Here is a 72,089-nt window from a genome sequence, read left to right as displayed (position 1 = left end):
GTACCAGACACGTCGTACGTATGAGTGTATGACCAATCAAACACCAGAAAATTTTCTCCTTATTTCGAAACTATCCCTGCTTTTTAGAACTGTAATACTTAAAATACCCCCCTGCTGGGCACTGATTGGTCAGCCGCACCGCCATGCAAGAAAACTCACATGATTTTTTTCTCATATTTTTAAGTTTTATTTAGTCTTTAGCTAAACTTGTTTCTTCTCTCTGTACTGCTCTTCCTCGCTTTCGTTCTTCTTTCTTGTTTTCTTCCATCTATTCTTCTTTTCCTAAACACCAGACCCAAAATCTCATGTATTGCTTCTATCGCCTCTGTGCACTCTTAAGTAAGAGGACCTGGGTTTATGTTTGAGTATGAATATTACATGCCATATCAACGAAATCGATTTCCACAATTTCAAAATGGAATCTCAAACACAATCACCACTGCCTCTTCTCTAAACTCCATTGAAATTTTCAGAAAAATCAAGAGCTCCCATTAAAATTCATCGAAAGCCACTTGAGAGTATTTGTTAAGGGTGTTGAGTGAACTGGTATACCATCAACAATCTAGCTAGCTAAAATTAAGAGCTAGATACGTTCCCGAATTGGGATAAAAATTAAGAGCTCCATACGTTCCAAATCTGTTATCAAGTCTATTATTAACCAAGGGTCCAAGGGTAATTAAACCTTGCTCTCCTCCTCCAGTTGGTTGAAAGCTAATATTGATGGTGCTTTTGATAAGATCATGTAAGACTTCATGTGGACTATCAATATTCATCAAGTATTACAATAACTAAGCTGCATACTTGCATACTTACAGAACAAGCAAATAGACATTCCTAGTGTTAATCGATTCATGTTGGATTTCCTATTGCTATCAGTACTGATTTAAGAGGTTACTTTGCTAATGAGGTATACCTAATTGCATATGGAACAAGAATAAGGTTGGCCTAAATGTAAAAGGATTAGAAAACCTTTATGGGAGGCACCTAATCCTCAATGCCTATTTATAGACCTTGGTCTCTGCTCTAACAATCATATACAAGCATTCAAGTTCTCTGCCCCATTAGAGAGATTGCCTTCATCAGATTGTTCAGAGGAGAAGATCAAACATGTCTTTTTCAGGTTAGTCTTCTTACATATGTACATACATCATGTGTTCTTGTCTTGAGTGCAATATATAACTGCATATATGTTTCTAAATATTCTTACAGATCATTCATGTTCTGGCGGCATCGGGGTGATAGTGAGGGACTCTGATGGGTTGATTGTGGGTGGTTGTTGCTGCAAAGTTAACAGGGTTTTGTCTCCGGCATTGGTGGAAGCTCTAGCTGCTAGAAGGGCTTGTCAACTTGCTGTGAGTAATTATAGGATTCGAAAAGCTTCATGAAATTGCAGTTGGGACAGCTAGAGGGATTGCTTACTTACACGAAGAATGCCAGCAGCGGATAGTTCACTACGATATAAAACCTGAAAATATTCTTTTGGATGTGAACTTCTTTCCTAAAGTAGCTGATTTTGGTTTGGCCAAGCTGTCCAACAGAGACAACACTCATATAACAATGACAGGGGGGAGGGGAACTCCTGGTTATGCTGCACCAGAAGTTTGGCTGCGGTTTCCTATAACCCACAAGTGTGATGTGTACAGCTTTGGTATGCTATTATTTGAGATCATAGGTAGAAGAAGGAACCTAGAGCTGAATCTTCCGGAGAGGTCAAGACTGGTTTCCGAGGTGGGTATGTAAGAAGTTTGAAGCCGGACAACTGGGAGAGCTAATGCTAGTTTGTGGCATAGAGGAGAAAGATAAAGAGATAGCAGAGAGTGGTAAAAGTAGCTATATGGTGTGTTCAGTATAGGCATGAGTTGAGGCCTTTGATGAGTGTGGTGGTGAAAATGCTGGAAGGAGCACTCGAATTCCTAAACCTTCAATTTGAAAGCAAGCATGAAGAAAATGAAGAGTAGAGAGAACAAACAGATTTCTGTTATTGATTTTTGGACGTAATGAATTTATTACAGCTGTGTAGGTATTTATAGTAAGAGAGATAGCTAATCTAACGTACAGAAATACGACACTTGTCACTTATCTGGAAAATAGCTAACAACCATTCTAACTAACTGTAGCTACTTTATTTTCACTAACACAATTAACCCATTTCAGCACTTGATGCCGGGCACTCCTATCATGGTAGCATATAGCACTAGTGCGTTCGACACTAATTCCTCTCAAACGATAACTGGATATAGCTTCTTGCGTGGTACTCCTATCATGAAGAAATACGAGATTGAAATAGCTAGCGTCTAGTGAAGTAGGCTGAAGTAACTGCCTTCCTCATTTTATTTCTTTCCCTCTTGCAAAATGTCATATCTTTCAGTCATGTACGTTACTTACAGGCAGTTAGGCAGATGTTTTTTGATGTACGGCTCCTCAAACTATGCTAAGCAGTAGTTATCATTGGTATGTAAAACATTCAAACTGCTATTTTATATGTTCCATGACATTTCTTAATTGGTACTAATATTGGAATTTCTAGGAAGTGCCACAATGTAAATTCTACGCATCTAATAATTACTGCAAGAAGATTAACTCGTCATTACATTTTCTAAGTTTATGATCGGAATTATCGTCGTTAAATTCTATGATAGAAGTTCAAACCCACAGCAACATTAGCCGGTCTAAGTGGGAGTTGGCCCAAGGGTATGTACGTTTAAGAGTACACTAAAATCCTATAAATGTTGTAGGAAAATATGATTCGAGAGAATTGTGTATTCTATTATTGATAATAGGAGCCACTACTACACAAAAGGCTTCACACGACGGTTTAAAACTGTCGTCTCACGTTTTGCATTTCCGTGGTCTATCGAGGCGTCTTTTGATGAAACGCTGTCAGACGACGGTTGAAAACCGTCGTATACTGATCATTGAGTCGACAGTTTGCAGCTGACTCCATCGTCTGATGGACCGGCAGATCTGCTGACATGCTGTCGACAGAAATATGTCGTGGTGTGACTTCTACTCATACCACAGTTTTTAGGATTCCAGCGTGGTGTGACTTCTACTCATACCACGGTTTTTAGGATTCCAGCCTTTGTCTCTTTGTTGTTCAGAAGTCAGTTTTTATTTTTAAGACGTTGTGTAAATTGTATACACACGACAGTTCTTCCAGCATAAAATGTGGTGTGATGACTTAAAAATTCAGTGCGCGCGCTTTCACACGACAGATATAACTCTAACCGTTGTATTGTGACATTTGAGACGATGATTTTTGCTTACTCGTTGTCTGTGTGTGTATCCAACAATGATATAAGTAAGAACCGTCGTGTGAATTGTAGAATTTTTGTTTGATTCCACCCTATAATCCTCATCATACGACATATCTTTCTATATATTGTTGTTGTAATGGCAAGATTTAGATTCTGGAATGAAAAATGACCAAAAGAACAGAAAATTAATCATAATAGATAGTTGATATAATCCCATATCAATCTAAATGGGTCTGATAATACAAAATACGAGAACATAAAAAAATCCAAGTCAAGTTCTAATTCACTGATCTCCTGCTCTTCTTAGCTTTTGTCTTCAAAACTAGGACCTGCTCTTCTTAACCAAATGCATTTTCTCGAAGAATATATATGCCTTGCAACAATAGGATCTGATATATACCGCAACAAATCCTTTCGGTCCAAACGCAAGCTTATACACTGAGCCATGCTGTAAAGTCCAACAGAAGGTTACAGAGAGAGTTAAATAACAAACCTCAGTACCACAGTTGCAAGAATATCTTCTTATAACCAAAGGACAAGAAAAATAAGGAAAAAGAGTAACTTTCATAACCATGATTAACTCAAGTAAATAAAGAAAGGTCTAATATTCTATTGTACAAATGCAAAGGCGTATGATGGCATATGAGGATGCATATATATACCCTAAACTCTTTCAGGAAACTTTGTTAGACACTATATTTAGTGGCACCCATAGAGCACATGAAAATACACTTGGTCGTGTAAGCTGATTCTTATTGACAAAAGTAAAGCGGAACTAGTGAGAATGGAATCCTCGTATCTTGTAGACCAACAATACATAGAACAAAAGCAAACCAATAGATAACACCCAGACCAATGCCAATACTAAAAAAGAAAAAGCAAGCTAGTAAAGAATCATTTTTATCAATCGCCCTTATTTCACTTGTCTATGACAAAAGACTTAATTACAGTACGTAGACGTAGAAGCAATGTTTTAAAAGGCTGAGGCGTAGCCGAGGCGTTTTCGGGAGAGCCTCAGCAAGGCGTTTTCCTTGAGGCGTAAGGCGCAAGCCTTACGTATAAATTAGCTATATTTATGTATAGAACTAGTCTTATATATTGAACATGTATTGTAACCCAAAAACATGTATATAGAACTAGTCTTATATAAACCAATATCTTTAACTACTAACTCCACTAATTCGATTCAAGGCTGGCATAATAACCAAGAACAAATAACTAATAGTTGAAGACAATCCGGATTATTGAGATATTTGCATTACTGCTAGAAAGTTAAAAGGTTACCTGATATTGCATGAATCAAACCCTGCTAGTTTGGATGCTTTTGTCAAAGCATCCCTCCACTTGAGCACCTTGTCCTTGAAACATTCTTCAAGTTGAACAAATGTAGCTGCATAACTCTCCCTCTGGAGGCGTACTTGTGAAGGATCTATTCTGTAAAAAATGGGTATAACGATCTGCCCATGTCTTTCCTTGCATTCCAAAATCTGCACAAGTTCGTCCAAGCACCATGTAGACTTGAGCACAAGATGACTGTGCGGATATGATAGTAGCTGCCATAAACAATGCTTCTTTTCCAAGTGGCAAAATCTCCATTTTTCTAAACCATGTAATGTTATAAAAGGTTTAAAAGAATAGCACTGAAGTTACTAACAATGGGACTCCAGCTACAGTTGATAAACTGTAGAGGAATTATAACAAGTCACTCCCAAAAAAAATAACACAAGCATAAGTAAAAGTAAAAGTTGATTCTAATTCTGAACTTACTTGTCTGTAGTCTTCAGATTTCTAAATGCAGATATTATATTCTCAACTTCAATGAGGGAGCTGTTACTTCTTTCTTCACTGGAAGCAGAGGTGTCTTCGACATGTTGTTTACACGGTAAGGACAAATAAGCCTAATTAAAAAACAGAAAAGATTTGATCAATATTCTGATGAGGGTTAAAGTACAAGAGATGCTACTGAGCGACTTAACATTGCAAGCCTCATTAAATCCATTTGGATATTCTATCATAGAATACACACAAGCACCTACACGTCTATCTATTTACATGTTTTGTTACTGTACCTACATGTACATTTGCAAGCATAATTAGCTATAATGAGCTACGCTCATTATACCGCCAGAAGTATCAACTCCCACCAAAGTAATGTCCTACGGATAGACCGCCAGGCGGGCTACGGCCTGAGCGCAGGGTCGTCCCCATATCACAGCCGACGCGCCGCCACGCGCTGCTCGAAGACGGCGTCAGAAGCTACTGAAACTAAGAACTGAAGCACATCAGTCCCACATCGAAAACAGAGAGAAGATCAGACCTCTCCTCACCTATAAATAGGTCCTCTCTTCTCTCTTCATTAATTACGCATTCTACTACTCATTTATTGTTATGCTGCCTATATTCATGGACTGACTTAGGCATCGGAGAAGTGAAGACCGCCCAACGCGGTCTCCCTCTGACGCCCTGTCTCTCATTTGACAGCCAGCGAAGATCACCAAGTATACAGAGTAGCGGTCCGCCCATCGGACCTGCGTTAAACGAAGGTTTGGCTACCGCCAGACTTTGAGCATTAACAGTTACCATAACAGAGTATATGCATAGCTAGGAGGCTAGAGGCACAGTAGGTGAGATGCTACTCAAATCTATTTACATGTTTTGTACGATACCCATTTAAGGCCGTTGATTGCAGTAACCATAGTGACATATACACATAAATACACAAAATCCTGCATATCTTTTGAATACCAGAGGCTTTTGAATTAGATAATAACAGAAGCTTATAACACGAAATCCAAATTTTAATTCCAATTGCACATAACAAAGAAACACGAAACCATCCAAAGAAAAAAAAAATCCCAGGCATTCGCTTTAGACGCCTTAAGGCGCGCTTTGGCTGCCTTTTCCGCCTTCATCGGCGCCTTGTCCGCCTCTGCGCCTCACCTGCAAACAGACTCATTTTCTACAGTGTCTCACGCTTTCTAAGCCTTAAGGCGCGCTTTTTAAAACATTGCGTAGAAGTCTGAATCTAACATGCAAATGTTGGACCAAAGAAAAAAAAAGTGTTGCAGAGGAAAAGAGTTTTCTGCAATGACAAAGCCACCTAAGTTAGAAACTATTGAATCTACGGATATTATGGGGGATATGAAAGTTCAACGCAGAACTACTGCACCAACCATGACAGGCTCAATACAATAACAAAATGACAAAACTTTTCAAATTGTCATTTGTGAAAGTAACTGCAACAAAGAAGAAAGAACAAATGAGTATAATCAGGATGCATTCATAGTTTGAAATAGACTAGCAACCAACATATCATTCTTGAACATCAGTTATAAGCTAATAGAATTCCAATGCTTTAGCATCATCTTTGAAAAGAAAAAGGAAAAAAGTTGAGTTACAAAGAAAAGCCAGTACCTTCCTTACAATTCCATGCGTGTCATAAGCAAGACGTGCATCTATCTCAGTGGACACTTGGCCAGGAACTAGTTTTGCCAAATCAGCACCAACATTGACTAAAGCCTACACAACCGGAACATAATACTGAACCATATGATCTAGCTAACAAGGAATTCACATTACGAATGATTATGATACAAGACAACCAACCTTGTTACAGAAACATGACAATCTCAATTCGGAATTCTCATGCTTGTTACACTCCGAATCTGCCAGCGCCATATCCACAGCATTCTACACCAAAGAAAAGACCATCAATGACTACGTATTAGAAAGCAAACACAGTTTTTGTAATCTAAAATTCATTTTCCGAAGAGAAATGCTTACTCTAAATATGGTATCAGGGAACCTGGTTATAAATAATCAGTAAACTAGAAAATTCAGATACATAGAGAAGCGATTTCATTACTCCCCTTGTTCATACTAAAATCTTAGAAACAGAAAAAGAACGGAAATAATTAAATAACTTATCCGAAAACAGATAAATAGAAGATCAAGTCACTCTTATCAACTAACTAGCTAAAACATTATGATCATATTAACAGAAAAATCAGATGCATAACAAAATCATAAAAATTTCAAATTCTACTTCTTTGTGAGTAACAAAAGAGAGGAAAACTATACTCAATGCCAATCAATAAACCCCCTCGCTACTGAAAATCCAAATTGCAATCTCAAGATTTAAAACTTCAGTCAACGTGAAAACTGCATTGCAGAAAGGAAATTAAAACTTACAGGTATAAACCTTTTGCACAACAGGAATGATTCGAACACACCCCAAAATGAATTGCAAGTTCTCTAACATCCAGTTTGTTCCTGCACCACCACAACACAATCCAATCCACTCCAATAATCAGCATCCACTATATTTAGAAATGACATCAAAATTGAAACAAACAATAAAAAAAAATCAAAAACACACTTTAGACCAAGGCTGTTCTGCAAGGAATTGAAGGATCTGGTATAAGCCTTCTTCAACATCCCACTCAAAAACCCACTTGAGAAAAGCCTCTACCTTTCTTTTCGTTTTTCAGCTTTGCCCTCAAAGATTGTTCCTTTAAGACACAAAGCAAGACAAAACATACAAACGATCAGATATTGGGATCAAAACTCGAGATCATATCAATGCAAACTAATCAATCAGTGTCGTAATACATACATGGAAATGTCTGAGCAACTCCCTCTCCTTTTCAGGATGACTAGCTTGCTCTTCCTCCTCCGGGTCACTATAGAGACATCAAGAACAACACAAGTGAGTCATGTTCAAATTAACCAGAAAAGAAAAGGATAATCAATAATAAAGTACATTGGTTTGAACAAAAAGTGAGGAGTTTATACGGTTTAACTTCAGCCGTTGGGCGAGCTTTTGGTATGAACCTCCTCTGAGTCAAAACAAAGCAAATCAGTAATATTGTATAAACTACAGGTTCACATTTAACAAAGGGCAGTGCACCATGCCTTTCTGGGAGCAGGAGCACCAGATTGTGGTCGTTGGCTCATTAGAGATTAAGATACAATCTACCAATCAACCAAAATCCAAACCACAATCACAAACGCCCTAAACCAAGCACATAACCAGGGACTTTACACGAACAAAACTTGCTCACCACAGCTGAAATCCCAGATAAAATATGGCTGATGACCACTATCTTCACCACCATAACCGATATCTGCAGAGCATTGGGTACAACAGTATGTCATTTTCACAAAAAAAAAAAAAAAAAAAAAAAACCACATAACAAATAACACACCCAGCCATTCGAAAATTGAAAGACTCAACTCACATAATTAAGAACAGCATACATAGTATGCGCAACATCCGAGGCCTTAGCAGTAATCCTATAAGCAACATCCTCAGTCTGTTCAATGCAGCCTCCCATAGTCACGCCTGCTGCAAATAGATGGTGGACGAGCCTCGCCAGGACCAAAACCCCCAAAGCCAAGCCCTCATTTCGCAATCGCAGAAGATGGTAAAGCCAAAACCACTATTGATCTCTTAATTGAAGTAGTAGCAACTCAGTTACCTTCTTGGCCCAAATTTTGACATTTTTGCCTTCAATCTCAAATCCACAGCTCCAATGTACGTTCGAATCCAATACTGAGACCACAAAATTCAAATCCCAGTTACCCATAGCTGAATTTCGAATCAAAATCCTGAAGCCTGTCCAAAATCGACGCAAATCCCTAACCCTAATTAATCCGACTCCGATTTCGAACCCTGGCAATTCGAGGTCTTCTTTCTCTGATTCAACTCCACCTGAAAGCAATAACCACCTTCGGCGAAAGATCTGAAGAACCCTAGAGGCTACCCATTAGGTTTTCTTCCCCTTCACTACTTCCCAGATCGAGTAACCAGATCGCTGCCCAGATCGCTAGAGGCAGAGATGGTTTTGGTCGAGGTTTGTTGAAGAAAGAGACAGCTTTGGTTGGGGTTTGTCGAAGAAGGGATAGGGTTGGGGTCTATCGACAAAAGGGTTTGTCGAGGAGAGAGAGAGGTCAGGGTTTGTGAAGAAGAGAAAGGTCGGGGTATGTCGAAGAAAGGGCAGGCGTTTGTAAGGGTCTCTCAGTGTCGGGGGTAGTTGTGGAGTGCATGCCGCTTTCTTCTAGGGCTTTGTTTTTTTCGTTTTTTCTTAAGTATATTTTGTCTAAATGGGTTCATTTGGCATGGACACATGTATAAGAAATTAGTCGATGCATATGTACAAGCCATCAGACAATGGTTTTACATATAAGTGTCGTCTGAATGCCACTTCAAAATTTTCAATTTTGCCTCCTCATGCTGCCTGGTGAGAGGGAAATAGATTTGGGGGGAGAGAATGGAGGGAAATGTTGGTGGGAATGTCAGTGAACATGTTTTGACTTACAAATCTATAGATTCACACCACAGTTTTAAAGTAACCGTCATATAAACACTACATGCTGAGGAAATTTAAGTGGTGCCAATTGGTGCGAAACTTGCTGCCTCTCTAATAATTTAACTTCACACCACGCTTCCATTTATAAACGTCTTCTGAAGCAATACATAATTCCAGTATGAAAAACACCCGTTGGTTGAATTCATATTAGAAGACGGAAATTTTACAACCGTCGTCTCAATAATGAGAAATAATTCACACCACGGAAAACAGTGTAGCGTCGTATGAGAGGTGTCGTCTGATTCATTTTCTGTAGTAGTGAGCCCTTTATATAGGGATTTACAGAGTACATACAATGTAATAGAATCTGAATATAACTAGGAAATCTAGAACCTTCTCATATTACGTACAACTCTAGAACTAAACCCTAGTTTGAATAGGCACACTAGAATTCAACATCCTTCAACACTCCCCCTTGTGCCGCTCAAACTTGGTGATGACGCTTTGATTGTTGCCTCACTAAAAACCTTGCCAGGTAACAAAACCCAGTGGGACAAAAATAACCCTGGTCGAAGGACAAAAAGAGCACAACACGTCCTTCACTCTTCGAGATCGAACATGTAGACATCATCCTCCTCCTGATGTCGACATCTCCCCCTGATTGCTACAATCATGGGAGTTCAGATAACTTTCTTAATCTGATACTCTTTACATGTTTCTCGAATGTGGATTTAGGTAACGACTTAGTAAATAAATCTGCTACATTATCCTCTGATCAGATTTGATTTACTTCAATCTTTAGAAGTGATTGTTGTTGCTGATTGTAAAAGAACTTAGTCGATATATACTTGGTGTTGTCGCCCTTGATGAAACCTAATTTCATTTGCTCAATACAAGTGATACGCTTAAAGTGAGTGCAAATTTAAACCCTGCATCAGATTGTAGTAAGAGTAAGTAGGGTATCGTTCGAAGCTGGGGATTGGGGTATACTTCCTGCCAACAACGTTAAACAAATTAATATTATTCACAAAGTATAAAAGAAAAATAAAACAAAATATATTTACAGAATTACAAGATAGGGGGAATTTATAAAAGTTTGTATTCTAATCTAACTGTATAATACATGTGATCGATCAAACCATGAATCAAGATAGAAGTAAATGAATGGAGAAGATGTAAGATGTAGTTATCAACCATTAACACAAAAACAGAATATCAAATTATAAATCACGAATCTACATATGATGAAGATAGAAATCAATCAAGAACAGAGATGAACACATACAAAGTCCTTATTACTTCCCTTAATTAAATTAACTAGATGAATGCACCATAGTTAACCCTATTAAACATGCAATGCTAGTCATAGAACGCTACTCACTAACAAAACATATTTAACGCATAAAGATCAATGAAAGTTTGATTGATTTAAGCAAAGACAACAAGTTAGAACACTAATCTTATCATGCAAAGTTCATTGTTGATTTACCTAAGGAACTATAGGTTTTCCACTTAAGCAATTAAGACCTAGAACGCTAGCAAATCTTAATTTGGATTCAATTACATGCAAACCATTGTTTAGAACCAACTAACATAAACACATAAAAGGTGGGATTGAAGCACAAAAGTAACAACCAATCATCATCACATATAGATATCGCAATTAACAATCTGAAAATCCTAAAACGTTTTTATGCTTCCCATGGTAAAGACATAACCCGTTTGGGAGCGACCTTTGTGAGGGTCAGAGAGATACCCTGCATCAGCAAAACCCATCAAGACATCATTGTCATTTTGATGGAGAGGAGGAGGAGTAGGACGCCGGCCACTTTGGGCAGTGGCGTCGAAAGCTACATCACATAAATTGGCGTTTTGCCTTATGGGGTCCGATCCCAAACTTCTGTCATTTCTTTTCTCTCTGTAGGGATAAAATAAGCTCATATCAATCGTACCTTTTAAGTATCGAAAGATTGTCTTTACACCAATCCAATGGCGGCGTGTTGGCGCGGAACTATGTCGTGCTAACAAGTTCACTGCGAATGAGATGTCTGGTCTTGTGCATTGAGTTAAGTACAATAATGCGCATATTGCACTTAGGTAGGGCACTTCTGCCTCTAACAACTCTTCGTCCTCATCCTTTGGACCAAACGGATCTTTTCCGGACTCAAGACTTCGACCAATCATGGGAGTACTCACAGGCTTTGCTTTGTCTTCATTAAAGCGCCTTAGTAATTTTTGAGTGTACGCTGACTAATGGATCATAATCCCATCACTACGGTGCTCGATTTCTAATCCGGGACAAAACCGTGTCTTCCCAAGATCTTTCATCTCAAACTCAGATTTCAAGTACTTAGCAGTTTCTCTTAACTCATCTAGAGTTCCAATTAGGTTCATGTCATCGACATAAACTGCTACAATTGCAAATCCGGAACTTGTCCTTTTAATAAACACGCATGGGCATATTTCATTATTTACATATCCCTTCCTAATCAAGTAATCACTTAGACGGTTATACCACATCCGTCCGATTGTTTCAATCCATATAGTGAGCGTTTCAATCTTATAGAAAACGCGCTCCGTGGTTTAGAGCCACTTGATTTGGGTTATTGAAGTCCATCTGGAACCTTCATATATATCTCTGAATCTAGATCCCCATAGAGATATGTTGTAACCACATCCATAAGCTGCATGTCAAGTTTTTCAGAAACTACCAAACTGACAAGGTAGCGGAACGTTATAACGTCCATTGCGGGAGAATATGTCTCCTCGTAATCGATTTCAGGGCGTTGTGAGAAACCTTGCGCCACAAGGCGGGCTTTGTATCTAACCACCTCATTTTTCTCATTACACTTTCTAACAAAGACTCATTTATGGCCAACAGGCTTTATACTTGGGGGTGTCAGCGTTATAGGCCCAAATACCTGTCTCTTTGTTAGTGAATCCAATTCAGCCTGGATTGCATCTTTCCATTTAGGCCAATCCGCTCTTCTTTGACATTCTTCAACAGAGCGAGATTCGATATCATCATGTTCTATGATGCCTTGAGCAATAGAATATGCGAACGCATCATCAAGGATAATAGAGTTTCTCTTCAACGTCTCATGTACACTAGTGTAATTCATGGAGATCTCTCTATTCTCTGGAATTGGTTCTGACATTGGAGCATCCCCTGATGATGTCTCTTGGACATAACCATAATCCGGAATATCTTCATGAGATGGATTATCTATATCGATGATTAATGGATCTTTTTGTGCCAAACTCGCTTTCTTTCTTGGGCGAGAATCCATCGAACCTTTGGGCCTCCCTCGTTTTCTTGCAGGGAGGCTGGCCTTAGCCACAGTGCCATCTCCACTAGGGACGGCGGCGTCATGCCTATCTCCCCTAGGTATGGCGTCATATCCTCCACTTTTGGGGATATCAATCCTTGCAGGCACGTTTGCAGCAGGTATGTGTGATCTAGTCACTTTAGCAATATCAGAAAACGTATCAGGCATCAAAATAGGGAGATTAGTGTGCATAACCAATGTTCTAGCAACCATTTGAAGTCTTTTAATGCATGACAGCTTTTGCGAGACCATTTTGGGTATGAACATGAGGAACTGGATGTTCAACTTCAATCCCAATGGACATGCAATAATCATAAAAGGTTTTTGATGTCAACTTTCCAGCATTGTCAAGACATATTGACTTAATAGGATGATCTAGGTGGTGAGCCCGTAGCTTAATAATTTGTGCTAGGAGTTTAGCAAAAGCAGTGCTCCTTGTGGACAAGAGCATGACATGTGACCAGCGTGTCGATGCATCAACCAACAACATAAAATATCTAAATGGTCCGCAAGGTGGTTGAATAGGTTCACAAATATCACCTTGGATTCTTTGCAAGAATGGAATATTTTCTTTAGTGCCCTTTGCATAGGATGGTCTCGATCCAAATTTTGCTAAAGAGTAGGCTTTGTAGAACGAAAGATGGGCTTTAGAATCAACCAATGAGGATTTTGGTTGAGCCACAAAGTCAAAATTAACTTGAGAAGTAGAAAGAGGAGTCAAATTATCATAAGTGGCGTCAAAGCCACCTTTTTGCTGTAGGAGGATCACGGCACCGGCGTTGGCCGGCCGGCGGGGCACGACGGCGGCCTCCCGAGGCGCGGCAGTGCTGCTTGTCTCTCCGTGAATTAACTTTTGATTCTTACTTCTCTTCGTTCTGAAGAAAGGATGTCTGTGTGAAGTCTTTAATATACGGATCATCATGTCACCACCTAGGTGTCCCAAACGGTCATGCCAAAGCCTATATGTGTTAGAATCCCAAAGATCATCTCTTATAACATTGTTGGATTCAATTACTCGAATAGTGGTTACATATAACCCACTATAACGACACATAAGTTTCTCTAATACTCGTTTTTGTCCGTAGTCATTAGAGGTGATGTAAAGGAACTCTTGTCCATTCTCACAATGTGTTTCCACATGAAAACCATTGGCTTTTATATCTTTAAAGCTCAAAAAGGTTCTTCCAGCCCTAGGAGCATATAGAGCTTCGGTGACATTAATAATTGTGTCATTTGGCAACAGAAATTGAGCTGGTCCTCGACCATGAATCAATTTTGATGACCCAGCTATCATAGTCACTGAAGATCGAGTAGGCATCATCTCAAGGACTAATTTCCTATGTCGAAGTATAGTGTGCGTAGTAGCACTATCCGCGAGGCATTCTGGCTCTCTGGGAAACATACTTAAAAATAAAAAAGTTCGAAATTAAAATTGTGTCCAAGACATTCAATAAAATAAATCGAGACTTTATTAATAATAGCCAATGATTACATCAAAGTTTCTTGACAAAAATCTAATCCAAAATAATAAAATCAAACTTAGACAAATAGTAATTACTCCATCCTTTCGGTAACTCCAATTTGGTTGTGATCAGGTAAGATAAGTCAAGATTTTGGTGGAGCTATGCTCTCTTGTAAAACTGTTCTCTCAGTTCAAACCTTTCCTAGACATCACAATTAATTGGATGGGTCTAGTCGAGAAAGAGTTAAAGCTTGTCATTTATTGATTAAGGAATAATTGCCATTACATAATTCTTGGAAAATTAAAACACTATCTAATCAAAATATGCGGCATCCATGTGCTTGTCTTCGCCAGATTTGAAGTCTGCTATTGTGAGATTGACGTCATTGTCATCTCCATCATCTCCTTTAGTGGCGAGATAGGCTTCTTGCTCCCTCAAGTCCCTATACGCCTTGTATTGTGCAGCTAACTTGTTGCTTGCATTGCATTGTTTGAACCACTGCTCACTTGATCCACACTTATGACAAACGTCATTGTGGTTGCCTCCCTTCAATTGAGGTGCACCCTGTGCATGTTGTTGGCGTCCCCTAAGGGGATTGGCACCACCACCACGGCCTATGGCGGCTCCACCACAACTGGCTGCGCCACGCCCTCCTCTCCCATGTTGGCCCGAGTTGCCATATGTTCCCGCTCCAATTTAGTGGTTACCTTCCTTTTTAGGACTATCATATGGACCCACACATCCATTTTGTCCCTTATCTTTAGGGTTCCGCTCCTTGCTCCCTCCTTTGGGTGCATTATAATTCACCTCGTGAACGCTCTTAGTTCCAACGAGCCTCGAATTATAATTTTTCACGAGAATGTTATCATGTTTCTTAGCTATAGACATAACATTGATTAGCTGATGAAACCTCGTGATTCGTCCAGCATTGCACTCATTTTTATATTGCTTTGAAACCAAAAGCCCTGAGACGGGGAAGGTGGAGAGAGTTTTCTAAATTAGCTCTTCATCTGTGATAGTTGTTCCACAGAATGCCAACATAGATTTGATGCACAGAGCTTCTGAATTATATTCAGAGACGGACTTGAAGTCAGCGAAGCATAGATTATTCCACTTCACCTTCAAGTCAGGGAGGAGGGAATCTTGGACATTGCCAAAGCGCTCTTCTAACGCCACCCATAGTTTTCTTGGATCCTTGATCGACATGTACTCCCATTGGAGTGAATCATCCATGTGTTGTCGCATCAAGATGAGAGTTGTAGCCTTCCTTGTTGGCTTTGACTATAGTATGACATTCGGATTCGGTGCATGAATTATGGGCAAGATTCCTTTTGCAGTGAAATGGTTCTCAACATCGGTCACCCAACTATGGTAACTTGTGCCTAAAGAGTCAAGCTTGGGAAAGTCGAGCTTTTCTTGATCATTCGACATCCTGAAAAGAAAAGGAGAATAGATTAGTTTCGGAGTTAAAAACTTCCACGACAACTAATATAAGATTTCCGAGCCTCAATACTACCAAGAAATCGATTTCTAAGAATATTTGGATTAGACCGAAATAATGATGTTTATATGGTCAATTTCAATGCTTACAGAAGCTCTCAATCCGAAATTAACGAACGCTCTTAGTTCGTATATGGCGTGAACTCCCCACAATTCCGCTCTAAAGAATTGAAAACCCATGTTACAAGAAAGGTGGGATGAAGAAGAAGGGAGGTTGCAAGTCCCCGAGAAAAAAGAAAGAAATTTAAAGTACAGAAAGCAGGAACTTTAATTGTAAAGACTTACTTGTTTGTTTTGAAGCTTGAAACACGTGCGTGTTGATGCAGGCGTGTTGAAGCGAGGCTAATCGGGAGCTTGAAGCGAGGTTAGCAGAGGAAACCAGGCGAGACTAACGTGCAGGAGGCGAGGCGAGGCTAACTGAGTGGATGTGAGGCGAGGCTAACCGACAAACCACCACCATAAATCTGTCCCGTCGAACTCGCAATGCCGGAGAGACCCCCACCATAAAAGGGGGTGGAATAAACTAAAATGACTAGACCGAGTGGGTGCCCACGTAGCAAGCCATACCAACCTCAACTTTTGTCGGTCGAATCTAGGCTTAAAGCCAGATCCCGTCGAGCCCACACCAAGTATCAGTAAGAAACTCGCCGGGCCTTGTCGCCCGGCTTCGTCGATCCGCTTGATAGTCCGACACCCTTGCACTCTCCGCCTATCGACCAAACTCAGAGATATATTCAGCCCCATACGATCCATGGCATACCACCGCCACGATCTGGCCTCTAAGCATGAGTCGATCGCCAACCATCCATCCTGCCCACTTGCGCCGCCGCCTGAGAGGAACGAAAAGTCATACACGACCAAGAAGAACGAATCGGAGACCAAAACTAGAGCTCCGAGACCCCACAATCCTGTCCGGCAACACCCGCCACTCGTCGATGAGGCCGGGACCTATGATCGATGCTGGGGCGCCGCTGGACTGGCAGCAACCGCTTCTGTGCTTTTTCCAAAACCTAGTTTCTTTCCTCTATTCTCGGAGCAGATCGTCAAAACCACCACTCTTTATTGCTCTATGAAGATGTTAAGTGTAGATCTTACCGAATTGTATTAGAATCAATTTATCATATCAAATTTAATAAAATGAGAGTTTTTTCTCAAATTCTCTAGTGGACTCCAAATTTATCTTTTTAAGGTTTTTGCTTGTAAACTCAAGTTATGGTAGAGTTTTTCTGGTATTCCTTGCTGATTAAAAGTCAGAAAACACGTTAGTGGACGAAGTCAAACTAGGATGAAAACAAATCAAGGAATTCCTGATACTTTGAAGGATAAGATTGCTGGAAATTTAATCTATGGACTAAATACTGTTTAGTCCTTGAGTTTTTGACCGTAAAACACTTCAGTCCTTGGCCTTCTAATTTCACACGTTTAGTCCCTGTACTTCAAAATTTCAGACCAATAGGTCCTTGACGTCTAAAAGTTGCGGCGAAATGTCTATTATGGCCTCAGAGAAAGGAACAAATTTTTTTTTTTAAAAGAACTGAGGGCATAATAGACATTTCGCCGCAACTTTTAGACGGCAAGGACCTATTGGTTTGAAATTTTGAAGTACAGAGACTGAACGTGTGAAATTAGAAGGTCAGGGACTGAAGTGTTTTATAGTCAAAATCTCAAGGACTAAACAGTATTTAATCATTAATCTATTTTGTCTTAATGCTCTAACTTATAATATAAGTGTTCTCCAAGTCTTTGTATGATTGTGTTATAAGTCTTCGCGGAATCATCGAAACCAAAAAGTCAAATACTAATTAACATGACTTCCAGTGGTCAAATAAACGTATAGTCCACTCTTCTTCTAGCTCTCTAAGAGCAACTCCAACAGTTTCCCCATATTTTAATTTTGGATTCAATATTGTTACTCCTCAAACTTTTCCCTGAAAAACAGTTTAGTCCCTCGCCTTTCAAATTAAACTGGATAGTCCTTATTCTTTCTAATTCTCACACAACAGGTCCAAAACAGGTCTAAAATGACTATTCTACCCCCAAGATCCTTTTTTTATTTTTTTCTCTCTTTTTTTATTTATTTTTTCTGCTTTTCTCTCTGTCTCTCTGTCTCTCTCTCTCTCTTCTCCTTCGTTCTTCGTTCTTCTCTGCTATTTTTTTCCCCTTCTTACTCTACTCCATATTCCAATTTAATTTAATCTAGAGCCAATCCTCCCCACAAAATTCCTCCACCTCTCCAAATTCACACTCCCAAATTCACCTCCAGCCCCCTCCCCCTTTCTTTTCTCTTCTCCTCGGACCGGACCCAAATTCCGGCGAAATCACCGCAGCCGGACCCCAGTTGGACTCGTCGCCGGCCATCGAAGCTTCCTCTCTTCCTCCTCCTCCATCTCTGGTAAGGATTTTAGGTGATTAGGCTTGGATTGAAGCAAATCGAAGAGGAGAGAAAAGCCGAAAATTTTCGATTTCTTGGTTGGGTTTTTGGTTTCCGGTGATTTTTCAGCTGGAAACCTTGGTGAATCTTGTTGTTGGAATAACACTGATCTTGTGGGTATGCTTATTGTAGCTTGAATCGACCGGTAGAGGAGAAATTCGAAGGTGAACAGTAGCTCGCCGGAAATTCTTTTACTTGGGCTGTTTTCCGGCCTTTTTGTTTGGAATTGGACATTCTTGCAGGTATGAAAGTTGTTGGGCTCGTGGAAGAGCAGAGAAGAACGAAGAAAGAAGCTAAATTAGTTGGGCTCGTGAAAAAAAAAATAGCAGAGAAGAACGAAGAAAGAAGGAGAAAAGAGAGAGAGAGAGAGAAAAGCAGAAAAAATAAATAAAAAGAGAGAAAAATTAGAAAAAGAGAGAAAAAAAATTAAAAAAAGGATTTTGGGGGTAGAATAGTCATTTTAGACCTGTTTTGGACATGTTGTGTGAGAATTAGAAAGAATAAGGATCATCCAGTTTAATTTGAAAGGCGAGGGACTAAACTGTTTTTCAGGGAAAAGTTTGAGGAGTAACAAGTATTTAATCCTTTAATTTTTCTCTACTTTAGGGAAAAATTAACCTCTTTTGCTCCAACACATTCCCTATAACTATCCCTATTTTAGGGAAAGTGAGGAAAGATAAAACCAAATTCCCTATATTTACAGCAATCTCTAAAATTTTAAGAAAGAATATGGAGATTTTAGAGATTGCTGTAAAATAGGGAATCTGTTGGAGTTGGAGAAGAAAAAAAGGCTAAAGTTTTGACTTTTGCTTCCCTATAATACAGAAAGGGTAAAGCTATGGTATGTTAACATTTCTCATACATCAACTATTTTTACCACTTTAAGGACTCATGTTACCACTTTGAGGACTAATATTACTATTTTGAGGACTCATATGGTAAACTAAGAAAATTTACCACTTTTAAGGACTCATGTTATCACTTTGAGAACTAATATTACTATTTTGAGTACTCATGTGGTAACTAAGAATATTTACCACTTTAAGGACTCATGTTACCACTTTGAGGATTAATATTACTATTTTGAGGACTCATTTTACCACTTTTAAGGCAATTGTATGCATGTCATACGTTAACACATTGTAGAATTTTCCATACAGAAATTATAGGGAAACGGTTGTAGTTGCTCTAATACTCCTCATGCCATCTTCTTTAAATAGACACAGTCTATGTCTTGTGTAATCTAAATCTAAATTTTGCAACTCTTTGTATATCTGCAAGTTTGTTGAATACTATTTATACTGGTTATCTATCTCCTGATTAATGTCGAGAAATTACACTGCCGTTGCCGTGGCCGTTGCCGCTGCTACCGTTGCTGCTTTCGTTGCCGTTGCGTTGGAGAGTTACCATGGAGTAGCATTAGGTGTGCTGTCTTTTTCTCTTTCTGCCTTCTAATATATAGTTACTTGTTAATTAATCGTACGTTATTTAAAAGGTATAGAAGAGCTAATGGGTTTTCATTGTTTTGTTACATTTTGCAGTAGTTGTCTGTGTGATTGCTATCATAGTTGTAGTATGGAGGAAACGACGTAATCAGAAAGGTAGCAGCTCTGATGATCCGACACTCACAATGGACAATTTTCTAAATGATATGGAAAGAGAGAAGCCCATCAGGTTTACTTCTCTACAACTTCGGATTGCAACTGATAACTTCACCAACTTGTTGGGTTGAGGAGGGTTTGGTTCAGTTTATAAAGGTGTATCTAGTAATGGAACACTTGTGGCAGTGAAGGTTCTAAGTGGTACCTCGGACAAGAGAATTGATGAGCAATTCATGGCGGAAGTTAGTACACTTGGCAGGATTCATCATGTCAACTTGGTTCGTCTCCATGGTTTCTGCTTTGAGAGACACCTCAGAGCGCTTGTTTATGAGTATATGTCAAATGGTTCGCTTGACAAGTTTCTTTTCCATGGAAACAAGATTTTAAGATTCGAAAAGCTTCATGAAATTGTAGTTGGGACAGCTAGAGGGATTGCTTACTGGAAAATTCTACAATGTGTTAACGTATGACATGCATACAATTGCCTTAAAAGTGGTAAAATGAGTCCTCAAAATAGTAATATTAGTCCTCAAAGTAGTAACATGAGTCTTTAAAGTGGTAAATTTTCGTAGTTACCACATGAGTCAAAATAGTAATATTAGTCCTCAAAGTGGTAACATGAGTCTTTAAAGTGGTAAATTTTCTTAGTTTACCATATATATGAGTCCTGAAAATAATAATATTAGTCCTCAAAGTGATAACGACATGAGTCCTTAGAGGGGTAAAAATAGTTGATGTATGAGAAATGTTAACATAGCATAGCTTTACCCTTGCTTACTTGCACGAAGAATGCCAGCAGCGAATAGTCCACTACGATATAAAACCTGGAAATATTCTTTTAGATGTGAATTTCTTCCCTAAAGTTGCTGATTTCGGTTTGGCCAAGCTGTGCAACAGGGACAATACTCATATATCAATGACAGGTGGGAGGGGAACTCCTGGTTATGCTGCACCAGAACTTTGGCTGGGGCTTCCTATAACCCACAAATGTGATGTGTACAACTTTGGAATGCTGTTATTCGAGATTATAGGTAGAAGAAGGAACCTTGACCTTAATCTTCCAGAGAGCCAAGACTGGTTTCCAAGGTGAGGATGGAAGAAGTTTGAAGCTGGTGAACTAGGACAACTAATGGTAGTATGTGGTATAGAGGAAAAAGATAGAGAGGCAGTAGAGAGAATGTTAAAGGTAGCTATCTGGTGTGTTCAGTGTAGGTCCGAGTTGAGGCCTTTAATGAGTGTTGCGGTGAAGATGTTGGAAGGAGAAATTGATATTCCTAGACCTTCAATTAATCCATTCCAGCACTTGATGCCAGACATTCCTATCATGGCAGCATATAGCACTAGTGCCTCCGACACGGATTCCTCTCAAACAATAACTGGATATAACAGTGTTTGTAAGACTCCCATCATGAAAAAGTATGAGATTGAAATAGCGTCTACTTAAGTAGGTTGAAGCAAGTCCTGACTGATTCTCTTTTATTTTCTTGAAAAATGTCACGTCTCTCAATTATGTATATTATAGGCAAATAGACATGTGGTTTTGATTGTACAACTCCTCAAACTGTGCTGATCAGCAGTCATGACTCATGACCTGTTCCCTTATTATATAGAACAATGAGCGTATGTATGCATCTCCTCTCGCATTCCATAAACTGCTCTTATATAAGTTCCATTACATTTTTGAAATGGCACTCTGCTAAAGGATATTGGAATTTCTTGAAAGTGTCACAATGTGAACTATCTGATTCAGTATAGAATGATTACTGCATTGCATTTTTTTATGAAATTGTGCAATTGTTCAAGGAAAATGTGCTGTTAATTTGTTGGCTTGTCGTATAACACAGGTACTTGATTCCTTTCGTTCTTAGTAAAAACTTGATTCTTGCTATATATATAGTCCTCTGCGATTAAATTTATGAGGCAACACCTTTGAATTTATATTGTAAGGCTGCAAAATCATGTAGTTATTACATTCACAAAATTCAGAATTAACTCCATGACATTACTTCGCATTACAGGATCAACTATTATGTCATTTGCGGTAAAACCCATAGCAATATTGTAAGCTGGTCTAAGTGGAGTTGACAACTTTCTTCCATGAATCCTTAAACATGACACATACACTTCTTTTTAAAAATATTATCCCTATTGAAGGAAAATCGATTTAGTGTGCCTTATCAAGCTAGGAGTAGTAATAGGAGAGAAGATTCTAGAAATCCTAATCCTACTCAGATTAGTATTCCTTGTAACATTAGAATATATACTTTGTAATCCCTATATATAGGGCTCATATTCTCAATAATATGATGACAATTCTCTCTACAATCTCTCTCAAATTCTCTTTTACTTAAACACGTTATCAGCACGAGCTTTAGCCACAAAGCAAAAACCAAAAACCCGAAAAACCTTTTTCACCAAAATCTGCCGCAGCACCTAGCCCTTGCTAGCCAAGCCTTGCAGCCCTCTCAACCCTGCCTCCTCCTGCATCTCCGCTGCCCCTGCAGCCCCCTCGGACCACCGCACACCACAGCTGCTCCTGCAGTCCTTCCGGTCATCCGACAGCCACCAAAACCGGACTTGCAGCTGCCATATTTTCGGCCCAGTTTTCTGCAAATTTCAGCAGCGAATACAACCCCCTGCTGCCCTCATCACCGAGCCCTCCATCAATCAACAATAGTTCAAGCTTCCATAAGTTCAAGAATTCAAGAATCAAGATTTCAAGCTTCAATTAACCAAGTAAGTATTTATAATTAAAGTTCCCGCTTTCCGTACTTTAATTTTTCCTTCTTTTCTTCGGGGACTTGCAACCTCCCTTCTTCTTCATCCTACCTTTCTTATAACGTGGGTTCGATTCTTGAGAAAGCGGAATCGTGGGGATTCAGGCAATTAACGAACTAAGAGCGTTCATAAGACTTCGGACTAAGAGCGTCCGTAAGCATCGATTTATGACCATATAAACATCATTGTTTCGGTCTAATCCAATTATTCTTGGAAATCGATTTCTTGGAAGCATAGCTCGGAAATCTTATTATTTAGTTGTCGTGGAAGCATTGACTCCGAAACTAACTTTTTCATGTTTCATCTCTCAGGATGTCAAACACGAACAAACTCGATTTTGTTCCATTGGATTATGCAGGCAAAGGATATTTATACTGGGCCATTGACATTGCGACCCATCTTACTGCCCAAGATTTATTGCATACAATCCAAGAGCTTTGTCATATTGAAACAGCTCCAGACCCTCAAACTGAGAAAGATAATTCCAAGGCACTTGCCTTCATGAAACGTCACATGGATAGTGACCTCCAGTTTGAGTTCATAAATGAGGATAGCGCTATAAAGCTTTGGCAAGCGCTTCGCTAACGATATGGCAATGTTCGTGACTCCATCCTTCCGAATACAGAAGCAGAATGGAAAGATCTTCGCTTCTCTGAATTTGACACTGTCATGCAATTTTATTCGGAAGCTCTCAGCATCAGAGCAATGATGAGTCTCTGTGGAAAAACAATCACAGAAGACCAATTGATTGAGAAAACCCTCAATACCTTCCCCGTCCATGCTATGAGGTCCTCTAATTTATTTCAGACTCATGTAAATGCTAGACGGATCACAAGTTTTCAACAGCTTATTGAAGCTATAGCCACTGCTGAAAGACATGGCAATGAACTTGTGAAAAGAGAATTTGATAGGCTTCAAGATAGCCATCAAGAGCATCGTCCTATGGCTAGAGAAAGTCGCCATCGACGTCATGATCCATATGATCGAAATGCTCAAGAAGGTAATCGCTCAAGGAGACAATCACGTGATCGTAGGAGGCGTGATTTTGAGGGACGTAGGGTTGGAAAGCATGGAGCCAACGTTGGCCATGGTCATCACTTTCCAACGCCACCAGTCCTAGGGACTATGCATATTGCTCCAATGCGCCTCAATCAAGGGAGAATCCTCTTTATGGTGTCTATTTCTGATATGGAACGTCTGATCAATGGACCTGAATTTGCAATGTACCTACGAAGGTAGTCGCATCATGGTGATCAAGACATCGAGTTCACAAAGACTTTAAATCTGGCGATGAAGACAAAATGCCGCAGATTTTTATTTTTAGATTAGTCTTTATTATTTCCAAGAATTATGTAATGGCAATATGCCATAGTCAATAAATGACATTTTGTATTAATTCTATGTTATGTGGCGCATCTAATTAAATATGATGTCTAGGAAAGTAATTGAGATTAGTGGTACTTAAGAGAGCTTCGCTCCACCAACATCTCTCTCTACTTCCCTGGTCCTATTTGATTGGAGTTACCAAACGGATAGAGTGACTACGATTTGCCTAACTTTGATTTTATGTTGGATTAGATTTTGGTCACGAAACTTTGATGTAATCATTGACTATTATTAATAAGGGTTAAATACTTGTTACTCCTCAAACTTTTGCCTGAAAAACAGTTTAGTCCCTCGCCTTTCAAATTAAACAGGATAGTCCTTATTCTCTCTAATTCTCACACAACAGGTCCAAAACATGTCTAAAATGACTATTCTACCCCCAAGATCATTTTTTTTATTTTTCTCTCTCTCTTTTTTTTAAATTTCTCTCTCTTTATTTATTTATTTTTCTGCTTTTCTCTCTCTCCCTCTCCACAGATCGATATTGTCCTCCTCAGTCCTGACTAGACCCTCGCCGGAGTGCAACGACACGCCGTTGAAGACTCCGCCATCGCCCAAAACGACATCAGCTGGGAACTCTCTGTCAAGAGTGGAAGCTCCAAATGTAAGAATCCAAGGAGCGATGTTGGTGGCGGTAAACGCGCCGGGCCCAGAGTTTCCTGCAGAGGCCGAGACCAAAACGCCGTGCTGGGCCGCATCGAAAGCTCCGATTGTGATGGAGTCGCGATCGTATGACGGAGCTCCGCCGCTGGCTCCGACGGAGAGCGAGATTATGTGGACTCCGTCGGCAATTGCTTGGTCCATGGTGGCGAGAAAATCCGAATCAGAAAACCAAAAGTCAAGCAGATTTTATAGGCGGCGATTCTGGCTTTGCTGGCCATACCTCTGGCTTCGCCGTAGGCGTATTCGTAGAAGCTGGCGTTAGAAACCCTAGACCCGACAAAGGGAAATTATAGAGAGTATTGAGGACTGAGGAGGACAATATCGATCTGTGGAGAGGGAGAGAGAGAAAAGCAAAAAAATAAATAAATAAAGAGAGAGAAATTAAAAAAAGAGAGAGAGAAAAATAAAAAAAATGATCTTGGGGGTAGAATAGTCATTTTAGACATGTTTTGGACCTGTTGTGTGAGAATTAGAGAGAATAAGGACTATCCAATTTAATTTGAAAGGCGAGGGACTAAACTGTTTTTCAGGCAAAAGTTTGAGGAGTAACAAGTATTTAACCCTATTAATAATGTATCGATTTATTTTATCTCATGTCGTAGACACATTTTTCGAACTTTATTACTTCAAAGATATAAGAGCCAATGGTTTTCATGTGGAAACGCATTGTGAGAATGGACAAGAGTTCCTTTGCATCACCTCTAATGACTACGGACATAAACGAGTATTAGAGAAACTTATGTGTTGCTCTAGTGGATTGTATGCAACCACTATTCGAGTCATTGAATCTAATCATGTTATGAGAGATTATTTATGGGATTCTGACACATATAGGCTTTGGCATGACCGTTTGGGACACCTAGGTCGTGATATGATGATCCGTATATTAAAGACTTCACACGGACATCCATTTTTCAGAACGAAAGGAAGTAAAACTCGAAATTTGGATCAAGGAGGAGCACACTACAAGAGAAAACGAAAAATGTGATGAATAGAATTCCTCACAAAAAGTCTAAATTCCTCGCTTAAAGTGATGAGCAAGGAAATCAAGTCGTCGCAAACTTTCCTCGCCTAAACCCCCTCACGGATTACTATATGCGATGACTTTTGGTTTCCTCACAAATGAACAATTGCGAGGAATGTATATTCCTCACAAATTAAGAATTGCGAAGAACGCATATTCCTCACAAATTGAGAATTGCGAGGAACACATATTCCTCTCGTATTAATATTTGTGAGGCTCTTGTATCCTCATAGTTAAGAATATGTTGTTCATTTCACAATTCTAATATATGCTGTTATTTTACTTGCTGGAAGCCTTGAAGATAAACAACAAATAAAAGGCATAATTAAAGAATTATCAATAACACTTTGGACTTATTAAATAAAGAATAATTATTACAACTGCAAGAACAAAAGATCTTGGAAGATGTTTAGTTCCTTAATTACATATACAAAAGATACTCTCTAAGTAGAGGTCCATGAAAATCAAGGCATCAATTTAAATCCTCCATACCAAGACACCTGGGAAGTCATCCATGCCTTCAACATTATCAATCCTGGTGCAAAGCATGCCATTGTTTTTGCTAGTAAAATACACCCCTGTAATTTGTTAAATATCATCCACTAAAAAGATTTTAATTTTGCTCGACTATTATTGGAAGCTTGTCGCTCAAAGTCACTTGTATGACTGAAGATGAGTATCCAATGATATGCCTCTTCAACGAGCTTTGCCCTGAAATCTTTCATCCTCTTCTTCATTTTCTCCTACAGCAAAATGAAAAGAGATGACTACATAGCCGACAAACAAATCCAGAAAATTTATATCATAAGTTCAGTAATAATCTGACATTGATCAACCCACAACAAAAGTTATACCACCACCAAAAACCTATCAAAAAGTAGTACTTTATGGATGATATTAGCTTGAACAATAAATCCTAATATCCTATTCAGCATAAATGAAAGCAGCACAATCAAAGACCATAACTAGGGAAAAGCAGGATAACAATACTAGTCCAGTTGGTACTAGTTCAAAAATACAGGTGGTGTCAGCTTTATTATAATAGGGTCTCTGTACCTGCTAGCTCAAAAATACTGCTGACATAGAAATAGACCCTGTTGGTCCCCCCGAATTGTTAACAGACCATCAACCCAACTCCTATCTGATTTTAAATAAAAAATAGAGCAATGATTGAGCTGAAAAGGCAGGGGATGATGAAAGTTGACTTTAAAGTTTCTGTAGAGAGCAGCTATTACAATGACTGAGCGCGAGTATCTCCTTTGAAACAAATCGAGCATTTTGGCTTTCGGGAGATGGTCAAGTGTTGCTATATAATCCTGCAGAGGTACATAGTAGATGGAATTTATTCACATTATGATGTTGCAAGTTCTACAACGTATCTTCAATGTGGATATTAGGAAGATGAATAAGAACCTGGATTTCCGCTGCTTCATGTGATACATCAACATCTTCACCACGAAGTTTCTGTAGTGCAACTTCAAACTCTTTGTGTTTTCCTGTCTTTGCCTGCATTCATGATGAGGTGAGGCTATAATCTATGTCACTTTATTGGACTTTACCATAAACTAAATAGAATAATAGAAATGAAAGTAGTCTCTTACCAACCATCTTGGAGACTCAGGAATGAAAAAGAGGCCGAAAATGATCACAGCACACGGAATAAGTCCTGCAATCACCACACAAATGAGCCCTCTGCTAATAGTGTTAGACAGCATACAGTATTCTAATTACAAGCACAAGTCGAAGAAATTCACCTATTAATGCTAGAGCCCTCCAACTCACTACTATCCCAATTATGTATGAAACGGACACTCCAGCACAGATCATTAACTGTAAAACAAACAAGAGTCGCCATCACTTGTTTGCTCTTGCTTGCTGAAAAATCAAAGCCAACTTACGAAAAAAAAGGTACTAGTAGCTTCAAGGATTACATTCTTATTACATGTTTACCTGATTTGCAGCAGTTAGCCTTTCTCGAAGATTTTTTGGAGCAATTTCAGCTATGAAAACATGTACCTTATGTTGCAACAAACTTCGTTAATAACATATATAGAAGTAGCATATATTGTTAACTTATCTTAGGAGTGTTGTGTTCTGTACTTCTATGATCCATCATATTGTGGTCTCACAAAATGCTCAAACAACAATAGAGGGAAGGAGACACTCACCACGTAAGAAAAGGCTCCCATTCCATAACCATTTGCCAGCCTCCCACTGTCAAGAGGCCAAATACTCTTCAATAGCAAAAAATGTAGAATAACTCAATAAGGTCACAAGCATAAAGCACAGATGATTTCAAGAGTAGCATAATACAAACCTCAGCAAAGTATATAGCTAGCCAACCTGCAACAAAAAAAGCACTGGACAGTCTCATGGCCTGCATACAAGTTATACAGTCCAGATATTGTTAGACTGAGAAAAGCATTGGACTAGTTTAGTCATGGATGTTCTGAAATAGGTGGTGTTCCCTGTATATTCGACATATTTACCCCTTTTCGACCAATGAAATCAGCGATGGGACCAATCGTGATAGCACCAATCATTGCACCAAATGTCAAAAGGGAGCCAGACATTGAATACTGCATACAAATATAGAGGGAGAGAGAAGAAGCTTCAGTATGCGATCAAAATTCAAACTTGAAATTGCAATTCAGTAAATTTAAAAGAAAAGAATCAAATCAAATTGATATACAAGTCCAAATTGACCAAATAACATATACAAATGGATTAAATTGAACGAATGTTGGCATCAAATTCAAAAAAAAAAAATCAAATTGAAAACCCTCGATCACTGACCGAACAGAGCTGCAAGGAGCGAAGGCAAGGCAGAGGCGAAGGAGGAGGCCGATTTGATAATCGAGAGGTTGGAGAGCGACCTGATTTTGGCGGAGGTGTAGAGCTGGTTTGAGATTTTGGCCGGCCAAGCAATTGTCGGACGGCGACCGCCTCGGAGGTGGTTTTACCGGCCAATCTCAAGGACGCGGACAATCTCGGCAGTGCTTCCTCCGTCGCGAGAAACGGGAAGCACGTGGGCGATGCGAGTGGTGAAGTTCTTGAGTTCCTCGACGACGCCGTTGAAGGCGGTTCCGCCGGAGAAGACGAGGAGGGAAGGCTGGGCGGCTGGGATTGGGTTGCGAGTGGAGGAGAAGGAGCAGCGGCAATGGTTAGGGTTTTGGAGCGGGAGGAGATTTTCAGAGAGAGAGGGAGAGAGTGAGCAGAGTTTTTTTTTACAACTAGAGTGAGTAGAGTTTGACCGGCCTTCTATCTCTTTTTCATTCGAGAGGGAAGTTTAATATTTGGCTGAAAAATTTGGCGCTTTTAGCTCACGGCATACAAGGAATTATAACCAAGGAATTAGAAACTTCCTCGCAAACTATGAGAATTTGTGAGGAATTTTTCCTCGCAGATTTTTAACTAAGCGACGACCATGTATTCCTCACAAATTGTAATTTTTGGCGAGGAATTATCGATCCTCGCAAATACTTTCCTCGCTAATTACTTGATTTCTTGTAGTGGCACCTGCGCCTCACGGTGCCTTCCCCCTTCAAGTCCGGCCACCACAGGCCGGCGCCGCCATCCCCCTGCGGCCCAAGGGTGGCTTGGATGCCACCTCTACTCCCCTGACTCCAATTTCTACTTCTAAAGTCAATTGTGACTTCGTGGCTCAACCAAAATCCTCATTGGTTATTTCTAAAGCCCATTATTCGTTCTGCAAAGCCTGCTCTTTAGCAAAATTAGGATCGAGACCATCCTATGCAAAGGACACTAAAGAAATTATACCATTCTTGTAAAGAATCCAAGGTGATATTTGTGGACCTATTCAACCACCATGCGGACCATTTAGATATTTTATGGTGTTGGTTGATGCATCAACACGCTGGTCACATGTCATGCTATTGTCCACAAGGAACGCTGCATTTGCTAAACTCCTAGCACAAATAATTAAGTTACGGGCTCACCACCCTGATCATCCTATTAAGTCTATAAGATTAGACAATGATGGGGAGTTTACATCAAAAACTTTTGATGATTATTGCATGTCCATTGGGATAGAAGTTGAACATCCAGTTCCTCATGTTCACACCCAAAATGGTCTCGCAGAAGCCGCCATTAAACGACTACAAATGGTCGCTAGGGCATTGGTAAGGCGCACCAATCTTCCTAATTCTGCTTGGGGCTATGCAATATTGCATGCAGCTGTGCTTATTCGTCTGAGGCCCACTGCCACTCAACCCTTTTCTGCGTCCCAGATGGTAACTGGGTATGAGCCTAATGTCTCACACTTACGCATATTTGAGTGTGCAATTTATGTGCCAATTGTGCCGCCACAGCACACCAAAATGGGTCCTCAACGACGATTAGGCATTTATGTTGGATATGATTCTCCAACGATTATCCGCTACATAGAACCCTTGACAGGCAATCTCTTTACCGCTAGATTTGCGGATTGTCACTTCGATGAGACAGTCTTCCCGTCGTTAGGGGGAGATAAGAACATCAATGTTCAACAGGAACGACAGGAATTGTCGTGGTCTGTCCCACTCTGTCTCATCTTGATCCCCGAACCGCACAGTCCGAAATTGAAGTGCGGAGAATTCTCGATCTTCAGAACGTAGCAGAATCGATGCCTGATGCGTTTTCTGATATCACTAAAGTGACGAGATCACACATACCTGCTGCAAACGTGCCTGCAAGGATTGATGTCCCTAAAATTAGAGGACATGACGCCATCTCAAGGGCAATTGAGCATGGCGCCAACGTCCCCTCTCACAGTGATGGTGACGTTGTGGCTAGGCCCATGGCTCTTGCCAGGAAGCGCGGGAGGCCCATAGGTTCGATGGATTCTCGCCCAAGAAAGAAAGCGAGTTTGGCACAGAATAATCCATTAATCATCGATGTAAATAATCCATCTCATGAGAATATTCCGGATTATGGTTATGTCCAAGAGACATTATTGGGGGACGCTCCAATGTCAGAACCAATTCCAGAGAATAGAGAGATCTCCATGAATTACACTAGTGTACATGAGATGATGGATAGAAATTCTATGGCGATTGATGAGGCATTTGCATATCATATTGCTAAAGGAATTATAGAATATGATGATATCGAACCTCGCTCTGTTGAATAATGTCAACGAAGAGCATATTGGCCTAAATGGAAAGATGCGATCCAGGTTGAATTGAAGTCACTAACAAAGAGATAGGTATTTGGGCCTGTAACGCAGACACCCCCAAATGTAAAGCCTGTTGGCCATAAATGGGTCTTTGTTAGAAAGCATAATGAGAAAAATGAGGTGGTAAGATATAAATCCCGCCTTGTGGCGCAAGGTTTCTCACAACGCCCTGGAATCGACTACGAGGAGACATATTCTCCCATAATGGACGTTATAACGTTCCGCTACCTTGTCAGTTTGGTAGTTTCCCAAAAACTTGACATGCAGCTTATGGATGTGGTTACTGCATATCTCTATGGGGATCTAGATTTAGAGATATATATGAAGGTTCCAGATGGACTTCAATTACCCAAATCAAGTGGCTCTAAACCACGGAGCGCGTTTTCAATAAGATTAAAACGCTCACTATATGGATTAAAACAATCCGGACGGATGTGGTATAACCGTCTAAGTGACTACTTGATTGGGAAGGGATATATTAACAATGAAATATGCCCATGCGTATTCATTAAGAGAACAAGTTCCGGATTTGCAATCGTAGCAGTTTATGTCGATGACATGAACCTAATTGGAACTCTAGATGAGTTGAAGGAAACTGCTAAATACTTGAAATCCGAATTTGAGATGAAAGATCTTGGGAAAACACGGTTTTGTCTCGGTTTAGAACTCGAGCACCGTAGTGATGGAATTTTGATCCATAAGTCTGCATATACTCAGAAAATTCTAAGGCGCTTTCATGAAGATAAAGCAAAGCCTGTGAGTACTCCCATGATTGGTCGTAGTCTTGAGCCAGGAAAATATCCGTTTCGTCCAAAGGATGAGGACGAAGAATCATTACAGGCCGAAGTGCCCTATTTAAGTGCAATAGGCGCATTATTGTACTTAGCTCAATGCACAAGACCAGACATCTCATTCGCAGTGAACTTGTTAGCTCGACATAGCTCTGCGCCAACACGCCGCCATTGGATTGGTGTAAAGACAATCTTTCGATACCTAAGAGGTACGATTGATATGGGCCTATTTTATCCCTACAGAGAGAAAAGGAATGACAGAAGTTTGGGACCGGACCCCAAGAGGCAAATTGCCACCTTCCATAACATGACCGCCGGCCATGTTGACGCCGCCGCCCATGGTGGCCGGCCTCACCCTACTCCCCTCCATCAAAATGACAATGATGTTTTGATGGGTTTTGCTGATGCAGGGTACCTCTCTGACCCTCAGTCGCCCCCAAACAAGTTATGACTTTACCATGGGAAGCACTGCGATATCTTGGAGGTCTACGAAACAGACCCTTGTTGCTACTTCCTCGAATCATGCAGAGATTATTGCTCTACATGAAGCTGTTCGTGAATGTATATGGCTAAGGTCTGTAATTAGACATATTCAAGGAAGTTGTGGTTTGAAGTCTACCACAGATGAACCTACATGCATTTATGAGGATAATGCAACTTGTATTGAAGAAATGAAGTTAGGTTTCATCAAGGGCGACAACACCAAGCATATATCGCCTAAGTTCTTTTATAATCAGCAACAACAATCACTTCTAAATATTGAAGTGAATCAAATCCGATCAGAGGATAATGTAGCGGACTTATTCACTAAGTCGTTACCTAAATCCACATTCGAGAAACATGTGAAGAGCATCGGATTGAGAAAGTTATCCGAACTTCCACGATTGTAGCAATCAGGGGGAGATATCGACATCAGGGGGAGTTATGATGTCTACATGTTCGATCTCGAAAAGTGAAGGACGTGTTGTGCTCTTTTTGTCCTTCGACCAGGGTTATTTTTGTCCCACAAGGTTTTTGTTACCTGGCAAGGTTTTTAACGAGTCAACGGATGAAGCGTCACCACCAAGTTTGAGTGGCACAAGGGGGAGTGTTGAAGGAAAATCGATTTAGTGTGCCTTATCAAACTAGGAGTAGTAATAGGAGAGAAGGTTCTAGAATTCCTAATCCTACTCGGATTACTATTCCTTGTAACATTAGAATATGTACTTTGTAATCCCTATATATAGGGCTCCTATTCTCAATAATATGATGACAATTCTCTCTACAATCTCTCTCAAATTCTCTTTTACTTAAACAATCCCCAATTTTCATATATATATTATGTATGTAGTGTTAGACAACAATCAGGCTTCCTTGAAATGGTGGTACAACTCAAAGAGTGGGTGCTTCTATGCATCTATAATGTAAGACTGAAATTTATTGAATTTCGGCGTCGTAGACACCATAATTATGAGAAGGTACGTATACTATCCTTGGTTATACACTTATACGATATACAACTCGACCGGCATCATAAAAACTTTAATCCCCACAAAGATATTGATGTACTATCACAGACAAATTAAGTTCGAAATACATAACAACTTCTTTCTCAACTAAATCTACAAGATGTCTTGAAGCTGTTGTCACCTTCAATTCTGGAGCAATATGGATTGCAAATTTGCAGCAAGTCTGTATGCATCTGGGTTACAACGTACGATCAACATTAACATCATATATATACGTACTTTAAGTTTGTCGATCGTAACCATCAACAACAAAATATATATTTGGCTTAAGAGTGAGAAGCAGGGAGCTTGTAGTGTTGGTGATTTCTTTACCAAGGGAGTATAATCTTGATGTTTCCCTCAAACCTGCTGTAAATGATCGACCTAGATAGTCGAGTTTGATCACTTTACGAAGAATAAGCGACTGTGAGAAATCAATAGCATGATTTCGAACGTGTATTTCAGATTTTTTTTTGTTCTTGGCCAAAAAAAAAAAAAAAATTTGTTCCTCAGTCAAAGTCCATATGTTTTGCTCAAATCAAAGAATACAAGGTGTCTCAAGTTCAGCAGTGGCCTTGACATCCAAAAAATTGTTGACGGTTTGAACGTTATAGTGGAAGACTTTTATGCCTTCTCTTTTTTGGTCCCTTGTCTCAATTAAGTTTTGTCCATGTACATGACATCTAGCATGGTCATAAGTCATAACGTCATTTTATTACAATCTAAATTTTTTTGGTTTCAATAGAGTACGTTTATGTGAATAAGTTATATGTAACAATGGTCTTCACTTTGTGTAGTGACCATGAATTCGAGTATATATGCCCATGAACTCTTCAAAAAATTGAAAGTTAATAAATTTGAAATTATTCTGTCTTGATGAAATTATCAGTATATGCAGTATATGCTAATGAATTAAAAGGCGCGCCTCTTAAAAAACGGAAATCAGGCCTGAAATTGAGTGGGTTTCGTTGGTAAGGTGATGAGGCTGCTGAGGCGTCGTCCAAGGAGTGAGAAGCGACGCCCAAGGCGCCAAAGGCCCACAAAAGAAAAACCACGTCGTTTTGAAACGGATTCTGTGTAGCTTATCTGGAGAGTAGCAGCCGTAACTGTGGTCACAGCAGAGTCTACAAGGTAATATTTGCCTAGTCTCTTGCTTGCATGATGGCCACTGTCCTCTTGTTCTCTCTTTCTCTAGTGTCTCCTTCTCTCTCCCCCATTGAAAGATATGACGGCCTTGAAGGCCTGTGTGAATTTGTTCTATTAACTGTTACTCAACATGGTTATTATGGAAGAGATCAAGAGAAGGCCAATATGGGTGGGCATGGAATAATTGCAGATTTTGCTTTATATGTATTTTCTGTCCTGCTTGATTTTATGCATCACATGCATTACTCGACTCCCTGGTTGGTGAACCTGTTATTGGCTTCTTCCCTGGTTGTAATTTATTTGTTCCATTTCTGAATTGCAGATATGTTGAATCACTGACTACAGGGTTGCCAACCAGGTTTGCATTTGAAAACTTAAGGAATGAAAATGCATAAGTTAATATTTACTTGTTCCAGCTTGTCATTAGATGGTGAGGAACTGAAACCATTAGTTGGTGCAGAGTGCTGCTTGAACCAAGAAATCTGAGAGGTTGAGAGTCTGAGAGTCCGAGAGTTATGAATGGGAGCTAAACTGGGTATACTATATTGAGGCCAAGTAGTATATGATTGTCTCTTGTCATAATTGATATGCTGTCATAATTGTTTACAATTGTATAATACCAATTGTATAAGACCAATTATATAATACCAATTGTATGTCCTTTTGGTTACTCTTAATGTGGTATATATAAGAGTAATAATTACATCAATATATGAAGCTTACGCCTTACGCCTCAAGGCGAATGCCTTCTTGAGGCTCACCGAAAAACGTCTCGGCCTACACCTCAGCGTTTTAAAACATTGGTATATGCACAGACATTTTCCAAGATTAGCCGTTCATTTTTCTAACTAGTAAGGGAGCAATTATCACCAGGACTATTTTTCTTTTCCATATATAGATTGGTTAGAATGATTAGACTGAAGCAACACAGCAATATGGTAGGAAAAGAAATCATATTTCAGAAGTGTGAAATAGTAATTATCCAGACAAAATGGCAAATCCCATAGTTTTAATTTGTAAGAAAAAAAAAATTAATAACAGAACTTATTCATGTCTCTATTCTGGTAAATCATTGATCCATCTCGACAATTTCCTTGTTGTGAGCGGCATTTATCATCAACCCATCCCTACTGTGCTGTAAACACTAGGCTTCCAGCTGTAGGGCATCAGCATCCCAAAGGTAGAATAGTTGCCATGCCAGCTGACTGGCAGACTGTAACAAATACCTGTAAGTCCCTCCCACGTTGTCTCGAGTCCATTTTTGCTTGTTACTTTTGATGCCAGTCGATCTTGGGACCTCGTAGTCTTTGCAATTAAAGCAAAGCCAACAGACCTCCAAGTGACCAGCAAGTCCATTGGGTTGTGAATTCCATTCATGGGTTCATTAACCCATGATCAATTCTGCAGAGTGCCTACCACTCTCCCGATTTCTGGAAGTCAAATTCAATTTATAACCATTAGCAGTTATCCACGAAGGCCATTAAACAACATATATTCGAGAGAAAAGGTCATCATGAATAAGATTATCATATTGAATAACTGAATGGGAATGACCTAGCTCACCAGCCTGTGAATGATCACCAATAACTTGGAATGCCTCAGGTGCCTGCTTTGATTGTTGTCCATCCTGAATGTATGAACTCTTTTACAGCTTTGACTCCACACAATTGTTTTTTTTGTATGGGGTTCATAGGGAAAACTGCAATTGGATTGTCTATGTTAATTTAGGTATGCTTGAATGGGAAGGGAAAAAAATGAAATAATTAGATAGATATGTGGATTATGCGTGATATACTGATATACATATGATGGCAACTATATGCAGTCCACTTAATAGGGTAGTATTGCAATTACAACAAATTGAGATTGGGTTGCTGGTTATTATTCTCCTTTTGTTGAGACCCTAGAACGGTCTAGGAAAACCAAATGAAAGATGCTGATCATGAAGCTAAAGGTAAAACTGTAAAAGATATGGATTCACATACTAGGAATGGGCTCTAGCTAAAAGAAAACACAACACCATGGATGACTGAGAGACACTATTCTGGATGAACTACTATGAATATGCTTATCATATACCCCTAGGACACTCTAGGAAGCAAAATGAAGGATGCTAATGAACGATCTGTTCTTCATAGTTCATACTAAGATGAACAAGATCTTTCACAATAGTGAAATTCTTAGTTATCATAGAAGTGTCAGATCGATCTAGTGGCAAAAACGATAAAATTAAAATCATAAAAACTATTTTAATACATCAAAATCCTAACAGCTAGCTCAGTTAGTGATATGTATTGATATTGTATATTACCTCTCTGGTAAATCATTGATCAGATATTGGGACCATCTACGGGTCATCTGATCACAAGCATCGTGTTCATCCTGTGTTTCTGATGTTACATCAGACATTCCAGATTTCCAACCCACCCAATCACACTGAATTAGAGCTTTTGTGTTCCTCAACCTGAGCTCCCTGTCTGTTGAGGCATTTAAACACAAAAGGGAAGCCGGTTTTGGCAGAAACAATGGGCAGCCAATTCATTGTGCGTTTAGGTTCGTGGAATTGGATCATATCCACGATATGGAAGGTGACTTTACTATTTGAGACTCTTACTATTTTTCTTTTTTTGGCTTATCACCAATTTTGTTAGATTCATTTTTATTAACACAATCTGACGCATGGTTGAAGCAATTCCCCTTGATTAAAATAATAAAATATAATATCTCTCTGAGGCGAAACTAGGGTTCTCGAATAGGGTTGCCTACATCCGTCCGACGGCGCGTCTATGGGCGTTGTCGTCGGACGGGATCTGTTTCTAAGCAATCAAAGGTCCCTTTATCGGGGTGTTCTTGCTCCAGATCGAGGGTACCAGGATCCGGTGGCAGGGGTGTTCGACGTGGCAGGGGGGTGATGCTCAGTTCTAGCAGGACGATGGGGCGGGCCGGTTGGGTTGTGGAGGTCGGATACGAGGTGGTGCTCTGCAGGCTGGTTGCACGAGGATGGTGGATGCGAGTTGCTCCTCTTTGTTTCAGGGATGGGAGTATTTCCAGATCCAATCGGGGCATGGTGGCTGGTCGATCAGTGTCTTGGGACAACTGGGCTGGAGAAGCGGTGGCCGGCGGCAAGCTGTTGCAGGTTTCGATCCGATTCGGTGGTTACTCCGGGGCTGGTAGAAGGCTGTTGCAGGTGGTGGCTGGACGCAAGGGAGGGTGGTCCGATGCAGGAGGGCGCGATCTGTCTCGAACGGTGGCGACCCGATCTGGTGGTGGCAGCCCAATGCGCACTTGTACCTGAACATAATTGGGCTGGGCCTTAAACTGCGGCTGTGGTACCCTTGTCTCTGGGGATTATGCTTGGGTTTGGGCCCACTATTTGGGTCCTGCCCAAGCTGTTTTATTTTTTACAACTTTTATTTCTTTAAGTTGTCTAGGTTGGTTGCTCTTTATGCAAGCAATAAAACCCTACATTTATTGTGTAGGACTAGTCGGGCTATGTGCATGTGTATGCACTCTACGTGCCTTATTTGCTCTACGTTGGCGACGAGTTATTTGCTTCGTCAAATGGGCGCTGCCGCCTAGTGGCAGGATGAGACTAAGTGTCGTCGGATTTACTTTTCGGCGACAACATAGGAGGAAAGCTGTGCTAAAGCTGGTAATTATGCTATGTTGTAATCGGGTTACATATCGAGTAATCTTTCCGCTATGTCACTGCTATGTTAAAGCAAATGGAGTAGCTAATTGTGCACTCTTTGCTAGTTGGTGCTTGTTAGAATACAAGTCTCCTGTAGAGATTTCTGATATTATTTCAGAAAATACTCTAGATGCTTATTGCAATCAAGGGTTTAGGCTCAATGTCCCCCCCCCCCCTTCCCTTGTATTCGACAGTTTCATTAATCAAGGCTTGAGGGCAGCCGCACCAGCCCTTTATTAAAAAATAAAAAAAAAATTCCTTTACTTTTTATTTTCTATCATGCCTAACATTTTTAGGTGGCTCCATTCATACCTCCCTATTTGTTTTTCAGACCTCCCATTATTTTTGAAACTTTCAAAATCCAAATTTACCCTTACCATTGAAATAAAAAGAAGAAAACCGTACCATTATTAATCTCAATGGCAGCTCTCCTCTGCACTCACGGCATCACCCAACAAGTCAAAATTAAAATAGGGATGGTCAGTGGCGACTACATTTGAAGATATATAGATAAGAGAAAAGTTCAGCTACCGTCCCCAAACTATTCTGCCAAGACCAATTTAATACCAGAACTCTCAAAAGTATCAATGTGATACCCAAAGACCTAAATTGGCATCAACGTGATACTTCCATCCAAAATTTCTGACGGCGTCGTTTGTTTGCTGACGTGGCAAGCATGTGGGTAAAAAAAGAGAGGGCAAAATTGACTTTTTACTCTTTTTTTTGTTAATTTTCATTTTTTTTTTTTTTAGAAAATTTCAGCTACCGTTCCCAAACTATGGTGCCAAGGCCAATTTGATACCCGAACTCTCAAAAGTATCAATGTAATACCCAAAGACGTATTTTGACATCAACGTGATACTTCCGTCAAAAATCTCTAACGGCGTTATCTGTTTACTGACATGGCAAGCACGTGGGCCCTTAAAAAAGTGAAATGACCAATTTACCCTTCTTTTTTTTGTTAATTTTTTTTTTCTTTTCATTTATTTTTCTTGTTCTTGTTCTTGTTCTTCTGGGATATTGTTCTAGCCAAACCGCAGCAAGCTCCGCTCCTTCTCCTCCACCCAAGAATCAAAGAAAAATGGCTTATGCTTCTTCTTCAACCTCAGTCCTCTTCTTCTTCTCTCGCCTCCTCCTCTCTCTCATCTCCTTCCCCTCCGCCCAAACCATCACCAACACTGCCGTCATCCTCTCCAATTCCTGCTACAAATTCATGTTCTTCGCACTCAACTCCCAGCGGACGGACCCAAAACCAAAGTTGGGTGACACGATTAACAAAAAAAAAAAAATCAAATCTTTCTGCACCCAGAAAACTGCTCTGGGCACCTAGAGACGCCCATGTCTTCTTCTCCGCCAAAACCGATTTCCTTCTTCTCCGGCCAGCAACTTTCCTCTTTCGGGACAACCAACTGGGAAACTGGTTCGCTGCACACCAAATTCTGGAGAACCTTAGCTCCACCAACCATCTTCTTTCTTCGCAAAGACCGTCACCCATTCGCTAATAGAACCTCCGTTCATCAAACGCCCTCCTCCACCGCCACAACCTCAGCGTCATCTTCCTCCACCGCCACCGTCATGTCAGTAACAACAGATATCAGATACTCCGATCAAAATCACAATCACAAGGTCAAAGCAACATATAACTATGAATTCATGTATACAAGAACTAAAAACAAACCCAGCATAAACCAACCCAGATTGCATTTGAGCACAATTAGATCAAGAAAAAGACTTGGCAGCTGGTACTTGGTACCTTTGGCTTCTCCCACACACTGTCAATTGCTCGATTTGGGTAAATGGGTCATTTCACCTTTTTTTTTTTTTACCCACGTGCTTGCCACGTCAACAACACAAACGGCACCGTCAGAAATTTTAGACGGAAGTATCACGTTGATGCCAATTTAGGTCTTTAGGTATCATATTGATACTTTTGAGAGTTCGGGTATCAAATTCGCCTTGGCAGAATAGTTTGGGGACGATAGCTGAATTTTTCTCCAAAAAAAAGAAGGGTAAATGGGTCATTTCACTTTTTTGTTTTACCCACGTGCTTGCCACGTCAGCAAACAAACGGCGCCGTAAAAAATTTTGGACGGAAGTATCACGTTGATGCTAATTTAGGTCTTTGGGTATCACATTGATACTTTTGAGAGTTCGGGTATCAAATTGACCTTGGCAGAATAGTTTGGGGACGGTAGCTGAATTTTTCTCTATAGATAAAGGCATAGGTGGATGCCTAACATTGAAGTTCAAAATTGCAAAAAAATCAAAGATTTGCATATGCCTTGATCTGCCAACAAATATTATATAAGTAAATTTCCAAGCAGCTGTTTATATACAACTCAAAAGAAAAACGACTTTTCTTGATTACATGGATCCCCCCCCCACTCTTGAGTTTGATAGGATTGAAATCCAACTACATATCATGAAGCAATGCACAGCAAAATTGATTGATGTAATTAGAAAGATTGGCACAGGTTGTTGTGAAGTGGGGAAAATAAAGAGAGACGGCCTCAGACTTTATGACTGGCGTCATTGGCCAGCACAGGTTGGGGAAAATGAGGTGCAAAGAGAAAAATTATATGGGTAATTTGGTGTGCAAAAATATCAAAAGAGGTATAAAACGCAAATAGAGAGGTCTGAATAGAACCACCCCACATTTTTTAGATAAGATTTTCCAAAAGAAAATTAGTGGATCTATCTTAACATCAAAGCCGATTTCATCAGGAACTAAAGAAACCACAAAGCAGCCAAATACCATTTGGGCTAGTGGCAGTAGTCTCCATTTTGTACGCTGGAGGCGAACTCATAGTGTTTACTAATTCTTTTATTTCTTAGTTGTTGATTTAATAAAGAGAAATTTTATACACACACCAATACTTAATACCTCTTAAATTTTTTTGTCCAAATTTTTTTCCCAAACTTCCTCTTATGCCCTCTTTATTTTACTTAATACACACTCCTTAAATCCATCATCTTCTTCCTTCTGCCAAATCGAACCCAAGCATGTTGCTCCTCATTCTTGCACCCTATTTCTCACGGTCTCACCTCTATGACCCATACCACCATCCTCCAAGTGAAACCAAATCGAAGGAAATTGACAAGCAAATGAAACTCAACAAACAATCAATGGAGACAAAGTGAGTGAAGATTTTTTTTTATATTAATTTCTCATTCAATTAATTAACCTCCAAGATTTTCAATTAATCAATGTACCATGAGAAAGTTGAAATCCCCAGGACGCTTGCGGACCGTAGACCACTTGGAGTCCTAAATATGTAGAGAAACTCAAAAGCTTAATATTCAAATTTGAATTTGTTACTTCAACCTATCAAATTCATGAAAAAAAAACTTGAATACAGTATGAGAAGTTTTTTGAGTGCATGGATAAATTAGTTGTGTTGTTATTGAATGTAGGATCTTGGTCATCCTGGTCATCTCCAGTTCTAGGTCAAAGTTTTTATTTTCTTTATTTTGTTTTCGGTTTATTGTAGTTTTCTTTTTGTTCATCTTTATCAAAAAGGGTAAAAACGTATTAAAAAAAGTTTCAAAAAATGGGGGTGTGCATTAAGTAATTTGGTATGTGTGAATAAACTTTCTCTTTAATAAAAAAAAAAAAAAAACACAAAGAGCGCAGTGCTTAACGATACTACCACTATCTTCTTGTCTGTCTAACCGGCAGCGGAAGGGTATGTAACGGCCTATTCTGGCTTTTAAGGAATATATATTCGCCCCACGGGCTCCATTTAAAAAAAAAAATGATACTGCTGACAATTAGGTTTAAAGTTGTCGTAGTGTTTTTGTTATTTTGGGTTGTGTGGGATTCTTTTTTTTTTTTTGAAAGGAAAGACGACAGACTATATTAAATGATAACTGAGGGTTACATGGAGCGATGCAAAAGCATCGAAAGAAAACAATAGAGCATAACGAGATGCACAGACGCATCTGTAATGAAGCAAAAACAATAAAGACTAATAAGATGAGCAGACGCATCTAGAATGAAAGGTAACCAAGATGTGACTTGATGCCGAACGACATCGTTGCACTGCATGTGTGACGAGAGCAGTGTAAATGTAATAGTAACCGTAACCGATGATATGATCACCTAGGAGAGGTAATTCGCTCACCAAGAGTTCGAAAGTAACTGAGGGTGTTAGAAACTCGAAAATTAGCAAACGAACTCCTAAGAACCAGAACCAATACCAAATCAATATAAGCAGCTATCTCGGATCCAAGATCCAGATTTGTAAGCGACCCGGATCCCAAATACGGATCCAAATCCTGCCCGAGACCAAAATCAAGCCTGCTAAATCAGACTTGACAAAAGCCCGAGCCCATTTGAATCTGATTTGGGCACCCTAGCATCAGTTCCTCTCTGGACACTCGAACGTCTGTGCAACCCAACCTGCAGCCGTCGACTGCCACCGGTGGAAGAACCCACAGCGCCACCATCACTAGCCTCAAGCAGCCTCAGCGCTCCTCGTCCAGTCGTTCCGCCGCGCCACAGATGGGAAAACACCTCGCTGGGAGAACCTAACACCACCACCAACCGGAGCACCCTGATCCTCAAAACGGCCTGAAGCCCAGACGAGGTCTTTCGTGCAAATGCCCGGCACACAGCAGCATTCAGCCACCAAGCATTAGGTCCGGGATCCCAGATCTGGTTCGGGTCCCCCAAACCATAGCGCTGCCATCGATTTCCTTCACAAAATAGGAGAGCGTCCTGAACACTGACCAAACCTGTGGGAATTGAGTCCCAACGACAAGGCGGCGGGATAAAGATGCAGCAATCGAAGGGTTGAACGGGGGAGTTGCTCGAGTCCAAGGAACTCACTGGCCAGGCTCCGCGAATGTCGTCGCAGGCCAAGGAGATCGAACAGCGAAACCCTAGGGTTAGCCGCCAATGAGACTGGAGAGCGAGAGCTCTCATGTTTTTTAACAATTTGTTCAAAAAAAAAAATGTTGGGTTGTGTGGGATTGGTTAGGATTTAAACTTTATTTTGGTGATCTGGAGTTAATAGTTGTCAATGCAGCTTTTGTTCATGTCTAGCATGGGTGGTGGTGCTCGTGAACGGAGCACTGTAGCACCACCAGGAATGAATGTCGCTGACCGCTGTGAAGCCCTCCCTTACTTTGAAGGAGAATGTGAAAAAGTTCATGATCCCCTCTTAGATTTTTAACTACAATATTTCAAACGAACGTACGTAGTTGAAATACTTTGTAAACTCGTTTTGAATTTGCCAATGAGGTTATAGCTAGGCTGCAATCAAATATGTAATTTTGGTTACATAGTATCTGAAATTTCCATTAGCAATCTTGTATGTTAAAGATGAGTGAGGAGAATTAGTGATCACCTACAGTCCTACACCCTGATGATTTGTGAGGTAAAAAGGTTCCACATTATGCAAAGTAAATGATAACTTCAAATCAAGTGTTATAGTTCCCAAGATTTATTACCACTGTCCTTTGGTAGCACTGCAGTGCTATCAGCTGAAATGGGGAGAATTGTACGTGAAACGACCATTTTCATTTTCCATCATCAAGGCTCTCTTTCTATGCACTACTATTCCCAGCATCAGATTCAGCCAATTTTGCATACAGCAGTTGCTTAATTGGATAGATAATCAAGTGAGTCTGAGATTCAGAAACAATTCCATAGGGCGCAGAAGAAATTAAGATGACGAAAGGCAATTTATAAGACAAAATTATCAGCAAACCTTTATCTATATGAACAGTTAATAATGAGGGAAGCCGAATATAACTTGGAAGCAATGTATGGCTGCTATGAATAATAGCATTTCCTGGAGGTGTCGCTCCTGATCAGCTTGGGAGTCGAAGGACCACGTTTTTATCATTCGGAAACCACAGCGAATTCTGCAGGTGCATCTCGAAGTTCCTTTTGAACCTAAAATTTCATGCAGTATCATTAACTACAAGAAGTCATTGTTAATTGATAGCGTGATAGCTAGGGTTAGTGATCACTGTTGGATATGAAAACTCAAGGTCTATAATCACAAACTGGAGAATAACTTCACGTATTCATTATTGGAAGAGATGGCATATATAGCCTTTACAACGATGAAAGCAAAACAGCAGCCCACGCACCGCACAACTCTGATGCGTGGTACACGATTACAGGAAGAAGTCAAAAACCCTAACTAACCCCTAACAACTAGGGTTTATTTAACAGCATTAAAGATAAACCTATCTTATCACTTTAATTCAAACTAAGACAACATTAATGCAAACCCTAACAAATCCTCCCCTAAACTGAATTGCAGTGAGCAATCAGTTTAACTTGGAATCTCACAGACCCCAAGCAATTCACGTAGCTTCACAAAGCTCTCAAGTTTGAGTGGCTTAGTCATGACATCTGCCACTTGATCTTTAGAGCCACAATGCACCAACCTTACCTTGCCATCCCTTGTAAGTTCACGTAAATAATGAAAACGAACCTCAATATGTTTGCTACGGCCATGCAGAACTGGATTTTTAGAGAGCTTGATGGTGGAGCTGTTGTCACATAGAATGGTGATGCAGCTGCCTTGAGAATGACCAAGTTTGTCTAGCACTCTGCTTAACCAAATACCTTGAGTAGCACATGAAACTGCAGCTACGTATTCTGCCTCTGTAGTTGACAAGGTAACAACCGGCTACTTCTTGGAAGTCCAGGACACTGCTCCTCCACTCAGTGAGAACACATAGCCGGAGGTGCTTTTCCGGTCATCAACATCTCCTGCATAATCACTATCCGTATAGGCTAGCAAATTACCAGAGATGTTTTTCCGGTCATTCACATCTCCTGCATACTTACTGTCCGTATAGGCTAGCAAATTCTCATCACCTCTCCTTTTGTAACAAACTCCCAAGTTAACTGTGCCTTGCACATACCGAAGCACTCTCTTCACAGCTTGCAAGTGCATTTCAGTTGGTCTAGCCATGAATCTGCTAGCGAGACTAACCACATACATCAAATCCGGCCTTGTTACTGTCAAATACATCAAGCTTCCCACCATTTGTTTGTACATGGTCGCATCAACTTTGTTACCTGCCTCATCCTTTGACAATTTCACCCCAGGAACCATCGGATTATGCACACTATTGCTTTTCTCCATCCCAAATCTCTCTAACACTTCTCTTGCAAACTTCCTTTGACTAATATAAATGCCCTCAGAACATTGCATCACTTCAACTCCGAGGAAGTAACTCATTTTGCCAAGATCAGTCATATCGAATTCTTGTTTCATGGAAGTCTTGAATTTGACAAACATATCTTCACAGTTACCAGTGAAAATTAAATCATCAACATATAGACTCACAATTAAGAACTTACTTCCTTCTCCTGCCTTGATGAATAGAGTGTGCTCAAAGTCACATTTTTCAAAACCCTCCTTGACAAAGTAATTCTCGATCTTGCTGTACCATGCCCTTGGAGCTTGCTTGAGTCCATATAATGCTTTCTTGAGCTTGTACACTTTCTCTTCTTCTCCTTTCTGTTCAAAACCTTGAGGCTGCTCGATGTAGACATCTTCATTTAGTTCCCCATGCAGGAATGCACTTTTCACGTCTAGTTGAAAGATAGTCCAATTCTTTTGTGCTGCCAATGCCACAATCAATCTAATGGTGTCCCATCTTGCCACTGGTGCGTAGACCTCAGTGTAGTCAATGCCAAACTGTTGTGCATACCCCTTTGCAACTAAGCGAGCCTTGCATTTGTCAATCTTGCCATGCTCATTGTACTTTGTTTTGAAGACCCACTTGACTCCAATCTTCTTCACACCCTTAGGTAGACTTGTCAGCTTCCAAGTATTGTTTCTTTCTATTGCTTCAATTTCGGTTCTCATTGCTTCTCTCCACTTTGAATACACAACTGCTTCCTCAAAACTGCTCGGATCATCACTTGGAGTGAACACAGCTAGGTTGTGAAGCTCTTGTTCCTCCTCGGACAGGCCTTCACCACTGACATAGTCCTGCATCCATATAGGCTGTCTCCTATTTCTTTCTTCATCTACAAGACGTGGACTTTGTGGACTGCCTTGAGAAGAGCTGGAAATGGAGCCATCATTACTGCTTGAACTCGAGCCACTGGACTGATTTGGAACAACACCATCATCTTGAGCCACAACACCATCATCTTGAGCCACAACACCATCAGTCCCTTCTTCACTTTGAGCCTGCTCATTCTCTTCATTATCACCCCATACCAACACGTCTTGTTTTTCTTCCTCAACACTCCTCCCCCAATCCCAACTTGCATCCTCTTCGAAAATCACATCTTACCATAATCTTCTTTGAAGTGGGATTGTATAATCGATAACCCTTAGTTTCTTCACTTACACCTAAAAACACACACTTACAGCTCTTATCATCAAGTTTGGTCCTCTTGGCATCAGGGATATGTGCATGTGCAATACAGCTAAAGACTCTGAAGTAGTCAACGTTTGGTTTAACCCCAGTCCAAGCTTCTTCTGGAGTTACATCTTGCACAACTAGGGTTGGACTTCTGTTGAGTACATGAGTGATCCACTTTACAACTTCTGGCCAATAACTTTTGGGAACTCTCTTCTCAGATAGTACACTTCGAACAAGATTCATGATCGTCCTATTCCTTCGTTCAGCCACCCCATTTTGTTGGGGAGAATAGGCTGCGGTGAGTTGCCTTTTGATCCCACTGGACTTGCAGAACTCATTAAACTCAATGGATGTGCTCAAACAAAGAATAGACGAGCCTGTCTCTTTCTCTACTAAGTTCTTGTATTGTTTGAACATAGTAAAGGTTTTCGATTTTTCCTTCAAGAAATATACCCACATCTTTCTGGTGCAATCATCAATGAAGTTTAAAACATACCTCTTGTTGCTATTTGATTGTGGCGTAATTGGTCCACAGAGATCTGCATGAATTAATTGCAATCGTTGTGACGCTCTCCACATGCTTTTCTTCGGGAAGGAGTCTCTGCATTGCTTTCCCACCAAGCAATCAGAACACATCCTTGTAGGAGCCACGACTTGTGGAAGCCCTTTGATCATTTTCTTGTAGTGCAAGGTCCTGAGTCCCTTGTAACTCAGATGGCCATATCTACGGTGCCATAAGTGTGCCAAGTCTTCTGTGCTTGTTTGCAGGCACGTTGGGGAATCCGAGAGCACAACTGCAGCAAGGATGATAAACATTCGATTCGCAGACATGGGAGTTTGCATAATTAACCCCTTTCTTTCATGATACACTCTACACTCCCCATGCTGTATGAGAATTGCCAAGCCTTTTTCTTGTAGTTGCCCTATACTCAACAAATTGTTTCTCAACTCAGGAATATAATACACATCACTTATTACCTGAGTCATGCCATTAACCTCTAGCTTGATGTTTCCCTTCCCTATCACTGCCATTCTGGTGTTGTTGCCAAGCTTTACAGAATGCTTGAAGGTTTCATCGAGATTTGAGAACCATTTTCTGTTGCCACACATATGGTTACTGCATCCACTGTCCAGGAACCACACGTCTTCTCGCTTTGAATTGTTCATCTCCACATAGGCCATTAGCAAGAGCTCCTCCTCCTCTTCAAGTTCAGCATAGTTTGCTGCCTTTTCCCAGTTAGGACACTCGTATTGAAAGTGCCCTAACTTATGACATTTATAGCATTCCACTAGGGCTTTATTGAATCCCTGCCTGCCTCTACCTCGTCCCCTTCCTCTGAACATTCCACGACCTCTACCTCTTGCACCAGAGGTGTCTTCATGTGTCACTTTCAAAGCTTGCTCATCACCAACATCATGTGCATGCATGCGTTGCTCATGCACCAAGAGGCTGCTTTGAAGCTCATCAATAGTCATGGCTGTGAGATCGTTGGACTCCTCGATCGAGCACACCACATAATCATACTTGCGAGTCAAGGACCGTAAGATCTTTTCCACAATCACCAAATCTCCCATTCTCTCCCCATGTCCCTTCATTTTGTTTGCCACTGTAAGTGTACGAGCAAAATACTCGTTCACTTTCTCACCCTCTCTCATGCCAAGAACTTCAAACTCCCTTCTGAGTGTTTGTAACTGAGCTCTCTTAACCTTCGTTGAGCCTTCAAATTTCTGTCTCATCGAGTCCCAAATTCCTTTTGCGGTCTCCTTGTTCAAGATGGTTTCCATGATGGTTCTGTCGATGGCCTGGAACAAGTAATTTTTGACCTTCAAGTCTTTTAGTTTTGCATCTTCTCTTAACTTCCGTTGAGCTTCTGTCTCCTCTCCTCCTTCTGCTGCAGCTGCTGGAATACCAATCTCCACCATGTGCCAATACTCCTTCGAACGAAGGAAGTTCTCCATGAGCATGACCCAATGGTCATAATGACCATCGAACCGAGGTATCGCTGGCTGCACAAAGTTGGTTTCTGCCATGCTAGCTCTTCTCTCCTTTCTCTAAATCACTCACCTTGCCTTACAAGAAACTGCGGTTTCTTACGTTTCTCAGTCAGGCCCCTCTATGGGGCTCTGATACCAGATTTGTTGGATATGAAAACTCAAGGTCTATAATCACAAACTGGAGAATAACTTCACGTATTCATTATTGGAAGAGATGACATATATAGCCTTTACAACGATGAAAGCAAAATAGCAGCCCACGCACCGCACAACTCTGATGCGTGGTACACGATTACAGGAAGAAGTCAAAAACCCTAACTAACCCCTAACAACTAGGGTTTATTTAACAGCATTAAAGATAAACCTATCTTATCACTTTAATTCAAACTAAGACAACATTAATGCAAACCCTAACAATCACTTGATCATTTCAGTTAAATAAGGAGCGAGCCAGATAAAATCCCTGCTGTTGTAGCAATGCAGGGCAACCCAATACAGATGAAGTACACTTGAGTTTTTCATTCACTCGTTTCAATGAAATTATCCATCTTTGATTAAAGCCCAGATAACCCTGAAACATGAGACAAGGCCCAGAGAGAATATATGTACCGATGATAGGAGACGAACAATTTTTCAATGTAGGAATGTTTTTGGCTGCTGTGTAGAGTTATAACTTATAACTTATAAAAAAAAAATTAATCTAAAATATCTACAGATCAATATCGACTCTCGCTCTTGATATTACCTAGCTATCAACTACTGGAGCGTTGCGCCAATAATTAGTAGCTCACTTGATACTATGTATTCCTCACGAGCTGCATTATATTTTTTGCTTCCTGTAGAACATGACATATCTAGATTGAGTTAAAATGAGAAATAAACTCATGGAAATGCCTAATATATTTGATGAGCTCGATGGTGTCATCATCTCCCTCCAATGATGAACTCTTACTAGGGTTCAGCAATGCGTCGCATACATGACTTAAGAACAACAATATATATAAACTGAAAACCATTATTGAAGAGCATTGAATTAATTAATACTCCTCCTTGTAAACGCAAAGAAGACATTGATTTCGTATATTCAGTCACAAATTCACCTTCGTCACTGCTCTCAATCGCACCATATATATACCATTTCTTCGGGCACGTACCCTCGTTTATTATAGATTTTCAACCTTCCAAATAGGTTTCTCGATCCAGTCCTTTGGTCTTTTTATTGGAGTAGCACAAAAATACTAAAAAAAGAAACAAAGAACCCTAAACTGCGTCGTTTCAGTCGTTGGGCCCCAAGAACACAAAAAGGCCGAAAAAGAAACACCGGCCTCCTCCACCGGCTTTACAGGTTTCTCTAGTCCTTCCTCAATTTACACTCACGCACCCCCTGAAATTTGTGGTCACCGGTAACAAAGCCCTCAGCTTCTGCTGGACGGCCGCCGAGTTGATGAAGACCATTTGTAATAGCTTGCTGTCACTCTTGATTTTGTGTTTGGTCAAGTATACAAATTTGATTTGATTTGATTTTGGGTTTTGAAAAAGCGGAAGGAGAACCCCTGCTAAAGATTGTAAACTCCCAGTGGCCAAGATTACAAGAAATTTTTCACAACAAAGAGGGGAGATGATCGATGATGCTGACTCTTGGCATTGGCATCCTACTGGAATTAATCTCCTTCGTTTTTCTTCTCTTATGCCTCCTTATAAGGCAATTTCCCACATTCATAGCTTACCACAGCAGCAATCCTTTTGATGAATTAGCGTTGTGACATCAATTCATTGATGATTTGTGCATAATTGAATCGTGTCCTTTTGATATTTTTGGGGATTGAAATTAGCACCCCCTTTTTTACAAACCAAACCCCCTCCATGAGCAATTTTCCAATCAAAATAGTGATAGTGTTCACCGCTACTTTTGTACTGTTCTTCAATCCTGTAAATTTAAAAAATTGGTATTGTTCTGGTTCTATTAGTTCTGCTTCTGGGCCTAGGGGTCTAAGAATTGGATTTATCATGTAATTGAACCATCCTTTTTCCAACAGTATACATTAACATGAAATGTATATAGATAGAGATAGATGTGTTTGGCCTGAGAGCATCTGCTCTATTTTGATGACATGCTAGTTAAATTCTTCTGGATTGTATGTTTGGCAGGTTCAAGTCTGTGAGAGAAACCATCAACCAGGCGATGAAGTCTCTGTAACCTGCTCATTTTACTTGATACAATCTCATTACTTCACATATCTTCTACAACATATGATTGCTGATTTTACAAAATCTTGGAATATTGTGCCTGCAGGTAATAGTGACTTTGGTGTCTCTGTCTGGAGATGGCTGCACGGTGGAAGTTAATCTTCCTGAGGATGGAATAGGTGGTCTTGTGTGTCTTAAGTTCTGGGCATGAGATTCGCAGAACAAAAATTTCAACTTGTCCACCATTGTGTATGAACCTCACAGGTTCGACCTTGACCGATCTACTAAGAAAATTGGACTGTGTACTTTCTTTTCTATGCAATTACTCATTGAGATCCTTCTAGTGAGAAACTGTTTATCACTGCTGGACTTGTTAACCTGGGCAAAAGTCTTCTCCTTTGTGATTTTCTTTTACATGTTTCAAAGTTTTAAAGCTGAATAAATGTAATAATTAGGTTGTACTCTACGTTTTGTGGAGTATGCATCAGATGATGATTAATGTTTTCTCTTTTTGGTCATTTGTAGGGATGCTGGAGTTTCTGCTCTTGCTTTTCATCCTACCCGTCAAATGGTTGTCAGTTCATAATATGGTGGGGATTTCAAGGTAATTTTGAGATCAATAGCACATTTGTTAATCTGTTTCCTATGAGATTTACAATTTTATTTCAATGCTTCAGATTTGGGTTTGCAGTGATGAGATTCAGCAGAAACAAGATACACTACAGCATTCTAGGTGGATGTGCCATGCTGTAAGTTCATACAAGTATGTTCTTCTACCCTGGAAGATAACTTTCTTGCAAGGGCCTTCACCCTGTTCTCCTTTCTGGGAGTTGAATATGTGACAATAACTTGGTGATAAAGTTTTATATTCTGAACTGCATGATCAATTTGATACCTTATGTATGGATTTTATAAATGGAAAACCAAGGAAGGCAAAACAAAATACAATAAATTCTCTGGAAGAAGAAAATGACAAACACAGTTCATGTTCATCTTCATAAATCGTTAACTCGGTGTTAGAACTCTTGGTTCTTGGTATTTGCATAAGACATAGGAACTGTTACGAGATTTCTCTCTTAGGGATTATGATGTACCTTGCAGGAAAAAGCCAATGACAGCTGCTGCATTTTCTGCCGATGGTTCTGTTCTGGCTGTTGCAGCTGAAACTGTAATCACACTATGGGACCCTGTGAACAACATGCTTGTGGCTGTGCTTGGAGAGATGCAGATGGTGAGTTGTCAGATTATACTTGTCTTTACTTTAATCTGTCTTCAGAAATAAACACTGTTTCAAAAACAAACTAGGGATATGTGGCCTGTTGTCTAGCTTCTAATCTTTTCATTTGGGTTGGCTTCTACCAAGACCATTTGAATTGCTTCATAACAAACCTTCAATATCTATTGATATTGAGCAAGGTTGTAATACAAGAATCACAGAGAGGAAGCCATGAATGGGCCCAAGCTCCTGGCTTGGTTACAAAGAGAATCAAGAAAATTACAACTCAAGCTTACGAGAGAGAAAAATATTAAGCAGGTCTTATACTATAATAATTAACCAGCTACGCTTTCTAATCAACCTCACTGGTTGAACCTGTATGATTAGGACACGTGGCACTGCATTCTTATTATGAAAATTTGTCTAAGAACATCAGACCTCCTTGCCACTCCATTATTGAGGATGGCTGTCTTTATTTATTTATTATTTTTTTTTATGAAGGGGTCTTAAACATGTTTAAACGCCTGAAATGGGGAGATCTTTAGAATATGGCTCTTTTTATTTATTTATTTGTATTTATCTCACTGCATATCTTATATTGACGGTAGTCTAAACTATTGAGTTCAGCTGATAAAATTCATTTTACTACAGATTCTCCATTGCTTCCTCTCACATGTATAGATATGCATTTTGTTTTCTCTTTCAGCCAATTGTGACCCTCTCCTTTGCTGGGAATTCGGACTATCTTTTGGCAATCTCCCGGGGTTCAAAACCACAGTTATCGGTGTGGAGCATGTCAAAGCTGTCTGAGTCTTGGTCATACAAGCTTGACATAGAAGGTTTGAATATCTTTCTTTATAACTCCTATGCGTTGCAAAGTACTTCTCTCATTGTTGTGTATATTTATTCTTCTTTTCCTCCTCACCTGATTATTATTGTTTTTGATATAATAAAAGTGACTTGAGTTAGGTTTCTATCTTGATACTGGTGTAAAATTCAGTATAATGTATCCTAACGGATATGAAACCCAATCAGTAAGAACCAGTAATGTTTTCAACTAGCTTGACCGGTATCTGAACTCATGAGAGCTCAGAGCATCTTAGGCAACAATCTACCTCCTTATATATAATCTATGTCAAGTGGAATGGCCCTTTTACTAATTGGGATAGTGATGAAACTAGTGTCCAACATTGCAATTGATGTTCTATTATTTATATATCCTGCAGATGTTTCGTGTGCGAAAGATTCCTCATCATTTGCAGTTCTTGCCCTTTTGCCAAAATCATCTACTTTTATGGGCTCTAATGAACCAAATTTTCAAGGAAAAGATGGGGTAATCTTATTATTCAATGCAACAGATCCTGTTCCATTGGCTATGTGGTCCGTAAGGAAGGTATAATATACTTGAAATCCTTTCTCCTTTTGGGAGCATTTTTGATATATGCTTCCTCATATTTGTTTTGTCTTGGAATCCATTTGGCATAGTACAGTAATGATTATGCAGTGTTATTTCATCTTTAACCTCCATGAACATTGACTTAATTATTATTTTTTCTGTCCACAAAGATATGAACCCCATTATGTCGTGGGCACAGCACTGTCTAAAACATCTGAGGGTTGATATGGATATGTTGAAGATGCGTTTTGAGATGTATACCTCCATGAATACCAACTAAATAGTTATGAAAACAAGGAACTTTAGGATTTACTAGCGTGCTGCTTTCATGGTCTGCTTGCATTTACTTGTGTCTGGACTTTTGCTTTCTGGTAATCTATGTCCTTTGAAAAGTTCAACTCAAGGAAGATTTTGTTTTTGATTCATTTATTCCTAACTTTTGGTGTTTTAATATAGATGTGTATCCATGTTATGTGTGAGTTCCTGATGCTGTGTTCTGTTCTTAGTGATGTTATTTTCATTCCTTAGAAGAATGAAGTGTTTTAATCCTTATGCTTGTGTTGCAGGCCAAGGGAGGGGGACTTGCTTTCCTTAAAGGGAACTCACCTTCCTTTCAACAACAAAGTATAGCAGATGGAAAATCACCACAAGCTTTGCTTGCCTATATAAATGCCGATCATGAGTACATCCTCTTTGGTCCATATGACAACGATGCACGTGAACTTAGTATGACCAGGGGGAAGGATCGTGTTGCCGTTGACGAAACAGGTGGGTTGCTTTATGGAATTTGTTGCTTCATTTCATTTCTTGACAGTTTAAAAACTTAATTCTTTTTTTGCTTGGTATATAGTGGTAATGATGAGTTACGTGGACTTGTATAAGAGTACATTCTTATACGGTTATTGGAATGCATTGCCTCTAATACAGTTTTTGGAGACATTGCCTCTAATACAGTTATTGGAGTTGCTTTGAGTGAACTATACTAAACTAAACTAGCACCAGATCTTTACCATGATGCATTATTATAGACATGTACCCTAGAATGAGGATCACTTATTTAAGAATGACTGTTGACTTACTCTAGGCCTAAGAGCCATTCTAGTCGCACATGAAATGTTCTACCTGGGTCTAAATTGTATGAGTCTTGTAATGAAACAAACTCTTCAGGCAGAATGGGTTGAAACTAGCAAGCTTTGAATGAAATATATAGTTCGTCTTTAAGACTTATTTACATCAGTGACTCTTGATCTGCATATCGTACTCTTATGAAGAGAAGTCTCTTTGTAAAAACATTTGATTTATCAAACGTATCCTTAATATAAATGGGTTTAATAACCAGATAATATTGTAATTTTGAATTACCCCAGCTTCTGTTGTGATTACTTTTGCTCCTCTTACTACACTATCTCTGCACTTGCGTCAGATGATAATCCATGTAGTTTGATAAGGCATATATATTTACATCAGTTACGTGTACACAAGGAAAAATTTAATTTTTGTAGGAAGGTAAAAGTTTTTTACTGGTCTATCCATGAATTTCCTGTAGAAATATCAAACGATTAAATAGTTATTGTCATTTGAGTTGGTGAGAAAATAAAATCAGCCTGATGGGGTTATAACCAATATTCCTTTTGCATCTGGGAACCTCATTTTCATAACTTGTACTGACATTGTGTATGATTATTTTTTAACAGCGCAATATGGATATGCATCTATCTATGGGGAGCTACCTCAATTTGAGATGAAGAGAGACCAGACCTTGTTAGCCCCATATGCTCCATTACAAAGGCCTTGGGAGACCATTTTTAGTGGGTCATCACATAATCTTCTACCCCTACCTAAATTGTGTTTAGAGTTTATGGAATCGCTACTAGAAAGGAGGATAACTCTTTTTTTTTTTTTTTTGAACGCGTGGGGTGTCAGTCTATTATAGTAAAGTATGAAACATTACAAGATGATTCACCCGGACTCCGGGCAACGACAGAAAGAGCCATGAATGAATAAACTAAAGCAAGCCCTAGACTACCCAAACATAATGTATCCATAGGAATAAGCTCCAATGATTCAAGTAACCTTGACACTACTAGGGAGGATCCGAACGTAGCCAAGACCATTCCCCAATATTATTCTTAAAGCAGAGGCTCAAAGAAAAAAAAAGAAAAAATGCTAGCTTAAATCTAAAAAAATCTAGATTAAAAACCCTAGAGAAGGCAGAGCCTAACAAAGGAGACCAGCAACAGAGACCCAAGATGAGGCCCAACACATCAGCCGCAGACCATGAACCCGGCCAAACCCGCCTGAATGCCCGCCGTCGTCCACCAACGCCACCTGCTTCCACCACGTCGATTCAGTCTAGAAGAGAATGAAGAAAACCAACGTCCTTCGAGTGCCAGCCAAACCGGAAAGAGCAGTGACCATATGACCAGGAGAAGACCACTGCGAAACCAGACGAGTCCGACATCCACCTCCTCCACCGCTCAAACCTAGCGTGCATGACCTCACCCATCATCTCACAAGCCGCCAGATGCTCCAGATCGGACCCGATCCAGGGCGCTTATTTGCCCCCACTCTCACTACCCAACCCGACAGGGGAGCAGATCAACAGGAGACCCGTCCGACGACAACATCAAGGCGACGCGTCGTCGGACGGAGAGAAAAAGATGGGAGTGACGGCTGAACGAGAGAACAACCCTAGAAAGACCAACCTATAACACTATATACAATTACTCTGTGTTTGTACTAAGAAAGGAGGATAACTTGATTCATTGCCCTCTACTGTACTGCCAATCTCAACTTCAGCCTTCAGGTGAGTATCAGAAGATTTGTTGTCTGGTTGATATTGATCTCTGGGCAGAAGGCAAAACTGGTTGTTATTATATAAATGACGACAGATTTAGTAGTCTTGGTGAGGATTATGGTCTTGAGTTTTGAGGCCCTTGTTGAGTATGTTTAGCATCAGGCTTGGTGAAGATTTGTTGACTCAATTATGTGGCATCAGGCTTACAGACTCCTAGTCCTTATTGGCAGCAAGGGAATCAGTGGGCTCCTCCTCCTCCACAGAGTGGCGGCGTGTGGGCGACTAATGTAGCTTGTCAGCCAGAATCAGGGCAGTTTTATGGAGAACCTGATAGAGGAACAGCAGGTCAGCCGGGAATAGCCTGGCGACAGAACGCTCCTAGAAGTAGAGGGTTTTAATTGTTTCATTCTTTCTTTCTTTCCTTTTCGCATGTAAAGCTCAGTTTCTTTCTTTTTGTATTCTCAAGAGTAGTGCTTGTAAGCATAAATGCTCTACAGAGTTGGTTGGTGTAGTTCAAGCTTAAGTGGGAGCTTTGTGCTAGTAGTTCTTGTAGGCGTTAGCTGCAGAGCGTCTTTTTAGATAATAATGTTTTAGAACTTTTACCATAAAACAAAACCAAGAATGTGGTTGAATATTACTGAGACCAAAATGAAGTTGCCTTGTCTCATCTAATTGCTTTTAAAAGTAATATTTGGTTCTGTCATATGCTTTGGGTAATGGCAAAGCAATCATCAACTTTCTAAATTCTGATTGCTCTCCTGAGATAGCCTTCAACTGTATCAAAGAACAAAGCTTTAACTTTACAGTCACGACGAGAAATCTTGTTTGTGTCTGGTTTTATGAACTTTTTAGGCAAACTGATACAACAGGAAAAATTGTGTTCATCAAGAATGGATGTGATATACAACAAAGAATGGAGTGGGAATGTGGGATCACTCAGTAGAGTCAGTACAATATATCTAACATACTCTGAACTCTATGCCCTGCTATGTGGGAGTCAATACAGATGTTTTACACCTAATTGAGTCGTCAAGTTGTACCCGATGGAGTTGAAAGAGGAACCATGTTTAGGAGTGTGATAGCAAGAGTCTTATTTGGGACCTTTGGAAAGGGATCCATTCCAGTTGATGAACCAACTGCTTGGAACCTTGATGGCTCAGTTCCAGATTTTGTACCAACAATAGGCGCTATACCCTAAAGCCGTAAACCCAGTTGGGAGTTTAACCTTACAATTCTAGTTGTCGACAGTTTTTTTTTTTTTTTTTAGCAAAAAGTTGTTGGAAGTTTAGTAGCTGCCAACTTTTCAGTGTTCACTATTGCGCATGCATTGAGGAAAGAAAAGGTTGGATCCCGTCTGATTGATTCACGCGCTGCTTATTTTTTTAGTTATGAACCTATCAAAACTCTGGTGGGTGCAACTCACATGTTGAAATTGATCCATAAATTATATGATATTGAGGAAACCTTTAACAATGCGTTTAAGCATGAACAAATTAGTCTCAGTTTTTATTTGTACAACAATTGAGCAATTTTAGGCAAAATTTTTACTTTTAGTTGCTTGGAATAAAATGTGCACGGATTTTAGGGTAATATTTGCTAGCGAATTTTTTCAGTTTGGTTATAATAAAACAGTTAAGCTTCAAATTTCAAATGCATAAGCTTTGCTTCTTATAACTTCTTTGGGTCATACTCATAATAATTTTTCTATCTAGTTTAATTCTCTCTCTTTTTATGTGTCCCAAACGTTTCATTTGGATCAGCTGAGAGGGCGCTGTGTTCGTGAGTTTGTTATGTAGTTTTTGTTTTCTTTGTTGCATTAAAAAAAATGCATAAGCTCTGCTGTTTGTAACACACTGATATTGATCTAATCCACCACCGTTTTTTTTTTATCAGAATTATTTCCCCCCTCTTAAATGTGAAGATTGGGGTCTGGCCCTGGGAAATGCATTGAAGATGGGACTGTGGTGTTGATTTCAATATAAAACTAACAGGCGTCTAGTTTGGAATGAAAACTTCTCCAGCTAATGTTCTTTAGCTACCATTTTTGCCAGTCGTATGAAGTCAACGAGTTTTTCAGTTAAAAAATGATGCCACTTGCCAGTCGTATGAAGTCATCACCAACTACACACTTTCTTATGCCAGTTGGACTCGGCAGCGAACTACACACTTACTTGTCCCTTATATTTTGCACCACTTCTAAATTCTGATGTAGCACATTTCAAGAGACTACACCAATCCTGTTGCACTTCCTTTCATCAACTTCTAGTCTTCTGCTGCATTTTTGCAGAAGAGCCATCAACAATGGCATCAGAAAACCTTCAGTGTCTTAAGAAATATATCGGTCCGTTATTGTGTTTGCATGTAGTTCTTTTGTCAAGTTTGTGTGGGATTGCTACCTCACAAACCATAGTCACCAGTTTACCTGGTTTTGAAGGGGACCTGCCATTCACACTTGAAACTGGGTAAGTTTATATTAGCTGCTGCATTTGAGTTTTTTTTTTCCTTGATAAACTCTTCAACTGGAGGTTGTAGAAGCAGTACTGAGTAATTGGGTTTTGTAGGTATGTGGGTGTGGGTGACTCAAACTCCTCCCAATTGTTCTACTATTTTGTTGAGTCGACCAGAAGCCCTTCTGAAGACCCTGTTATGATTTGGTTAACTGGAGGCCCTGGCTGCTCTGTTCTGTCTGCCTTCTTTCTTGAAAGTGGTACGAAACTTTTATACAATTGTTTAGTCTAGCTATTTCAGTACATACTAGTTCAAATACTAATTACTAGTCATGGAAAGTCAAGATATGGTGAGGTTAAGTTTGAGAATTGAACTAGTAATAAGATACAAGAAAACATGAATAGCAGATAGAGAAGTGCAACTGTCACCATCATATACATCATAGTTTACTGCATACTAGCTTAGCGTGTAATGTGTTTCACAATAATTTCATTACAAATTTCACTCTCATATCATGAAACAAACTAGTTTCATCAAGACAGATTCTTTCTGTTGATATTAGTTGCTCTATCACTAGTAAAATGCTTACAAAACAGAGAAAAGAAAGTTTCACGTACAAAAACAAAGACTAGAAATAGTGGAGCTTAGATTGTTGGTTCTGTGGAGTGCAGACAAGGTGTTAGCGAAAATACCCAACTCAAATATTGTAGGTGTTAGAAAATATGGACTTAACATTATCTGATTTACATCAAGAATAAAAACCAATTGATTTATCTTTACATAAATAACAAGAAGTATATAATCATAACTCTAATTCTGGTTATCTATTGAGGAGTATGTCTCTTGATAGAAGTAGGAAGCTCATTAGTAATTAACCTGTATTACATCAAGTGTTGGTGATAAATTCTAAGTCTCCTATCTCGATAAACATGAAGCAGTGTTGGACTCCTTATGGGATGAGTCTAACTCGTTTGTTTTGGCCAATATAAATAGGGAGCAAAGTCCCTGTATTCACCACCGAGTATTGCATATTGTTCAGCCCCATTCTGAAGCTTTTGGTGTTGACATACAGAAGACTTTCTTCTCGAGTTCTGCTGCTGCTATTCATTCTCGGTTCCAGTTGCTCAAGATGTCTGACCTTGGTCAAGTTGTTTCTGCAGGGATCCAGAACGTCAATGATGCAGGTGGAGTCCTAGTTCCACTAGGAAAGCTATTCTGCAGTTTATGTGTGAATGTTGTGCAACTGGTTTAATTCATATTGTGTATGTGTTTTATGATATGATCTTGTGCTTGATGTGGTCCTTGTTGCATCATATAGATTTAACAATTGGTATCAGAGCTTAGGAATTTTATAAAACACATATCATGCGTTTTGTTTTGATTCAGAAAACCATACTATGAAAATTATTTCCTAGAAAATAAAATATATTTTCTATTTAGACTAAAGCAGGCCTTAAGTGGTTTTAACCCGGTTTTAGTACTAATCCAACTCATTAAACGGGCCCAAAACCCGAGTCCAGAATTTACATATTTAAAGAATATTACCGTTAGAACATAACGGTCACTTTTGCTTTAGGGATCGGGTTAAGATAGGGCTTACTGAGATGAATTCTCAGTTATGGGATTCAAGACCCCTCTTTAGAATTGATTGGATCATATGGAAGGGTTGAAATTGTTGCTTGTTTTCTTTTTGCTTCCGCTATAAAATAATTGTTGCAGCGCTGTAGCAGAGGCCAAGGTATGTTCATTGGAAATCCCAGAACTTGTATTTCAATTTCTGCATATGGAAAGGGTTGTCATATGGATTACTGTTTAGCATATCGAAAGGGTTGTCATAATCATATTTGGAATGATTGATCATGCATATTGAAGAAATTCTGCATATATGGTTGAATGCCTCACTGTGATCGTGTGATGAAAAGTGTGGAATTGAGAATGATATGATTACTGTAATGGTATTATTTGATGATTTTGATTGAGTATTGTTTGTTTTAAGTATGCTATGGTTTTTAGTTAACAATTAGAAATATATCTCCCAACATAAAATCTGCAGTATTGTTATTTTCATGGCATAAATTAATAAGTTCATACAGAAACTGAGCATATGGTTATTAATTCTAGTTTTGGTATTCTTGTAAGATTGTATTGGTCATTTTGCACAAAGCAAGTTTTCATTATCACTCTTCAAGGATTTTAAGTTTTAACAAAACTGGAACTTGTGTTTATGCATTTAAAATTGCACTTATATTTTGTCTTCCAAAGAAGTTGTTCACTGTGTAATTTTGAATGCAGAACAGTATCATATGTAAACACAATTATCTATTGAGATACCTTGAAGCTTTTCTTGTCCAAAGATATAGACTGATTCATCGAATGACAGATTTTTGTTAAATACAGTGTGATAATTAAGAACTTTAGAATGTTGAGTTTTATGCCACAAAGGTGTTACTTGATATTGTTTCAGTTATGGGGTTTTATAAAAACTAATCATGTATCTGCATAAATTAAAGCTCATGACTGTTTTTGAATTTTTATGTCTTTTGCTTTATTTTGGTTGTGTTATTCAAATACATGATTTTGTTTTAAAGATTAACACACAGATAAAAGTTTTACTGCAGAAATCTTATTTTCTTTATTTTTCTGTGTTTTTAGGTCTAAATGTGGTCACTATAGGCCAAATTCAGTTGCTTAATGGATGGAATTATAAGAAGTGGAGAAACCAAGTTGAATTTTATTTGTCTATGCATCAAAACATGGATCTTTGCTTGATTGAGGAACAGCCATTAGAGCTAGACACTGAGAGCACAGAAGAAGATAGAAAATATTATAAGGAGTGGTACAGCTCCAACAGGAAAGCTAAAAATGTGATAAGAACCTCCATGTCTGACACTGTTAGGGGTTCAATCATTGAGCCAGACCTTGCCATGGATTTCCTAGAAGCCATAGGAGATAAGTATCAGGAGAGTGACAAAGCTGAGGCTGCTAGGCTATCCAAAAGATTTAATGAGCTGGAGTTTTCAGGAAAAGGAAGTGTGAGGGAGCACATTATGGAGCTGATTGACCTCAACTCGAGGCTGAGGGATTTAGACATGGGAGTTAAAGACTCTCTGGTTGTGCATGTGGCACTTCAGTCATTGCCTAACACCTACAGTAACCTGAGAACCTCCTACCATGCCCAAGAGTCTAACTGGGATTTAAACAAGTTAATTTCTATCTGTGTAGTAGAGGAAGAGAGAATCAGGAAGGAAGGCAGACCAGCTACTGCAGTCAACCTAGTTGAGAAGCCTAAGTGGAAGAAACAGAACAAACTTAAGGCCAAGAAGACTACCACCACTAAAGTACCTGGAAAACCTGCAGAACATAAAGCTGAGAAACCTTTTAAGTTTAAGTGCTATTTTTGCAAGAAAATAGGGCACATGAAGAGAGACTGCAGTGGTTTCAAGGCTTGGATGATAAAGAAGGGTGAGTCTTTTCCTAATTCTGTCTTTTCTCTAGAAGTTAATTTTGTTAATATAGCATCTCACTCTTACTGGTTAGACTCAGGCTCACCTATACACATTACAAATTCCTTGCAGGGTTTAACAAACAGGAGGACACCAAAGAATAGTGAGGTCCAAGTCTGTGTGGGGAATGGCTCGAGAGTAGCAGTTAAGGCCATTGGGACCCTGAAGATTGATTTAGGCTTAGGAAATTTTGTTTTTCTAGATAGTGTTTATTATATTCCTTCCTTGAAAAGGAATTTGATTTCAGTAGGTCTTTTAGTTAAGATTGGTTGCAAACTCATTATTGATTTTAGTGGAATAAAGTTGTTTCAGGGTTCAAATTATCTTGGCTGTGGTGTGTTTATGCATGATTATTTGAAATTAAATTGTTCTGTTGCTCAACAGGAGATTATGTTGATTGAAAATAATCAAAACAATATTAAGAATAACACTGTCACAGGTACAAAAAGAACATTGTTCAATAATAAGTCTGCAAATATATGGCATAGAAGATTAGGCCATATATCCAAAGAAAGACTAAAAACACTCGAGAAAAATAAAATTTTACCTGCATTGGATTATACAGATTTGAATGACTGCATTGAGTGTTTTAAAGGGAAATTGACAAACTTCAGAAAGAAAAAGGCCTTAAGAAGTCAAAACCTATTAGAACTAATACATACAGACATATGTGGTCCATTTAAACACAAAACTATCTGTGGAAATTTTTACTTCATCACATTTATAGACGATTTTTCTAGGTACTGTTATATCTATTTACTATCAGAAAAATCACAAGCTCTAGATGCATTCAAAATTTATAAAACTGAAGTTGAATTGCAGCTAGAAAAGAAAATAAAGTTAGTGAGATCTGATAGGGGAGGAGAGTTCTATGGTAAACACACTGAAGCAGGCCAGCAAAAGGGTCCTTTTGCACTTTATTTACAGGAAAATGGCATTAAGGCTCAGTACACAACTCCCTATAATCCTACCCAAAATGGAGTAGCAGAAAGAAAAAATAGGACCTTGTTAAACATGGTGAGAAGTATGATGTGCACTACAGGTCTACCTATATTTTTATGGGGTGAAGCTCTTAAGACTGCAAATTATATTTGCAATAGATCACCTAGTAAATCAGTAGACAAGACACCATTTGAGTTGTGGTGTGGAAGGCAACCTAGCTTGCATCACTGCCATGTGTGGGGATGCAAGGCTGAGGCAAAGTTGCCAAATGCACAAACACAGAAGCTTGAATCCAAAACAGTCAGTTGCCATTTTATTGGCTACTGTGAGAAATCTAAAGGCTATAGGTTCTATGCAGCTCAAAATTTTACCAGAACTTTTGAAACTCATCAAGCAAAATTTTTGGATGAAGGTTACTGTAATACTAATTTTGAAGACTTGTCTTTAGAGTTAGAAGAAATTACTGAAAACGAAAATTTACAGAACATCTTGCCTTTAATTCAGTCAAATAATGTAGATGATGCAGATACAGAAACTCAAAGCCAAAATCAAGTTTTAGAAGAACCAGTAGCCTTAGAACCTCATGCAGATGAATCTATAAATGATATCCATTTAGAAAATAACCCTGCAGAAGAACAAATTCCACCTCAGCCTAGGAGATCCCAGAGAGAGAGAAGACCAGTATATGGGGAAGATAGTGATTTTGTAGTGTACCTACAAGAAACTGATATCCTAGGTGAAGATAATGATCCTTCAAGTTTCAAGCAAGCTATTGAGAGCCATGAAGTTGAAGAATGGCAGAAGGCCATGAAGGCTGAGATCGAGTCAATGAAGCAAAATTCAGTATGGGAACTAGTCAGACCAAACCTAAACCAAAAACCAATAGGCTGCAAGTGGGTGTTTAAGACAAAGAGAGATGCAAATGGTAATATAGAAAGGCATAAAGCCAGGCTAGTAGCTAAGGGTTTTACACAAAAAGAAGGCATAGACTATACAGAAACATTCTCTCCAGTTTCAACTAAAGATTCATTTAGGATTATAATGGCTCTAGTAGCTCATTATAATATGGAGCTGCATCAAATGGATGTGAAAACAGCCTTTTTGAATGGAGAGTTAGATGAGGTCATATATATGAAACAACCTGAAGGTTTTGTGAAAATAGGAAAAGAAGATCATGTATGCAAACTGAAAAGATCAATTTATGGACTTAAGCAGGCTTCTAGACAATGGTATAAGAAGTTTGATTCAGTGATTTCATCTTTTGGCTTTTCAGAAAATATTGTAGATGAATGTGTGTACATTAAGACAGTTGGGAAAAAAATTATTTTTCTTATACTGTATGTAGATGATATTCTTTTAGCTAGCACTGACATAAAATTGCTTAAAGATACCAAAGCTTTTCTGTCTAAAAACTTCGACATGAAAGATTTGGGTGAGGCATCCTATGTTTTAGGAATTGAGATTAAGAGAGACAGGGCACAAGGCTTGTTAGGCTTATCTCAACACAATTACATCACAAAAGTGTTAAAGAGATTTGGAATGGAGTCTTGTGCATCAGGTGATGCTCCTATGACCAAAGGTGACAAACTGTCTAAAAACAAAAATTCTAAAAATGGGGGGAAGATGTCTGATATGGAAAGCAAGCCTTATGCTAGGTTAATTGGTAGCCTAATGTATGCACAGGTCTGCACTAGACCTGATTTATCATTTGCAGTTGGAATTCTATCTAGGTTTCAGTCTAATCCTAGTCATGAGCACTGGGTTGCAGGAAAGAAAGTACTTAGATATCTGCAGAAAACAAAATCTCACATGTTGGTTTACAGACAAGTTAAGAAGCTTGAACTTGTTGGCTATACTGATTCAGATTTTGCAGGCCATTATCCGGATTCTAAAAAGTCCACATCAGGTTATGTCTTCATGCTTGCAGGAGGAGCTGTTGCATGGAAAACCATGAAACAGTCATTGATTTCAACCTCCACTATGCAGGCTGAGTTCATAGCCATTTATGAAGGAGTCTGTGAAGGCTTGTGGATCAAAAATTTTCTATTGCATACTAAAGTATTAAGTTCAATTGGTTCAGATGCATTGAAAATATTTTGTGATAATGAGGCTGCAGTATTTTTTGGTAAAAACAGTAAAAGGTCCAACAACTCTAAACACATAGACTTAAAATTCTATAGTGTTAGAGAAAGAGTGAAACATGGTGAGATAAATGTTTTGAATATTGACACTGAATCACAACTTGCAGATCCTTTTACTAAAGCATTATCAGTTACAAGTTTTCAGAAGCATACCAAGAACATGGGAATTCTATCTGGTTTGGAGGCTTGAGTTCAGTGGGAGCCAAATTTTAATTTTTAGAATTTATTTTGTAATAGGATTCTTGGTTCAGTCATTATCGATTTTAGTTTTTGCTTGTAATCTTTGATACTGCAGTTTTTGAATAAAATAAGGTATTTCATATATGTGTTCTTTTGTTTTAGCATTATTTTAATTTCTGAAGTCTTGCAAATTACAGTTTTTTGAACTTTAAAATATCAATGTGTGTTATCAAGTGAACTTTTCTGCATTGAGGAATTTTGCAGGTTCAGTTTCAGTTTTCAGTTAAGCAAATACCAGTTCACTAGTGTTTCAGTTTTTGCTGTCAAGATTTTGAATTGTCAAAATCATTCTGTTGGACTGTGAGCATTGGATTTTGCAGGTAGATATACTTATCCAAATTTCTGCTCTTATTATCACTTTGAGCTTATGTGATTGCAGTATTTGATGTTAGTGATCTTTAATCAGTTTGGTTATTTAATCAAAATTGGTTTGAGGTTCTGCATTATTTTCTGCAAATTGACCAAGCTGAATGAGCTGTGAGTTTTTGTATACTTCAGTGCACACTTTAGTTGTTGGTTATGTTGAGTTATTGGTTCAATTGGTTTGTATGCAGACAATGTTAGTCCAAGTGGGAGATTGTTAGAAAATATGGACTTAACATTATCTGATTTACATCAAGAATAAAAACCAATTGATTTATCTTTACATAAATAACAAGAAGTATATAATCATAACTCTAATTCTGGTTATCTATTGAGGAGTATGTCTCTTGATAGAAGTAGGAAGCTCATTAGTAATTAACCTGTATTACATCAAGTGTTGGTGATAAATTCTAAGTCTCCTATCTCGATAAACATGAAGCAGTGTTGGACTCCTTATGGGATGAGTCTAACTCGTTTGTTTTGGCCAATATAAATAGGGAGCAAAGTCCCTGTATTCACCACCGAGTATTGCATATTGTTCAGCCCCATTCTGAAGCTTTTGGTGTTGACATACAGAAGACTTTCTTCTCGAGTTCTGCTGCTGCTATTCATTCTCGGTTCCAGTTGCTCAAGATGTCTAACCTTGGTCAAGTTGTTTCTGCAGGGATCCAGAACGTCAATGATGCAGGTGGAGTCCTAGTTCCACTAGGAAAGCTATTCTGCAGTTTATGTGTGAATGTTGTGCAGCTGGTTTAATTCATATTGTGTATGTGTTTTATGATATGATCTTGTGCTTGATGTGGTCCTTGTTGCATCATATAGATTTAACAGTAGGTAGTAAGCTAACCATCTATCAAGCATTTTCTATACAGATATGTGCTTATAGTTGAATCTATGTCACGTCTGACATGCACTCTTTATCTTTCAGTGAAACTGAACTAAGACAATGAGAAAAACCAATTTTAATCTTGTCATTACTCACTAGTACTTAATAGGAGTGCTACATCACCACCATTTTTGCATAGATTAGTTGTCGTTCTCAGTTGTGCAAGGACCATTTGTCTCTGCACTCCCAAATTCCCAAGCTAACTTAATCCCAGTCGTCATCGCGCCAAATCATGACTGAATACAGAGTATTTGTTGATACAGAAATGGGTTTGAACTGTCCAGGGAAAAACTCCAAATTAAAAGCCAACAACTAGAATACTACTCAAGTACTTCGGGCTTATTCATTGACATTCTTTGTGTCTTAATTAAGTCCATTCAGGCTCCTAGTGACAATGATGGAGACAAGGAGGAATGACATATATTCAAGAATTTACAACATTGATTCTCTTTTTACATTTTTGCAGGTCCACTATCTTTCACATATGTAGATTACAATGGAAGTTTTACCCTCACTTCATGTCAACCCATATGCATGGACACAGGTGCACAATTTGACAGTTCATATGCTTGCTTCAATACTACTCCTTTTCTAGCCATGTTTATCTAACTCAAGCTTAGCATTGATTTTTGCAGGGCCTCAACATAATATATGTAGATTCACCTGTTGGCACCGGATTCTCTTATTCTACAACGCAAGAAGGTTACTATATAGATGACGAAGGTGCCGTGGACCAGATTGTTGAGTTTCTGAGGAAGGTATGCTGAATGTCTAGAGAAAAATTCTAACAGAACCAAAGCCCCTAAACTTTGACAATGATGAATAAATTATGAAATCTTCGTACCCAAAACAATGTTATCAATACAAATGTAGTCATGATTTTCAGCATTTTAATCCATAAACCTCTTTTTTCATGCATTTTCTGTTTGGAATGACAAGTGTTCATACAAATTACCAAGATGTCAATTATGTCAAAAGCCATCACCTTACTAAGGAGTGAACACAAAGAATGCAAAACCATAAATGTTTTATGTATGTTTCATATGGATTGCTGTATTGTTAAGGCTTATTTATTTCCTAAATTGCTATGCAGTGGCTGTTGGCTCATCCTCAATATTTGAACAATATACTCTACATTGGTGGCGATTCTTATTCAGGAATTCCTCTTCCTATAATAGTACAAAAACTTTTTGATGGTAAGTTACATACTTCATGACCTTTGGAGGTCTGCGTTTTTAACTTTTCATGGAAAGTAAATTTAATATGTCCATTATGTATTTTATCTTTTTCTTACAAGTTTTCCAACAAAATTTTTATGCAGGTAACAATGCTGGAGTGGAGCCCTATCTAAACCTTCGAGTACATAATTCTTTTCTCCAGAACTCAGTTGTTTTTTTTTTGCTTTAATTTCCAGAACTTTGATGCATTTTATATGCATTTTAGACATGCATATTGGTTGCTTAATTTAAGTAGGAAGAAGTCAAAACGCTTTATACTTATTGGTTGCTCGATGAAAATGAATGATACTGCTGAATCTTCTCAACATTAGATATGTGTTTTATAAAATTTGTAAATTCAACTCTTGTTTAATAACTCTGAAAAAATAACAGGCATAATGATATTGAGCTTTGTAATGTTATAGGGTTACATACTTGGAAACCCGAAGACTGATGACTTCATTGATGTCAACTCAGTGACCCCATTTGCACACAGGTTGACACTCATATCAGATGAACTTTATGAGGTATTCCCATTTGAAATTTTTTCTTCAGATATTTTTCGTTTGGAAAATTAGTTCAAACTAAATCAATCTTAAATTTGATGTATCTTTGGTCTTTCAGTCCACCAAAGAAAGCTGCGGCGGTGATTACGTTAATGTAGATGATAACAACACAGGATGTGTGACAGATCTTGCAACAATTGATCAGGTCAGAGAGACTAAAGGTGATCTTTAGTTAGATGCCTTTGTGCCATTACTATGGTCTATAGAAACTAAGAAAATCATTTGACATTTCAGCTGCTTCTTCAAATTAATACTATGCATGTCTTGGAACCCAATTGTCAAGTGGCCTTACCAAACAACAGAGAAGAAGAAGGAAGAAGATCAATCCGAGAACTACCTGAGAATTTTCTCACAGAATCTACTCCTGCATTGTGGTGCCGGGTAAATACTCGAGTACATTTCTTATGAGAGATATGTATTGGTGAGTTAATGAGTCTAACTTCTCTACTTCCTCCTTTAACAGTACTACATCTGTGTGATCTTGGGTGTGTGGGCTAATGACCACAGTGTCCGCAAAGCTCTTAATGTCAGCGAGGTATTTAGTATGCAAACTTCTAATCATTACCTCAAAAGAATGTTTTAAGATGCCAGCTGAATAATGTATGACCAGTAAGTACCTAGCAATTTCTCAGCAACTGATTAATGTCTTGATTCTAAACAGAACTCTATTGGTGTTTGGAAGAGGTGTAATACGACCATGGCTTACACAAAGACCGTCACAAGTAGCGTTGAGTATCATAAGAATCTCAGCAACACAAACCTTCGAGCTCTTATATACAGGTGACATATCTTGTAGCTGCAAACCACAATTGTCCCGCTATAAATTTCTTTCTGACATTCAGTTTTATATTTCCTGGAATAACTATTAAGAGACTTCTAAAACAATGCCTATAAAACTTTCATAGCAGTGGTGACCATGACATGTCTGTTCCACACATCGGCACCCAGGAGTGGATCCGTGATCTTAATTTGACTAATAGTGAGATTTGGCGGCCGTGGTATGTAGATGGTCAAGTTGCTGGGTAAGTTCAAGCAAAATCTCTCAACATTTTATTGCTTTTGTGTGTTCTTTATATTCCAGAATTCGTTACAAAAATTCTGTGACAAATTTACTGTACTTTCCCCATGCAGATACTCAGAAAAGTTCTCAAACGTTGACTACAATCTGCAATATGTAACTGTAAAGGCAAGAACTACCCCCTAGTTATTTTCCCAGTAGTTATGGAAAGAAAGTAAATATATGTGTGCGCGCTTCATGCAGGGTGCGGGTCATGTGGCTCCACAGTACAAAGCTAAGGAATGTTATGCAATGATTGATCGGTGGCTCGCTTATTACCCTCTCTGATCCATTTTGCAGTTTGAAGGATAAATCTTATTGTGTTTAAGGATAATAGAATTGAGAGAGAATTGTAGAGAGAATTGTAATCATATTATTGAGAATAGGAGCCCTATATATAGGGATTACAAAGTACATGTTCTAATGTTACAAGGAATACTAATCCGAGTAGGATTAGGAATTCTAGAACCTTCTCTCCTATTACTACTCCTAGTTTGATAAGGCACACTAAGTCGATTTTCCTTCAACACTCCCCCTTGTGCCGCTTCAAACTTGGTGGTGACGCTTCATTCGTTGCCTCGTTAAAAACCTTGCCAGGTAACAAAAACCCTGTGGGATAAAAATAACCCTGGTCGAAGGACAAAAAGAGCACAACACGTCCTTCACTCTTCGAGATCAAACATGTAGACATCATAACTCCCCCTGATGTCGATATCTCCCCCTGATTGCTACAATCGTGGTAGTTCGGATAACTTTCTCAATCCGATGCTCTTCACATACTTCTCGAAGGTGGATTTAGGTAACGACTTAGTAAATAAGTCCGCTACATTATCCTCTGATCGGATTTGATTCACTTCAATCTTTAGAAGTGATTGTGGTTGCTGATTATAAAAGAACTTAGGCGATATGTGCTTGGTGTTGTCGCCCTTGATGAAACCTAACTTCATTTGCTCAATACAAGCTGCATTATCCTCATAAATGCATGTAGGTTCATCCGTGGTAGACTTCAAACCACAACTTCCTTGAATATGTCTTATTATAGACCTTAGCCATATACATTCTCGTACGGCTTCATGTAGAGCAATAATCTCTGCATGATTTGAGGAAGTAGCAACAAGGGTCTGTTTTGTAGACCTCTAAGATATCGCAGTGCTTCCCATGGTAAAGACATAACCCGTTTGGGAGCGACCTTTGTGAGGGTCAGAGAGGTACTCTGCATCAGCGAAACCCATCAAAACATCATTGTCGTTTTGATGGAGGGGGATAGGGTGAGGCCGGCCACCATGGGTGGCGGTGGCTCCATGCCTAATGGGGTCCGATCCCATTCTTCCGTCATTCCTCTTCTCTCTGTAGGGATAAAATAGGCCCATATCAATCGTACCTCTTAGGTATCGAAAGATTGTCTTTACACCAATCTAATGGCGGCGTGTTGGCGCAGAGTTATGTCGAGCTAACAAGTTCACTGCAAATGAGATATCCGGTCTTGTGCATTGAGCTAAGTACAATAATGCGCCTATTGCACTTAAATAGGGCACTTCGGCCTCTAATGGTTCTTCGTCCTCATCCTTTGGACGAAACGGATATTTTCCGGGCTCAAGACTACGACCGATCATGGGAGTACTCACAGGCTTTGCTTTATTTTCATTAAAGCGCCTTAGGATTTTCTGAGTATATGCAGACTGATGGATCAAAATCCCATCACTACGGTGCTCGAGTTCTAAACCGAGACAAAACCGTGGTTTCCCAAGATCTTTCATCTCAAATTCGGATTTCAAGTATTTAGCAGTTTCCTTCAACTCATCTAGAGTTCCAATTAGGTTCATGTCATCGACATAAACTGCTACGATTGCAAATCCGGAACTTGTTCTCTTAATGAACACGCATGGGCATATTTCGTTGTTAATATATCACTTCCCAATCAAGTAGTCACTTAGACGGTTATACCATATCCGTCCGGATTGTTTTAATCCATATAGTGAGCGTTTTAACCTTATTGAAAACGCGCTCCGTGGTTTAGAGCCACTTGATTTGGGTAATTGAAGTCCATCTGGAACCTTCATATATATCTCTGAATCTAGATCCCCATAGAGATATGCTGTAACCACATCCATAAGCTGCGTGTCAAGTTTTTCGGAAACTACCAAACTGACAAGGTAGCGGAACGTTATAACGTCCATTACGGGAGAATATGTCTCCTCGTAGTCGATTCCAGGGCGTTGTGAGAAACCTTGCGCCACAAGGCGGGCTTTATATCTTACCACCTCATTTTTCTCATTACGCTTTCTAACAAAGACCCATTTATGGCCAACAGGCTTTACACTTGGGGGTGTCTGCGTTACAGGCCCAAATACCTGTCTCTTTGTTAGTGAATCCAATTCAACCTGGATCGCATCTTTCCATTTAGGCCAATCTGCTCTTCGTTGACATTCTTCAACAGAGCGAGGTTCGATATCATCATATTCTATAATTCCTTTTGCAATATGATATGCAAATGCATCATCAATCGCCATAGAATTTCTATCCATCATCTCATGTACACTAGTGTAATTTATGGAGATCTCTCTATTCTTTAGAGTTGGTTCTGACATTGGAGCGTCCCCCAATGATGTCTCTTGGACATAACCATAATCCAGAATATTCTCATGAGATGGATTATTTACATCGATGATTAATGGATTATTTTGTGCCAAACTCGTTTTTCTTTCTTGGGCGAGAATTCATCGAACCTATAGGCCTCCCGCGCTTCCTGGCA

At 39.3% G+C, this 72,089-nt stretch overlaps 2 protein-coding genes, 1 long non-coding RNA gene and 3 pseudogenes across 11 annotated transcripts; 4 read left to right on the top strand and 2 right to left on the bottom strand.

Annotated features, from left to right (window-relative positions):
* Positions 1-1,107: 1,107 nt before the first annotated feature.
* LOC133711669 (rust resistance kinase Lr10-like) lies at positions 1,108-1,958 on the top strand (annotated as a pseudogene).
* Positions 1,959-7,351: 5,393 nt separating this feature from the next.
* Positions 7,352-7,907, bottom strand: LOC133709554 (uncharacterized). Its single transcript, XR_009846318.1, has 3 exons — positions 7,873-7,907; positions 7,636-7,768; positions 7,352-7,529 (listed from the first exon to the last, which is right to left on the bottom strand). It is a non-coding gene; the product is annotated as an uncharacterized LOC133709554 (long non-coding RNA).
* Positions 7,908-19,916: 12,009 nt separating this feature from the next.
* LOC133708541 (G-type lectin S-receptor-like serine/threonine-protein kinase At5g24080) lies at positions 19,917-21,336 on the top strand (annotated as a pseudogene).
* A 4,729-nt stretch (positions 21,337-26,065) lies between these two features.
* Positions 26,066-29,009, bottom strand: LOC133710443 (sugar transporter ERD6-like 7). Of its 7 annotated transcripts, XR_009846675.1 has the most exons (11): positions 28,540-29,009; positions 28,233-28,322; positions 28,061-28,120; positions 27,912-27,977; positions 27,694-27,759; positions 27,498-27,573; positions 27,345-27,409; positions 27,157-27,249; positions 26,979-27,059; positions 26,800-26,884; positions 26,348-26,486 (listed from the first exon to the last, which is right to left on the bottom strand). XR_009846675.1 is itself a non-coding variant. In XM_062136512.1 (10 exons), the coding sequence occupies exons 2-10, from the start codon at positions 28,314-28,316 to the stop codon at positions 26,346-26,348; spliced, it is 732 nt and encodes a 243-aa protein (XP_061992496.1). In that variant the 5' UTR covers positions 28,317-28,322; positions 28,540-29,009; the 3' UTR covers positions 26,066-26,345. The 7 variants fall into 7 exon arrangements, 4 of the variants coding, with proteins under 4 accessions (XP_061992496.1, XP_061992494.1, XP_061992495.1 ...); XM_062136512.1 differs by lacking the exon at positions 26,800-26,884 and having other exon boundaries at positions 26,066-26,486; XM_062136510.1 differs by having other exon boundaries at positions 26,800-27,059.
* A 20,688-nt stretch (positions 29,010-49,697) lies between these two features.
* Positions 49,698-56,641, top strand: LOC133711955 (uncharacterized). 3 transcript variants are annotated; one of them, XM_062138025.1, is made up of 9 exons: positions 49,698-50,571; positions 50,672-50,829; positions 51,091-51,169; positions 51,257-51,328; positions 51,667-51,796; positions 52,488-52,620; positions 53,008-53,174; positions 53,744-53,945; positions 54,872-56,641. In XM_062138025.1, the coding sequence occupies exons 2-9, from the start codon at positions 50,817-50,819 to the stop codon at positions 55,108-55,110; spliced, it is 1,035 nt and encodes a 344-aa protein (XP_061994009.1). In that variant the 5' UTR covers positions 49,698-50,571; positions 50,672-50,816; the 3' UTR covers positions 55,111-56,641. The 3 variants fall into 3 exon arrangements, with proteins under 3 accessions (XP_061994009.1, XP_061994008.1, XP_061994010.1); XM_062138024.1 differs by having other exon boundaries at positions 49,698-50,829; XM_062138026.1 differs by having other exon boundaries at positions 49,700-50,829; positions 51,243-51,328.
* Positions 56,642-58,192: 1,551 nt separating this feature from the next.
* On the top strand, positions 58,193-69,659 carry LOC133710350 (serine carboxypeptidase-like 18; annotated as a pseudogene).
* The last annotated feature ends 2,430 nt before the right edge of the window (positions 69,660-72,089 follow it).

This window comes from Rosa rugosa, chromosome 5, assembly GCF_958449725.1.
Source record: "Rosa rugosa chromosome 5, drRosRugo1.1, whole genome shotgun sequence".
Lineage (NCBI taxonomy): Eukaryota > Viridiplantae > Streptophyta > Magnoliopsida > Rosales > Rosaceae > Rosa > Rosa rugosa.
This window is presented reverse-complemented; position numbering and strand designations above follow the sequence as displayed.

Coding starts and splice junctions, on each gene's coding strand:
- LOC133711955 (XM_062138025.1), top strand. Junction 51,170..51,256: donor AATATGGTGGGGATTTCAAG/GTAATTTTGAGA, acceptor TTGGGTTTGCAG/TGATGAGATTCAGCAGAAAC. Junction 53,175..53,743: donor CTATGTGGTCCGTAAGGAAG/GTATAATATACT, acceptor CTTGTGTTGCAG/GCCAAGGGAGGGGGACTTGC.
- LOC133710443 (XM_062136510.1), bottom strand. CDS start 28,316: ATGTCTGGCTCCCTTTTGACATTTGGTGCAATGATTGGTGCTATCACG. Junction 27,410..27,497: donor GAGGGCTCTAGCATTAATAG/GTGAATTTCTTC, acceptor TGGTGATTGCAG/GACTTATTCCGTGTGCTGTG. Junction 27,060..27,156: donor ATGAAGCAGCGGAAATCCAG/GTTCTTATTCAT, acceptor GTACCTCTGCAG/GATTATATAGCAACACTTGA.